The sequence below is a fragment of the Pistacia vera genome, unplaced genomic scaffold, assembly GCF_008641045.1.
Source record: "Pistacia vera cultivar Batoury unplaced genomic scaffold, PisVer_v2 Contig550, whole genome shotgun sequence".
NCBI classification, from domain to species: Eukaryota; Viridiplantae; Streptophyta; class Magnoliopsida; order Sapindales; family Anacardiaceae; genus Pistacia; species Pistacia vera.
The window spans coordinates 89671-161759 of NW_022196391.1; the positions used below are offsets into that span (position 1 = coordinate 89671).

General features: G+C 35.1%; 3 protein-coding genes and 1 non-coding gene across 4 annotated transcripts; 2 read left to right on the top strand and 2 right to left on the bottom strand.

Moving 5' to 3' along the window:
* Window positions 1-15888: 15888 nt before the first annotated feature.
* Window positions 15889-18356, top strand: LOC116107976 (ribosomal RNA-processing protein 17). The gene is made up of 4 exons (XM_031394263.1): window positions 15889-16072; window positions 16232-16337; window positions 17166-17289; window positions 17913-18356. The coding sequence occupies exons 1-4, from the start codon at window positions 15954-15956 to the stop codon at window positions 18164-18166; spliced, it is 603 nt and encodes a 200-aa protein (XP_031250123.1). The 5' UTR covers window positions 15889-15953; the 3' UTR covers window positions 18167-18356.
* Window positions 18357-19859: 1503 nt separating this feature from the next.
* Window positions 19860-26466, top strand: LOC116107955 (calmodulin-binding protein 60 D-like). The gene is made up of 8 exons (XM_031394237.1): window positions 19860-20305; window positions 21622-21697; window positions 22332-22390; window positions 23370-23863; window positions 23966-24126; window positions 24211-24414; window positions 24866-25100; window positions 25308-26466. Exons 1-8 carry the CDS (start codon window positions 20205-20207, stop codon window positions 25859-25861), a joined length of 1884 nt encoding a protein of 627 aa, XP_031250097.1. The 5' UTR covers window positions 19860-20204; the 3' UTR covers window positions 25862-26466.
* A 1153-nt stretch (window positions 26467-27619) lies between these two features.
* On the bottom strand, window positions 27620-36827 carry LOC116107995 (anaphase-promoting complex subunit 4-like). Its single transcript, XM_031394280.1, has 19 exons — window positions 36536-36827; window positions 36338-36449; window positions 36126-36217; window positions 35511-35594; window positions 35176-35412; window positions 34971-35051; window positions 34372-34523; window positions 33960-34120; window positions 33741-33841; window positions 33577-33651; window positions 32931-33110; window positions 31787-31869; window positions 31613-31711; window positions 30811-30915; window positions 30402-30540; window positions 29957-30175; window positions 29717-29869; window positions 28819-28900; window positions 27620-27855 (listed from the first exon to the last, which is right to left on the bottom strand). The coding sequence occupies exons 1-19, from the start codon at window positions 36602-36604 to the stop codon at window positions 27761-27763; spliced, it is 2319 nt and encodes a 772-aa protein (XP_031250140.1). The 5' UTR covers window positions 36605-36827; the 3' UTR covers window positions 27620-27760.
* A 17745-nt stretch (window positions 36828-54572) lies between these two features.
* On the bottom strand, window positions 54573-54679 carry LOC116108008. The gene has a single exon (XR_004124577.1). It is a non-coding gene; the product is annotated as a small nucleolar RNA R71 (small nucleolar RNA).
* Window positions 54680-72089: the final 17410 nt, after the last annotated feature.

Here is a 72089-nt window from a genome sequence, read left to right on the forward strand (position 1 = left end):
CTAATTACACATTAATATTTTTGTCCATTAATATTTTTGTTAGGGTAGACCAAAATCTAGAAATTGTATATATTAATATTTTTTTTTTTTAAATTTGAGGGTGGGCCATGGAGTAGCATCCGCCCTTGATTACAAGAGTTAATACTAATTATGTGCTCGTTGTAGTTGACTGTGTTGATTCTCGTTTGGCGTGGAAAAGGAGCTAATATATTCTCCTTAATCTTTTCACTTATACTCCACATGGAACAAGACTCCAATCCTAAGCCATATATGTGTAGTATTATGGTTCAATGCCTTTTAGGGTTTTTGTTGATGGCAAAATTGTTCCTACAATTGATGAAGTGGCAAGGAAAGCATTGGCAAGCGAACCCTAAATGGTTATAGAATGCCACATGTTGCTCGCCCATTGAACCACATGCTCGAAAAACCATAATACTATATAAAGTAAAAGGGTTTCATCTTCTCAGGTAAGTGCATTATTCACTATTATTGATTTTCTCCAAAACATAATTGGATATAAAAAAGAACCTTATCTCTTATTCATATTCTCCGTTAGTAAGTTTCAAGGCAAAGGTCTTGCCCTGGAACCTTTCAATCAGCTCATTAAGAACATACCTAACTTATCATTGTTGACTAGAGCATCGAAGAGCCCACACAACGAAGCCCCCTACCAGCCAAGCTTCTGATTATTCTTACGTTGTTTTACAGGTTTAGAAGTGGTGAGAAGTTGGTTAGAGTGAGAAGAAGAATAACTTAAAGCTTTACATTGACAGTTTCACTAGTTAGTCCTTAAACCCACTTTTGACTGTTAACAGGAGTTATTTTTTTATTTTTATTTTTGGTACAAAGGAAAGGAAAAAAAACAAACGACAAAACTGAACTAGGGCAAATAAATCCCTTACTATCTGACTCCAACACCTATGATAAACCTTGTGGTGGCTATCTCAAAATAAGAGTCTCCCTATTAGTCCTCGTGGCTCCATGTGCAAGCCAATCAACTGCATGGTTACTCTCTTTAAAAGCATGTTTCATCCTTATCGCCCATTCTTGCTCCGATACTGCATGGATTTTCACAACAAGCCTATAACATGAATGAGATGGGGAACAAACCTTCGTTATAAGATCGATTGCTATCTATGAGTTTGACTCCACTTCTATCTTTTGAAAACCAGCATCCCAAGTCAGTTATAAACCTGCTAAAATATATTCTATGTAGTTCAACTTCTAACACAGATCCTACACCTAGCCCTTTCATGAAACTTGTCACCCAAGATCTTGTACTATCATGACACAAGCCTCCACAACTTGTATACCCTTCCTCAGTTGGACCTGCTCCATCAACATTTAGCTTAACCTAATCTCTGCTCAGACATTGTCACCCTGTTTACACTTCCTCCTGTACACTCTGTTTCAGTCTAGATTTGGAGAGTAAAGATGTTGTTTAGAGAAATTCTAGTGTTTTAATCCTAACCATCATAGTAATGTCCCCCTTAAATGAATAATACTATACCAACAACTCTCTCTCACAATCTTGATGTGGTAGCTTGCAATTGGCCAGTTTACAATGGGTCCTATATGAGTCCTGCATGAGTCCTACTAATTAATTTCTCTTCACAACCATAATTGTTTCTAATTACTCTAACTCATAGTTTATCTAGCATTGAAATCAGACCAAAGCCCAATTTCATCATGCATGTGGAATTATTATTGCTAAGATTCCTTAACCTGAGACCATCATCATCTTTTGCCTTATAGACTGCTTACCTGCCAAGTAATGCGTACATCTTTTCAAATTTTCACTTTTCATTCAAGGCAGAAGATTCTTTTTAGCTAATATTGCCAAGCCTTTTTCACTCATATGGGCAAGTCTTTTATGCACAAGTCTACTGTAAAGTCATCCTCATTTGCATTTATAATGCCTTTAGAAAGTCTTGCTTGCAATATGTATAAAGTAGAAGGCTTCTTATCTCGAGCCATAACCATGACACCCCTAGTGAGCTTCCACTGACCATCACTAAAAGTATTGCAATAGCCTTCATCATCAAGTATGCCTGTAGAAATCAGATTCAAACGATGTCAGAAATATGCTTCACACCTCTAAGGAGGAGACTACTGCCATTATCCATTTCCAAACACACATCTCCAATACCAATGACCTTTGCTAAACTATCACTACCTATCTTAACTGTTCCAAAGTTGCCTATAGCATAAGAAGTAAAAAAATCTTTTCTAGATGTAGTGTGAATAGAAGTACCATTATCAATTACCCAACTGGTCTCGTGGCATGCAACATTTATTACATCATCATCATTCATCACAGAGAATAAATATATCTTCAGAAGTAATAGTAGCAACTTGATCATTATGCTTGCCATCATCATTTTTCTCCTGCTTACTATTTTCAGTTTTGTTCTAACCTTACCATTTATAGCAATATTTCTTGATATGCCCAGTTTTACCACAATAGTGACATTCAAGATTCTTGTATTTTGACCTTGATTTACTCCTACTTTTACCGCTACCATTTTGCCCTTGACCTTTACTCTTGTTTCTCCCACTGTTTTCAGTGACTAGAACCTCATAATGTGATGATGAAGAGCCTTGAGTTTTCCATTTGACCTATTCATTTAAAACACCACTCTTGACATATTTCATGGTCACAATACCATTAGGATTAGAATTTGTCAAAGATACACGAAAATTTTCCCAAGAGTTAGACAGAGTATCAAACAATCAAAGTCCCTGAATATCCTCATCAAATTTTACACTTATACCGGATAATTGACCAAAACAGCCTTGGAATTCATTTAAGTGATCCAAAATAGAACTCCTTTCCTTTTATCTCAAATTCATAGCTTGTTTAAGCATTAACAATTTATTATGTCTTGTTTTTTAAGCATACAAGGTCTCAAGTTTATTCCACAAAGTCCTAGCATAGGTGTCATTAGCAATATGATTCAAAACATTGTCTTCTACCCATTGCCTAATATAGCCACACACTTGTTCATGCTCAAACTCCTATTCTTTGTCACTTTTAGAATCAGGTTTTTCTGAAGCAAACACAAGCAAGTATAGCCTTTTCACAAATAGAAGATCTTTCATTTTCCCTCTCCATTTATAATAATGTGTTCCATTCAAACAAACCAATTTACTCAAATTTGCCTCAATCATTCAAACTATCTACAACCTGGCTTTGATACCACTTTGGAAGGAAATAATGCACTAACAAAATATTTCCTACTTGAATGAATCTGTGAAGAGCAAAACCTTGAGCAAATATGTCTGAAAACAACAATCAAATTCATAAGAAACACAAGCAATTTTACTTGAAAAAATCTCCTCAACGTGAAGAGATTAAAAAACCATGGCATCGAATGATCCACTTAAATCCATTATCATAAAAAGTGTTTACAACAGCCACAATCCACCAAAAATATTCCATAAGAATTTAGAGCTTTATCACAACGGTAACAAACTGAAATACACAAAAGAGTTACGAAAAAATGGAGTGAAATTACCAACAAAGCACCTAAAATGGAGGTTGTATAACTCTAAACTCAATCGTTAATATCGAAAACCAACCGTCCAAATTGAAGAGCCAAACATCCTCTTTGTATTGACCAAAAATCAAGTTGATCAGACTAGAGATGACCTTCCGATTATTCGATTATCAGGACTACAATTCTGCAACTCAAACTCTTTGATTTGGCTGTCTTTCTAGAGGCAAAACTCCATAAAAAATAATGGCTATCACGAAACTGACCGTTGGGTGTGAAGATCTTGCCGTAAAAAACAATACTCTGAAATTTGAACAAAAACAGAACAAGATTCATCGTTGGATCATTGCCAGAATAACTTGGTGCAGTTGCCTCTCTCTCACTTCTACAGATTTTTATTTTTGTGAACAATACCCTAATTTCTCACTATTCACCCACTCAAAAGTCAATGAACACAAGCTGTTTCTTTTTTTTTGTTTTTTTGGGCTTTAGGATTGTATGCCATCCTCCACATGACGGTAATGCTTTGTACACAACATTGCAAAGAGATATAGGTTGGAATTGTTTTATCTCTTTAGGATTATCTGTTTTTGGGATTAGGACTAGCACTATTTGATTTATCTCAGCTACTTTGCTTGATTGTTCAACAATCTTCTTTATCAATTGGCAAATGGTCTTATCCACTGTGTTCCACTGACTTTGAACAAAGATAACATATAAACCATCGAAGTTAGGTGCCTTCAGGGGGCCTATAGAGAAAACTGTCTGCTTGATCTCTTCATCAGTCAAAAGTTCTTAGATATCGTTGAGATTTTCAAGAGTTAAAGATAGAAGAACACTTTTCAGAGGGAAACCAAGGAACACACCGTTTTCTTCACTTACAACTTTTGGAAGTAGTTAAGGGCAAGACTCTTAAGTCTAACTGGGTTAGAAGTCCACACTTCAGCTTCATCTTTCAACAATTCCACATGGTTTTCTTTTCGTCAAGTTGCGATACAAGTGTGGAAGTATTTAATATTTTTATCCTCGTGCATTAACCACTTCCATCTTGCCTTTTGATACCATGTCACTTCTTCTTGGATAAGAACATTTTCATACTCATGCCAGATTTCATATTACAGCCTTTAAAGTCTTCTATTGGGACTCATACTTAGACTTCGATTAATGTCTTCTAGTCTAGCTTGTAGTCTTCTTTTTCGTTGAAAAATGTCACCCAACAGTGTTTTTATTTCACTATTTTGCTTTATTAATAAAGTTCTTGGAAGCTGAGAGTCAATCATTATCTTTCCAGCTATCCTTTACCAGATAAGCAAAAGAATCATGCATTAACCATGCTACCATAAAATGAAAAGGCCTATCTCTCGTATGCATAGAATTATTCTCATCAAATTTGATCAAAAGGGGATTATGATCAAATTCAAAATTTTGGGATGTGATGGACTGTGGCATCGTTAAAATTAGATCTTAATTTTATATTAGAAAGACAACTATTCAATCTCTCTCACACACCTTATTGCTTCCAAGTAAACTTCGATCTTTTGTATCCAAGGTCCATAAGCTGTAAGTTTTGAACAAAGTCAGAGAATAGTTGTATGCTTTGCCAATTATGTGAGCTACCTCATTATTTCTTATTTGGGGTGAGATAAAAGTTGAAATCCCTCATAATTAGCCAAGGTATGGATATGTTCTATCCCGACCTTGAGATGTCTTGCCAAATACTCTCTTTTTCAGCTAGTCTAGGACTTGCCTACATAGTACTTAGCATCCACTCCTGATTAGTGCTTATTGTCTTAACTCTAGAATGAAAGAAGTATTTGTTTTTTGTTAGGACATCAACCATAAAATCTTGCTCATTCAATAATAGCCAAATACCTCCAAACAAGTTAATGACATCTACATTGGTGGAGTTGGGAAGACCGATTTTGTCAATTGTCTTGTCTGTCTTGCGTCCCTTTATTCTTGTTTCAAACAAAGCAATCAAACCTATGTGATGAGTAATAATAATATCTCTCATTAAAGGGGAAAAGGCTTGCACTCCTGCCCTTCTACATTTTCATGCTTAACAATTCAAAAAAACACCAAAAAGAGGGGTTAAGGCATCAAACGCCTTGGTTATCCACTTCCATGTGGATTTCCTTCTCAACAGATGGCTCCACAGGCCTAGCAATCTTTGGGCTCATTGATCCATATTCCTCAGGTGGCTTGCTGGATCTAGGGTCTTCACTTCCACAGGTCTTATCATGCTAGACTCGTGAGATGGGCTTTAGGAGTTTAATAACTTCATTAATTGAAACAAGGTTCATTGCGCCTTGGGATGAGCTTAGAGTCATAGGTTCAAGTTTTTGTGGAATAGTTGTAGTAACTTTAGTGGGCTTAGGATTTCGAGCCCTATACTAGCTAGAAGTCCTATCAAGTGACTGGTTCGTGTGACGTTCTACAGCCACGTGCTGGTCTTTTAATGAGATGGGGTTGTTAGTTTCTTTTTTTGTTACCTTTGCTTCCAGAAACGACCCCACGTTTTGGCTTATCTACCTTAGCAAAAGTTCTAGGGAAACCGTCTTTTTGTTGTGGTGTAGCCTGCACATCAGTCGCCACCTCGAGATTGCGTCTTTCTTCCTTAACCAACCTTGCCAAAGCCAAAAAACTTGAGATGTTTGCAACACTAACTTTAATTTTTCTTACTTTTCCACCCATTTGTCTCTCACCCACTCTATCAATGTCATCCTTACCCTTGGAACCCGAAGAAAACTTACCTGGACTACCTCTTCTGCATAAGCTTTCATGAACAAGCATCCATGGACCAAATGTTTCTTCCCCAATATTAGGTTTTTGCGCTGCCATTAAACATGATTTTCCTTCAATGGAGATTCTTTAGCAGGTTGATGACTCCCACTAGACTGGGTTTTATCATTTTGAGCATTGCTTGGACAAAATTCCTTTCTATGCCCATATATCCCACAACTAAAGCAGACAAAGTGCAATCCCTCATATTCAATGGNCTTGTAGTCTTCTTTTTCGTTGAAAAATGTCACCCAACAGTGTTTTTATTTCACTATTTTGCTTTATTAATAAAGTTCTTGGAAGCTGAGAGTCAATCATTATCTTTCCAGCTATCCTTTACCAGATAAGCAAAAGAATCATGCATTAACCATGCTACCATAAAATGAAAAGGCCTATCTCTCGTATGCATAGAATTATTCTCATCAAATTTGATCAAAAGGGGATTATGATCAAATTCAAAATTTTGGGACGTGATGGACTGTGGCATCGTTAAAAATAGAACTTAATTCTATATTAGAAAGACAACTATTCAATCTCTCTCACACACCTTATTGCTCCCAAGTAAACTTCGATCTTTTGTATCCAAGGTCCATAAGCTGTAAGTTTTGAACAAAGTCAAAGAATAGTTGTATGCTTTGCCAATTATGCGAGCTACCTCAGTATTTCTTATTTGGGGTGAGATAAAAGTTGAAATCCCTCATAATTAGCCAAGGTATAGATATGTTCTATCCCGACCTTGAGATGTCTTGCCAAATACTCTCTTTCAGCTGGTCTAGGACTTGCCTACATAGTACTTAGCATCCACTCTTGATTAGTGCTTACTGTCTTAACTCTAGAATGAAAGAAGTAATTGTTTTTTATTAGGACATCAACCATAAAATCTTGCTCATTCAATAGTAGCCAAATACCTCCAAATAAGTTAATGACATCTACATTGGTGGAGTTGGAAAGACTGATTTTGTCAATTGTCTTGTCTGTCTTGCGTCCCTTTATTCTTGTTTTAAACAAAGCAATCAAACCTATGTGATGAGTAATAATAATATCTCTCATTAAAGGGGAAAAGGCTTGCACTCCTGCCTTTCTACATTTTCATGCTAAACAATTCAAAAACACACAAAAAAGAAGGGTTAAGGCATCAAATGCCTTGGTTATCCACTTCCATGTGGATTTCCTTCTCAACAGATGGCTCCACAGGCCTAGCAATCTCTAGGTTCATTGATCCATATTCCTCAGGTGGCTTGTTGGATCTAAGGTCTTCACTTCCACAAGTCTTATCATGTTAGGCTGTTAAGGTGGGCCTTAGGAGTTTAATAACTTCATTAATTGAAACAAGGTTCATTGGGCCTTGGGGTGAGCCTAGAGTCATAGGTTCAAGTTTTTGTAGAATAGTTGTAGTAACTTTAGTGGCCTTAGGATTTTGGGCCCTATACTAGCTAAAAATCCTATCGGATGATTGGTTCGTGTGACGTTCTACAACCACGTGCTGGTTTTTTAATGAGATGGGGTTGTTAGTTTCTTTTTTGCTTCTAGAAACAACCCCACGTTTTGGCTTATCCACCTTAGCAAAAGTTCTAAGGAAACCGTCTTTTTGTTATGGCATAGCCTACATATCAATCGCCACCTCGGGATTGTGTCTTTCTTCCTCAACCAACCCTGCCAAAGCCAAAAAACTTGAGATGTTTGCAACACTAACTTTAATTTTTCTTACTTTTCCACCCATTTGTCTCTCACCCACTCTATCAATGTCATCCTTACCCTTGAAACCCGAAGAAAACTTACCTGGACTACCTCTTCTGCATAAGCTTTCATGAACAAACATCCATGGACCCAATGTTTCTTCCCCAACATTAGGTTTTTGCGCTGCCATTAAACATGATTTTCCTTCAATGGAGATTCTTTAGCAGGTTGATGACTCCCACTAGACTGGGTTTTATCATTTTGAGCATTGCTTGGACAAAATTCCTTTCTATGCCTATATCTCCCACAACTAAAGTAAACAAAGTGCAATCCCTCATATTCAATGGACTTAGTTTTGCCCCCGAGTTTGAATTTTAAAAGGAGTTTCCTTTGCCAGTCTATTTCTACATTTCTAATAAACTTTGCATGCTTTACCAACAAACCACCTCTATCCTCTAATTCTCTTAGTGTATAAACATCCATTTTAAGCATTTTACTCAAACGATCTCCAACTTTCCAGAGAAATCTCTTGTTGTAATACTCAATGGGTAACCCAAGCACTCTCACTAAAACAACAATTTTCCTAAACTCTTCATCGAAAGGATCAAAATCCGAATGCCATCTTTGTACCACCAAATAATGGTTCGCTATCAACCATGAACCATCATGAAGAGCATGAGCATAATCAGATGAATCAAATAACTTGGCTATGAAGAAATCATTTTCTAAATCTATAAACTCAAAATGGCCCTACACACTCCTTAGTTTTTGGAGTCTTGAACGTAGGAAATTCATTCCTAGTCTTTTTCGCATAAGCTTAATAATCAAAGTTTTGTGCTATGGAGCGCACAATTCTACTCTATCCATCTTTGATACATGAATCGTAAGGTAATTCTCATCCTCCTCCAAGTCATCTTCTTCATCGTTGACCTCCTCATCTTATTGAAACAATTGTTCATCAAACAAGTCATTTAAATCATCAACATCCGATGGTGACAGTTGGTTAGTCGTCCCAATCAGAAGATCTTTAAACGAGATAGCAGTTCTACCATGTGCCATCGAAAGTTCTCCTAGCTCAACTGGTGATTCCAAACTCATATCCATATCTAAAGAAGAAAGCCTTCCATGTTCCACAAATTCTTCTAACGAGTCCAGATTGGTCCCTTTAGTACCTTCATGGGTCTCTGCGTTGCCTTTAGCTTTCTTATTGGACCATTCCCGCTGATCCTGATCTTCGTGAAAGTGTTCCACTTTTTCCCCCAAGGCGCTCTCCAGAGTGTTTTCCACCATCTTTCGTCCTTTAAGAGAGTAGTAGAGATAGGGGAAAGTGGAGAAATAAAAGAGTGAATAAATTTTAAAAAGAAAAAGAAAAACTTATTATGCGTGCATAAAAAAACAATGAATGATAAGATTGAAATTAATTGGGATATGATTATTTATCTAGAACCTTGTCAAATTTTTTAAAGGGCTTTCTAAAAATGGATCTTCATAGATATAATATCAATAGCATCACTATTCTAAGAATAGGATTATTACAATTACTTTCAAAACTTGAGTCACAAAATCACATTATAAAGTTGAATACAAAAGTCGGAGTAGTTGATTGAAGAGAGTGAATAAATAAAAAAAATATAGGAATGATAAAAGTATAGATCTGTATTTGTAAAGTAAAAGGTAATTGCAACAATGCATTGCTATTATAATTAAAAGTTTGGAATTAAATATTTCGAACTTCAATAAAGATCATGTTTTATTTTATGAATAAGATCTTATTAGTCATTAGAAAATATGTGGGTACCGTTAATACCGCTTTTATTTTAGCAAAGAGTAAAAGACTTTTTCCCACCCAAGGTTTGGATGATCTGCATGTTCCTACCCCTGGTTTCATTAATTGCAAATCTGAACCCTTAAATTAATAGCGTCACTAACTTTTGCCCTCTGACATAGGTACAGAAGGTCTCATTACCAAATTACCCTTGAACTTTTGACTTTTCATCATTTATATGAACATGTGAAAAACCAAGAATTCCCCCATAATTATTTTTATGTACCCATAATGACCTTGTATGAAAAATAATTGAATTAAGTAAAAATACCATAATGCTCCTATCTTTTTGAAAGTTTGTTTTTTAAATGAATGTGTAAGGGTACTGTATAATGGTAATTGTTCAAAAATTTCAACTTCTTCTCCATTACTTATTCTTCTCCATTACCTCCAAAAACACATCATGTGCACACCCAATACAACCTCCACAAACACACATCCTGTGCACACCAATACAGCCTCCACAAACACATCCTAGACGCACCCAACCTCTGTATACACATCAAACACACCTAAACACATATTGTCTAAATTTTGCAAAAATCATGAGGATAAAAAAATTGCAGTACCTGGAACTCATATGGTATAGTCAAGGTCAATAAACACATCACATTAAAAAATAATACTCCATAATTAAGTACTCCATACAAATATATTAAGCCATATACAAGCTAGTAATAATGCATATTACATTAAAAAAAAAAAACCCTCTACAACAGTGACAACCTTTACAAAAATAACCTAAAAAACCATTTCTATATGCCTGCACATAAAAAAACCTACACATTTCTATTTACTGTTGCACATTTCTACAAGTTGCTGCACCACATTCACCATAAAACCCTCCGCATTTCAAGTCCCATGTGAGTCAATTTTGTGGAGCAGCAGCTCCACTACCTATAACAATCATAAACCATGTATTAGAACCCTAAAATTGTAAAACAAACCATTTAACAAGAATTTGAAGCACAAATGTAATACTAACTTGCTGTCCTTGACTATTGCCAAACACTTGACTTGAACTTTCACCCGTTTGACTTGCTTGGGATGATGAAGCTTGTCCTCTTTAAAAAAGGCAAACACACACACATAATAGCATATGAGAGTCCAAATCAGAAAAGTTGAATGTAATAATCAGAATTAAAAAAAAAAAAAAAAAGCTTTAAATTACCTTTTGCTTCTTGCTATTGTGGGGATTTTGTTGGCAACTCTTTCTGTTATGTCTTAGAGTTTTACAAAACCCACACCTCAATGTTGCAGCTCTAGTCAGCCATGGTTCTTCATCAGCATCTTTCTTTCTAGCCTTTTTAGGTCTTCCAACCTTGCTATGCTTGATAGGTGGGTACAACTTGCGACTCTCAACGTCAGGCCAAGTAAGTGGGTCAGGTATGGGGTGACTGTGATCGACATAAGTCTTCAGGTAGGAGCTGATGATCAATGAAGAGTTTATTAACTTGTTCATATTTGTGACTTTTCTAAAAAGTAGACAGCTTACTCCATGCACACAAGGGACTCCAGAGAGCTACCACATTCCACAATCACAGGTTTAAGATTGTATATTTAATATGTGATGTCTGCTGGGAAGAATATTGTTATCCTTGACTTCAAACTCCTCACTTCCTAGCCAGATAACATCAACACTCCTAGTAGCCTCAAATAAACTATTGATTTTCCTACGTATCACAGGAGGTGCAACTGTGACCCAATCAGCCCCACATTTTGCCCTAACTTGCATCATTTTCATAACCCTCATCCTATACAGTTCTAACAAGCTTAATATGGGTAATTCTCTATTGTCTCCCAACCAGCTATTAAAAACTCCACACATATTATTTGTAACATGATCAAACTTAGATTCAAGGTCAAATGCATGCCTTGACTAGCTAGTGACCTCATTATCAATAATTCACCGATGAACATTCTCATATACAACTCTAACATCATTCATGGCCTGCTCAAAATTAATGGTATTGGCAGCCCTACTAACAGCCCAAAACAATTTTCTCAACTACAATCCAGGGAAAGTTTTCCTAAAGTTAGCATATACATGCCTAGCATAATGTCTAACCCTAACATTTGGCTAACAAGCTTATACAACATCCACTAAACCTTTCTGCCTATCACTCATGAAAGTGATAGGGTCAATGCCTTCTGAAAATTCATACAACAATCATAAAGTATCTCCATGAATCTTTGCTTTCTATCTCACAAATGCCTATTGCTAATGGGAAAATGCTACCGTTAGCATACATAGAAACCGCTGAAAGCAATACACTACCATAAGGGCCTTTAAGGTGACACCCAACCACACCTATGAAATGCCTACAACCTTCTATGAACCCTTTCTTTTGTGCTGCAAAGCCTAAGAAACACTTGTGAAACTTAGGAACTTCATAAATCCCCTCTAGACTAATTGTCTTGACACTATACATAGAACCTGGATTGGTATGCTTTATAATGTAATCATATTTCAACAGCCATGAGAATGACTCTGCATGGTCCTTGTCTAACCTCCCTTTTGCCCGCCTATTAGGCCTATAAAGTTTATGTTTAGACAAATCTAAATAGTGTTTCTTGCTCAGCTCCTCATACAAAGGCTTAATTGATGATCCTTTTTGTGATCTAATAAAGTCTCCCATTTTCTCAGCCACCCAAGCACTTATTGCACCAGGATTATTGTAAACCCTCAAACAAGTATGTGTTTTTGTATACTTCCTAATCTGATAAGATATTTTATCAACCATTAGAGTAGCGTATATATGAAAGGGACAACTAGGTTGCTTACATTTTGCCTTAAATCTTCTTTTCCCATTGTGTATCTTATCCACAACAAACCCCCTCTGAATTAGATAATCCTGAAAAACCTTCCTAAAATGATAAACTCCTTCAAACACTTGACCAACTTTGAATTAGATTTTCCCACCAGCCTCATATGCAAACTATTGACCCTTCATATTCTTGCTAAACCTGGAGACTGCATCATCATCCTTACTAGACCCTGAACTGACTACATCCTCACTGTCCTCTTGGTATCCCCTCACCCCCTCCCCCTCCCCCCACTTTCACGCCTCTAAACCTTACCACTTTGATTCTCCTCTACCCCACCACTTCCCTACCCATCTTAGGCACCATGTTCATTCATCTCCTTAGCACCAGTTCCCTACCCAACCTTATTATCTCTATCATCATCACTTACATCACTCATTTGCAACACCCCCTTCATCTAGATCATTAGCTTGCCTCACAGGAGATTCAGACCCACTATCATTCTCACACTAATTAAATGCTTCTAAGAAACCTATACCTTCAACACATTCTAATGGTTTGGCTTCTACATAAACCCTAATTGTTCTCATGCCTTTAATCTCATATTCCTGAAAAATGAAGTTCATATCATTATCTCCATTCAATAAGTATCTTTTCCTTGATAAGGATAACCCAACCTCAACCTTGAACTCTTCATCAAGGTACAATTGGATAACCTCATTCTCATCAGCCACACAATGCTTTATATCTTTAATAAAACACATATAACTATATTCATCTGGATCAACATTCAATATCTCGTATTCAGAACTAAACAATTGAATTTTAAGGTCAAACAACTTTGGTTTCAGCGTGAATAAATAAACACAAACAGCAAAAACATAAACCAAACATGTAGCAACAACATAACACAAACATGCCCAAAAAGATTTCTGGGTATACGACATTGTTACACCAGAGATCATCAAGATCTACTACGCAGTTTTTAAGACAATCACTGGTTTTCAGCCAAACTACCCTTAAAAACATAAAACATGCAGCGGCAAAAACATAACCCAAACAAGCCAAACAATCAAACATGCATCAACAACATAACACAAACATGCCCAAAAAGATTTAGGGGTATGCGACATTATTACGCCAGAGGTTGTCAAGATCTGTTAGGTAGTTTTTAAGACAGTCACTGGTTTCCAGCTAAACTACCCTTAAAAACATAAACATGTAACAAAAACTGAACCCAAACCACCAACCGTAACCCTAATCCACCAACAAAATCACCTAACATTACCACCACCGTACCATCATTTTGTCAGCCACCATCACCACCAACCACCGCCTTACCACTACCCTAACACCACCACCACCACCCTAACACCATGACATAACCACCATCACCACTATACCACCACCCTGCCACCATCATCACTATACTAAACACAGATTACCCGCATAATCACCTAATAACACCACAAACACCACAACAAAGCCCCCAACACATATATAGATGTAAAACTAAAAAAATACGATGCAATATACCCAGATGCAGACCACATCGCCATGGCTTGCTGGTTGAAGTAGGCGGTTGTCGTTTACGATTTTGGTTTAGGGTTATTTGTGTTGTCAACCTCTACGGTTGTCTACCGGTTGACGGAGGAGGTTTTTGGTCATTGTTTATGATTCTGGTTTAGGGCTTTCGTTGGGTTTTGCTCCACTCGTCGTTCACGGTTGAAAGAGGAGATTTAGGGATGTCGTCGGGCTTTTGTCGGGTTTTCTAGGTTAGGGTTGCTTAGTGTCGTTGGGTTTTGCTCCACTCGTCGTCCACGGTTGAAGGAGGAGGCTTAGGGCTATTGTCAGGTTTTCTGGGTTAGGGTTGTTTGGTGTTGTCGTTGAGTTTTTTGGGTTAGGATTATTTGGTTTCGTTAGGTTTTGCTCCACTCGTTGTCCATGGCTGAATGAGGAGTTTTTTAGATGTTGTCGGGTTTTCCAGGTTAGGGTTGTCTGGTGAAAGGGTTAAAGCTTTGAAGGAGAAGGTGAAAGGGTTGTCGTCATTTTTCTTTTCTCTTAGGAGCGCAAATGAGAAGAAAGAGAGAGTTGTTGGGTTAAATGAGAAGAGGCATAAACATTTAATTCAACCGCCAAATCCCACACGTTTTGCTATGTTTCCCAATGGCTGAATTGACATTTTAATTCAGATTAAAGTTAATTGACTAACCTACCTTTCCACCATTAACAGAAATGAGATTTTGTTTATTTAAGGGTTTAGATTTGCAATTAATGAAACCAGGGGTGGGAACATGCAGATCATCCAAACCTTGGGTAGGAAAAAGTCTTTTACTCTTTAGCAAAAGGTATGTAAAGAGTGATTGTAAAATTGCAATCCAAAAAATTAAAATATAGTTAAGTAATCTGTTGCTTGTGCTTAGATGAAAGAATGCTATGTGGAGCCCCAATATTAATTTTTAAACCCTACAACAATTGTTGCATAAGCAAAAATCATACATATATAAACAAAATAATTTAGTAAATTCAATAATTTGAAATACAAATGACTTAAAATATCATCTCTTCGAGTGATAAATTTTACAAAAATATATACAGTATTTAGTGTAAGAATAATAATAATATTTAATAAACTAAATATTATGTTGTTTTAATAATTGTAACCTTAATGAAAATTACTAGACATGGACATAATAATTTTTAAATATACGCATTCTCTATTTTATATTTTTGTTTAATTTTAACCTTTAATTCTTAATCATAGACCCTAACTCTAAATGTTTTAAATTATTGAAACATTTTTTTTTTAATTTCAATTATTTCTTTGTTTGATGAAAATATATTACTAAAGTTGTGGAGAAAGTAATTACATATTGGGATGAATCATAATCTGAAAAAGAAAAAGTAAGTTTCAAAATTGAAATTAGGGAAAAGGGGTATAGATGAAAAAAAAAAAAAATTAATTTAGAAATTTGGAAAAAAATTGTATAAACAAAAAAACCCTAATTTAGTTTGAAATTGGGAAAAAAAGGGGCTATAAACAAAAACTCTAATTAAATTTTAAATCGAGGAACTAAAACCCTAATTAAACCTAATTAAGCAGGGCTATTTTTGGTATTAAATGGGGTTTAAAGAATTTTTCTTTTTAAAATATAACAAATGTATTTAGCAATGGGGTATACTGGTCAATTTGATGGGAGCTGATTTCTTAAATTTTTATCTTTTTGCATATAGCCTCAAGTCCAGAACTTCAAAGCCCATCTAAAACCAACTCTGAACTGCAAACAATTAACCGGAGCCCAAAAAGAGACCCGTTTGATGACCCAACTAACTAAACTGAACCCTCTTTTGAAACATCAAGCTCTTGGGAGTTGGGACAGAGAAGCAGACTCTAGTGTGGAGCTGCAATGGAAGAAGAGATTGAACAGGAAGCACCAGAGGTCCCAAAAGTCCGAGGCCGACACATAAAGAAAAGGGCTCTCAAGAATAAAGCTCTCTCCGTTTCATTCGACGAGAAAGACCTCAAGTATTTGCCCAAAACCTTAAACCCTTATTCTTCTTTTTATAGTTTTAGTGAAAAATTGGTTTATTTATTTTTAGCTTTATTGGTGAACTGGGTAATGTGGGTTTTCTTTCTATGTGTAAGTTTTACAATTAGTTGTTTTTTATTTATACTTGGATTAAGGGACTACGTGACTGGGTTTCACAAGAGGAAGAAGAAGAGGAGAAAGGAAGCTGAAAAGAAGCAAGAGGAGGCTAAAAGGCTTAAGCGCCTTGAGGAACGCAAAAAGGTTTTTACTTTTTTTTAAAAAAAAAAAATTGCTGTTGGATTATAATATGTAGTTTTATGTGTTTTCTATGACATTTGTAATATGTGTTAATAGTGACAACAGCTTTGTAGCAAATAAATGGCTTCATTTACATGTAATTTGGTTTTTTAATTTGCTTATGGTAGAAGTTAAATTCAAGTTGTTATATTGAATGGTGCTGTAAAGTTTGATGGGTTGTTTTGGTTTCCATGGATGCTTAATGATCTACACATTTTGCTTTTGTTAGAGGTTGAACTTTTTATGGTTGTTCAAGATTGGATTTAGCTCGTATCAGATAAAAATATTGCTTAATGATCTCTGCAACATATATATACGAGACAACACAGCCTATATATGTTGTAGAAGAGCAATTATTTGTTTAGGCAACAGAGCCTATGCATGTTCTGTAACAGAGAAATTAAACTGTTGATGGCCTATGTTTATCATGATATGAGCTTCTCTTATGATTTAAGACTTCAATAGGCATTTAAGTACTCATAATCTTTTCTATTTTCCTTTTTTTGTATTTATGTATTCGTAGCATTAAACAATCATTGGCTGGGATTCATAAACCATGAGAGAATTAAAGTGTTGGTCTAGAAAGTCTATATCTTTTGGAAAAACCCAATGTAATTTTACAATTTTGACAATTGTTTTATTTAATTGTCTTATTAGTTTAGGAGTAAACTTCTGGTACAGATTGCACCTAATTATATGTTTGGGTTGGAGTTGGGAGTTATGTGTAATCCAAAACGCATTAGAAAGGTACCATGCTTAAGTGTTAACTTTGCCATTTTATTTATGTGGCAGAGAAGATTGGAAAAAGAGTTTGTTTTATATGGTGGAAATCCACCACCCACTGATTCTGTGCCTGATGAAAGTGAGGTATACCTTGAGGAGGATGAAGAAGGAGAGCCACTGGCACCAATTACAGGTAATTTTTGGAAACTGCAACCTTTTGGACTGAAATATATAAACGAGTTATTTCAATATATCAGTTTTCATTAAGTTGCTCTTATGGAGCTGCTGCTGGATGTGGTAGTTGTAGCCTGCTAGCCCCCATTTGCTCATTGCTGGGAATTCTAACTTTGCAAATTGTGGTTGTCTGGTTTTCGAGACGATTGTTTCTCAAGTTGCTGAACATTACTGGTCTGGTGGATTAAATAATTCAATTATATATGCTGTTTCTAAAGTTGCTAAACTTCACTGATCCAGTGGATTGAAATAATAGCATCATATATTCTTGTCATGATGTTATAACATCTCAGAGACATTGGAATGAAGCTGGTATTTGGATTGCTGTTGATAGTGGCAATCTTATATCTTTCCTTTTTGGAGAAAGCAATATTTCTATTATTAATTTACTGATTCACATGTTTTTCTATCACCTGCATATTTCAGCGTGTTAATAATTAACGTGTGTTGTTTCTTGGTACATGCATGCAATGAACCAGCACTTATTCATGGTGAAATGTAGTATGTTCTTGTATGAGCTTAGCTTTATACTTAGTTAACGTTTGGTTTTTGGATTTATTTTTTATTTTTTATTGTTCAAAGGAACAACACTTTATGACAATGGCGAAATGAAAGTCACTGTGACAACTAGTGATATCACTGGTGATGAAGAGAACTTCCATGGTGGAAATACACCAGCTACTGTGCCCAGCTTTATTGGGATCAATAAAAAGCACAATATACCTGTGAGTAAAAGTAAACCATTCAAGAAAGTTGCAAGACGCAAATCGCGGTCAAAGCCACAAAGTAAAAGAGACAAAAAGAAAGGGAAGAAAAAGAACCAGAAAAGGCGGTAGTTGTTTTCCCTTCAATTTATTGGGTTGAAGTTTTCTGCTGTTAAGATGAATATCGAGTTTATCAAGTGCAGCTGCTGAGATTCCTGATTAGCTGTTGGTTGCTGATTTTTGTTGTATTATAGCATTGCTGGTTGCTAAGTGTCACTTTTTAATCCTTGCTTATAAGAAAATTTCTATATTTTTTGGCCAAGAATTGTTTTTCCTTTCTCTTTTCAATCTTTTCCATTTTACCATGCAAAGAGATTACAATGGTTGGAGAATTTGAGTTGCACCATTGTTGTTTCTCTAATGGTTCGGTTATTATTGTGGTGCACAGCCCTTTGGATGACATTATACTCTGAAATTTTATAAAGTCACGACTCCTTGGGCATTTGCAGGATATTGGAGAAATCCAAATTCTCTAATTGTTAAACGTATATTTCCCATGCATTCCATTATTGATTTGATGATTTTAATCACTAGTAATCAGCTTTCATTTGGGTTAATTTGGTCCGCGCTTGAGAGATTGTCAAGCCTCAAAACACTTGCCATGTATGTTTGTAAACTATGCAAAACTCTTCTATAGAGGGGTTTTTAATAAACTATGCGAGACTTGTATTTGAAAAGGAGTTTATGATACTTTCAGGCGGTTTATACGGTTTCAAAAAGACTTTATAGTAATGTCTTAGGGTACTTGGGAAATTATTAATTATTATCGAAAATCGCTCTCTTTTTTTTTTGAATAACAAAAATGTATTTTTCTCAAAAAAAACGGTTTCTCTTTGTAAGCCTCATTCAACAATATACCGGCCAATATACCGGCGATATATATGGATAATAATTGATGGATGACTAAAATTTCTTATCTAAGATTTAAGATGTCAATCAATTCAGTAATTTTTTTTTTTTGGAAACCGGTATCTGAGCAAGTATGTACATCATAATTAATCTTCAGGGTTTATTAAATACTCTAAGGTCTATTGAACATTTTATAAATATAATATTTTAGATAATTCACAGATATAATAGGTGCGCATTTAAAGTAATCATCGAAATCTATTAAACTTTCCACATGTCCAATGTTTCATGTAAGCTATAAATGTAATACGTGACCTAAGTTGGTTTGAACAAAAAAAATCATGAAAGATAAGTTGAGTGCATTCAATTAATCTTCAAGATTATTGAATATCCAAGGGCCTATTAAACATTCTATAGATCTAATGTTTTAGATAAGTCACAAAGGTGATGGGTGCGTATCTCAACATCCTTGAGACCTATTGAATATTTTACAAACCTAATGTTTTATGTAAGCTTAAATGTGATACGTGGTTTAAGGTAGTCTACAAAAAAAAAAAAAAATTAATAAAAAGAATAAACTTTATTGACTACTACACACATACTTAGCCGTTGAATTTAATACCTTCATCCCTCGTAAATCCTAAAATTTTAATACTGCAATAAACCATAATATCAAGTCATCAACATAAGTGCGTGTATAATAAATAAAATAATTTGATATCACCAAATTCCAAATACCGCACAGCCACTCTCACTGTTCATCCGCAATCACTCAGTGTAAAACCTTAAAAAAATAAAAAGATTCCTAATCATGACCAAACATCCAACGGCCGATATCAACTGATCACTGATCCCAATCACCAACGGATTCGCTAGAATTCAAAGCCAAAGACGTCAGTGTAACACAAGTGGACAAAAGTTAAAGGAAAAGGTCTAGTGAAGCGAAAATTCGTAGTCATTTCCACGAAACTTCATACATACTCTAAAATTGAAATTCCTCACCTTCAGGTTTTACTTTCCCGCTCGCTTTTGGCCTTTTTCTTTTCTCTTTAATCCAATTTTTATTCTCTTCTTTTTTAGGTCAAATTACTGTTACTCTATCCAAATCTTGAAATTTTATGGTATTTTAATTCGACTTGAGTTTGTTATCTTGTAGTTTATCAGAGTCCAAGTGAGTAACGGTACGGTAGTTGAGTTTGATTTTCTTAGTTTGTTTCCGTGAAGTTTCTGTGGAGTCTACGTCACGGCGGCGTTTCGGAAGATGCAAACGAGGTACATGGAGAGATCCAATAGTAAGAGAGGGTTGGATGCGAGTTCAGCTGAAGAAGGTCAGCCTGATAGGAAACGACCTGCTTTGGCCAGGTGATTATTTTTATTATTATATTCCAGTTTAAAATGAAGCGTTGAATTTTTTATTTATTTTTAATTCTTTTCTATAATTTCACTGTTTAATTTGGTTAGTTGTTAGTTACATAATTAGTTAGAATTTTGTTAGTTTAATCTTGAGTTAGTCGTTAAATAATATTAAATTTAGGTAAAGAGAAGTAGGTGCGAGGAGTTATGACTCAAAAAGTTGATGAACTAAGCTATTGACAGATCATGGCGCGGACTTGACTAAACGTAGGAGCTTTTAGTTTTTGATGTTCGTACACATGTGAAATATAAATAAATCTGAAGAACTAATCACAGATACTGGCTTACAGTTTACATCAATCTTGTGAAAACAGGGAGTAGAAAGCACTAAGTTGTAATACTTTTGCTTGATATTTGGTGTAACTTGTTTCATTCTGTGGTGAGATGAACAATGAATACGAGTTTACTAGGCCTAGCTATGTAGGAAAGTGAGGCGTTGTTAAGACTGGTTTTCTTGCTGTTTATGCTGTTTCTGGTTTTGTTCTGGTGGTGTGGTGGTGGTAGTCATTTGTTTGTTGTACGGACTGTGAAAGGGTTAACAATGTATTGAACATGATTTGTCCATTTAATATTTTTTTAGGATATATAACTTATTATTTTTAGAGATATAGACATGTAGTGTTTGATATTGCAGCTCTCCGTGAATCCAGAGTATAGAGGAAACAGTTATGTATGCATATATTTGTGTATTTATAATAATAAACACTTGTACTTGATTAAGATCACGTGTTTTTGGATAAAGTTGGATTCTTCCACAACTAGCCATATGTGTATTGGACATGGATGGACACAATTGTTGGTACACATCAAATTTTCCCAGTAGAAGAGTCACAAATCATGCTATGAATTTCATTTTGATGTTATGGCTAAACTCATTAACTTACTTTGGTTAATTAGCCACTAAAATCCTTTTCTTGCTGTCCTTTTTTCTTTTTTTAAATCTTGTGGTGCTTTCAAATTTTGCAAAAAGTACTTAATTAAGTTGCTTATTCTTATCTATTTTCTTTTGGAATTTCTGTTGATGTTGTCATGATATTGCTCTGACTTAAAAGGTGGGGTCTATCTCAGATTTGAATGAATGCCTTATTCTTCTTGTGTCTTATTTTTGCTGTAACTAGTTCTTTCATATCTTGAATGTAAATCATGAATACTTATTTTAGCAGAGGTTAGTTTTTCATTTACTAAAGTTTAATGGAAATTTGTAAGCATTTTTGGTGCCTAAGTGAGATATTGCGTAATTGAAAAAATTTCAACTTCTGATGCAGTGTCATTGTTGAAGCTCTCAAGGTGGATAGTTTACAGAAACTTTGCTCATCATTAGAGCCTATTCTTCGGAGAGTTGTAAGATTAATAAGTCCCCTTTGAATTTTGTTTTTCTTTATCAGTTAGAGTAGCTTTCTTTTGACTTATCATTTGTTTAATATCATTATCTATAGAGTTTAATTATATCTGTCTGGTGTCTACCTGTGTAACAGTTAAGAAACAGTATGTGAATCTTTCTATCTATCTGGGTATGATAAGTTGCAATAATAGTATGTGAATCTTTCTATCTATCTGGGTATGATAAGTTGCAATAATGCCTGTAATGTTGTATGAATACATGGATCAATACATAACTAGAGACTGCAAATCTTTATTTGTGTAGACAGCTATGTTACATAGGTAATGAACAACCAGCAGACATTTCAAAGCAAAAATTATATGTCATTTTTAGTATGAAACAGTGTATATGATTACCTATTACGTCTTCAATAATTGTTGTCTGAGTTTCTTTTTTCAAAATAATTACCAAGCCTAGACTTGGCATATGGTGAGTGATGTTAAACAAGGTACTTTAAGCATCAGTGCAACTCTTTCTAAAGAAGATTTTTTGTTACTATTAGATGCATGATATATGAAATACTTATTTTCTGGTTGTACATTTCATATGGGGTGCTTTCTTGTTTCTTAACTTTCTGTTTTGTGTTCCGGACAGGTTAGTGAAGAGGTGGAAAGGGCTTTGGCAAAACTGGGCCCTGCCAAACTGACCGGAAGGTATGGAATTTAAAGCTTAGCTTATAAACCTAATAGTCAGAGCAGGATATTTTGTCTTACCTGTCTCTGGAAAAGTTTTTTTCATTAATCATATGAACTAACATTTGGGTTGGAAACCCATCTTCCATTTAATATCCTCTTTTCCCAGTGTCAGTGGGAATGGGATTTGATCCCAGGTTAAATGTGCAATGACAACTGACTTTACCATACTACCTAGCAGGCAACCACATCACATTATCATCTTGTCTTATGAAGATGCCAGCACTCTTTTATCTAATTTGATCTGAGTTCTTGGTGTAACTATCTATTTTACATTGCCACCATGCATTCATCGTTTTAAATTGTGTCAGAGATGTTTAGCAATGAAGAAAAAGAATTTGTTAGATGTAAACAAAATTTGCCTCTTATTTGTCTAGTTAAGGAAAAGATTATCTGCTGAACTCTCTTATCTTGTGCAAAGATCACTTCATTTTAATCGTTGGCTTAATGACGGAAATGGATGTAGTTTTGTTATTATTATTATTATTATTATTATTATTATTTTGTAAGAAACGATTAACTATATATTAAAGAAGAGATTGAGATGGATGTAATTTCTTGCATCAAGCAACTTCTTTACTGTTTTGGACCAAGTAATATAATGGACTCCTCACCTGCCTCAACCATTCTCACAAGAATTTGTCTATAGTTCTTAGAAGGTTTATGTCAAGCTGAGATATGGGCATCTGGCTATAATTTTATTTCAAAGCTTGATAGATTATATCCTAACCCATATCATAATTGGATTGGATTTGTTTTAGTTTATTGTAAGTTAGCTGTTTCAAATTTCAGCTTACATCCCATTTCATTGTTAAATTTAGCTTCTGTCTATATTTTATTTGATTATTGTGCTTGCTGTTGTTGCCGTTAAAGTGATTGTTTGGTGCATTGTGATGCATCTTTATTGGAGGTGTGTTTTTACAACAGTTGAGAAATGCAGGTCTTCTCCTAAACGTATAGAAGGACCTGATGGAAGAAACTTGCAGCTGCACTTCAAGTCCAGGTTGTCGCTTCCTCTTTTTACCGGAGGGAAAGTAGAAGGAGAACAGGGTGCTGCCATCCACATTGTCTTGATTGATGCAAACACAGGTCATGTTGTCACTTCGGGTCCAGAGTCCGTAGTGAAATTGGATGTTGTGGTGCTTGAGGGTGATTTCAACAATGAAAATAATGATACTTGGACCCAAGAAGAATTTGAGAGTCATGTGGTTAAAGAGCGTGAAGGAAAGAGACCACTTTTAACTGGGGATCTGCAAGTGACACTGAAGGAAGGAGTAGGGACTTTAGGGGAGCTTACTTTTACTGATAATTCAAGCTGGATAAGGAGCAGGAAGTTCAGGCTTGGGCTGAAGGTTGCCTCAGGTTATTGTGAAAGCATTCGCATTCGTGAAGCAAAAACAGATGCCTTCACTGTTAAGGATCATCGGGGAGAATGTGAGTTCTTAATTACAGCCAAAACTTTTATTAAGATTTAATGTATTTTAAGTATTTGCTTGTTTTTCATTGATGGGTCTGACAATTCTGTTTGCTTTGAAGTGTATAAGAAACACTATCCACCTACCCTGAATGATGAGGTCTGGAGATTGGAGAAGATTGGAAAAGATGGGTCATTCCATAAGAGGCTGAATAAAGCTGGAATTTTCACAGTTGAAGACTTCCTACGACTTGTAGTTAGAGACTCACAGAGGTTGCGAAACGTAAGTATGTAGATTTGGTTGTCAAATCAGGGATCTTATCTGTATATTGCTGTTTGTAATCATTTTAATAATTCATTGTTGTAGATTCTTGGAAGTGGCATGTCAAATAAAATGTGGGACGTCCTTGTGGAGCATGCGAAGACTTGTGTTCTAAGTGGGACAGTTTATGTGTATTATCCTGATGATGCAAGGAATGTTGGTGTTGTCTTTAACAATATTTATGAGTTCTGTGGCCTTATTGCTAATGGACAATATCACTCAAGTGATTCTCTTTCTGACAGTCAGAAGGTACATATTATTAAGGTTTCATTTTCTGAAGGTCTTCCATCCAATATGCTTTTGGAATTTAATCTTGGTTTTCATTCCTTATACCAAGTTTATTGTGGACCACTGATATTCCTTTTCAGGCACTTTAAAGCCTTCAAAACTTAAAATAAAGATTATCTACTTTTTCCATAGTCTTGTCATCTGGGAAACTCTCCTACATTGAAGGAATTTATCCTAGACAGAGGTAGGCGTAAGTCCACAAGCAGTTGCCATAAATAGAAATATAATCAAGCACAGGAAACTTTGTTTGTTGCCCAGCACAAATTTACAATTAGTAATGTGTTTAAAAATTTTGAAACGATATGTCCTCTTATTCTAGAAATTTAAACTTAGTTTAATATTTATAAAGAAGTTTTTGTTTTATATTAGGAGGATGAAGCTTGAGAAATTTGGGAATGGTTTGTCATTGCAGGTCCATGTTGACTCTTTAGTCAAGAAGGCATATGACAATTGGATGCATGTAATAGAGTATGATGGCAAATCTCTTTTAGGGTTTACACAGAGTAAGAGCGGAGGTGCCCCTGAAACTGATGTTCCAACTGCTCCTCAACATTATATAAATTCATTTGATCAGCTCACTCTACCAACTCTGTCAGTTCCAGCTCCTCCAGAGCAGCCTTCTATGAATTCAGGCTTAACAGCTGGAGGTATAGTTTTGATAGTAAGAACATTAGGAACAAATATAGTTACCACATTGTGGAAATGGATTGATTGGTAAAAGACAAATATTGCAGTCTTGTTATACTTCAATCCCACCCAAAATTTTATTTGATAGTTCTTTCATTCGTATTTGCATTTTGTATTGCTGATTATTGATGTTTTTTTTTTTTTTTTTTTTTTCTGTTTGTGTCCAGGTTATAATGATACTACTCCTTCCAGATTCCCAATACAGCAACAAAATGTTAATCTCAGTGCTCCAATGCAGTTTGAAGGCACTTCATTTCCACTTCAGAATCCAATGATGGCTGCTTCACAGCAAGCCCATCTTCCATGTGACAATGTCTTGGCCCTTGGTCGACCACAGACATCCTCATTGGGTTTCCAGGATGTTGGCACATCAAATCCTACTAGTTATAGGGGAGTTGAGGACTTCCTCACAGAGGAGGACATTCGTATGAGAAGTCATGAGATGCTTGAAAATGAGGACATGCAGCATCTACTTCGTATATTCAACATGGGAGGCCAGGGCCATTCTCCCTTTAATGTAACAGACGATGGATACCCTTACTCATCTGCATTCATGGGTAACCCATCTGCCAATTACAGCTATGAGGATGATCGTTCTCGTTCATCAGGCAAAGCTGTTGTTGGTTGGCTGAAGCTTAAGGCAGCCCTTCGGTGGGGTATCTTTATCAGGAAGAAGGCCGCTGAGAAGCGTGCACAACTTGTTGAGTTGGATGATTCATAGATATGACCTGTAAAGCAAAGTTGATCTGGTTTTGGTATTAATAGGCTAGCTCCTCCCACCATGCTCGATTATATTCTAATGCGAGTTACGACAATGAATGGACTTCGAATTCTTGGTTAGCATCTTGCTCCTCAAGCTCCTGTCTTTCCTTGGATTATAATCCCGACATCTGAGAATCTCCCTGCTTGTACAGTTCTTGCCTGTATAGTAAGCTTGCATCTTCTGTATTAACAGCTGTCAGTCTTTTTCCACCCATGAGCATCGTCTATGGAAATCCCAATGACAAATACAGTTGAGCTGTTTCAACTGAAGATGATTGCGGATGGGTGCTTTTCAGGGAGAGCCTTTCCAAAAGCAGGAAAACTTAGCATAGGTCTCTCGCTTTAATTTACATTTGGAGACAAATTCGATAGAAGTGGACATCTAACTTTATCACTTCTAGAATTTGTTAATATATTGTATCCTATCTTGCAATTCATTTCATTATGTTAGTTGCCATCGGACAGAATATATGTTGATGTTTTTGCTCTCTAATTATGGTAGTCTTGATCAAACGCTATTGATGCATTATAAAATCGTGTTTTGTTAGGTCTTTTTTTTTAACAGTGAAGTCAACTTATGGTAGTGATATATGTCAATTTTTATTCTTTCATTTGATTGCATGTTTTTTTATTTCTGTTACGTTTTATCAAGTTCTTGAAACTGAAACAGAGAACCTCATGTTTATGGGATTTTTGTAGATTGATGAAACTGGAAGTTTCGTTGAGGTTCTCATGGTAAGGTTTGACTTGGTTGAAAGGTTTGATTTTGAAAAGAGAATATGGTGGTGATGAAAATAAGGTTCGTTTAGGTATCCGTGGCAGAGTTTCGCTTAGTTGAAGGTTTGATTTCGTGAGAGAAAAGTTGTGGAGGTGATAACTATGGATACGATACTTTGATTTCATGAGATTTTGTTGAAGAAAAACCTATAGTTGGAATAATTAATACGAAGAGACAATAGAACCAGAACTGGCGAGTGCATAACCCTGGTTTTGGAAAATTGGAACCGAGAATTCTTGAGTCCAGTTTCAGTTCTTGCAGTGCTGGAACTGGGAACCTGAAACCAGAACCGAGGTTTGGATACTCGATAGGAATTGGGATTGAATTGTAATTCTTGTAAACTGTTAGGGCTGTATGGTTATTTTTTGGGGGTGTATTTGTCATTTTTTTGAAAATAGGGGTATCAATAATGTGGATACCCATATCCGAAAATTATTATGTTTAAGTTCTGGTTTCAGGTTTCTAGGAACCAGAACCAGTTGGTACTGATTTTGATTCCATATCTTAGGAACTAACCAATTCCGATTCCTTCAAAAACTACAAGGTACTCGGAATCAATCACCCTTAAATAAAGTGTCTAACTTGAGGTAATGACAAATGGGCGGTATGTTATTACTTTATAATTAGGAAAAGTATTATCATTTCATATACATATTAAGAATCAAGCTAAAACGAATTATTAAATAAATTAATGTACAAACTAATAACAAAAAAGTCTATGGCATGATACCACTAATTAACACATGAAACGATGAATATCCTATTGTTATTATTTAATAACTATCAATTATATTTAATTTAAAAATAAGTGAAAAAATTGCGAAATGACATAAATTCGTAGGTTGATAATATTGGATGATCTTCTAGATTTTTCTTGTGATATATATGAATACATATTTATATAAATTTTAAATCAGATTAGTTTTAAACAATCTCCTTTTCAATATTCTAACAAAATAAATTATATAAACAAACAGCCCTTAGGCTAGAATGTTGGTTAATTTTGATTTGAATAGTCTATTAAACAACAAACATGACATGGGTAATAAAAACTCAAAAGAAAAAGAACATAGGATTGAGTCATTCTGTATCTGAAACTTTATCTTCATCTTCCTCTAGAATGTAGACCAAGGCTCGCTTCCTTGCAGCAAACACGCAAGCCACCCCTCTAGATGCTGTTACAGTAAATTTCCATAAAAGCGTGTCAAAATATTTGAACTTCAACTTACATCTCAAAACTTCTACTATTAACTACAACAAACCTTACAACATGTTATACTATAACCTATGTTATTGTTTTCCCTATAGTTTTTTTATGTGACAAGATGGCAAAAATGGTAAGAGGATGAAGATGATGGTAGTGAATACTGCAATGGTTGTGAAGCTAAAGAATGAGAACAATGTCGGTAAGCGTTACATGATGAATTCATGAGAATCAGCATTAGATGAAGAAAGATTAAGAAGTTTGGAAGAGACTGAGAGGCACATGCACATATCATTGAAATATAATTATGCCTCTTTTGTCTTAAGCATTGGGGACACAAACACATTCTTTGTAGGGAAATGTTACGGAACAAGACAGGAATCATTGTACAAATGTAACAAATGGTAGTCAATTTTGACATATATGATGACCTCTTAATAATTGACCCAAGTAGTAGTGATGCAGTTCGTGTTTGAACTGTTGCTTAAGATGAATTCCATGCTTATGTGCACAATAACCTTCCAATGTATTAATACACTGATGAGCACCTTCCATGTCAAATACGATAAGGTCTAAGAAATTTAGTTTATCAGCATAGAAATATCACAAGAGCTAATGCGAATCCAGTTCAGAAGATACAGCTATGATAATATATACCAGAAATTTATCAGTTTTTTGAGTTATATTTATTGTGCAAGGTGAGATTTTTTTCTTTTTTTGTTTGAGTAAAACCTCGACAATGCAAGGGAATTTATTGTGCAAGGTATGCCAAAACATAAGATGCAAATACATAAACTGTTAGATACAACTCGGCAGAATCCAGATTATTAGTCAACATTGGGATTTTAAGTGCAACATATAGGAACCAGATTAGACTCATTGTTCTTCCAAAAAGACTATTAAAGATTAACAAAAATTTCAGATACACACTTACCGCTAACTGCCAAGGGAGCAACTACTGAATGAGGAATACTGCGAACCTTTTCATTTTCCATTTGCAGGTACACAATAGAGTCCTAATCAAACAAATTTCTGAGAAGTAAGATTTTGACAAAACAAAATTTGATAATGTAGAGCAACAAGTAAATCAACTTTGGGGTTCATCCTTTCAGAAGTAGATACAAGTTAAATGAGGATGCACAAAAGAGCAAGGAAAGGGCATGAAGATATATGAAACGCTGATTATGTACTTAATGCAGCAAAAACAATGCCAAAAAGGACAGTTTCAACTTGAAAGAACCCCGTGAAGAGAAAGGGCTCCGGGATAAAAAAACTGTAAGGATTCTGATAGGTCCACCTGCAATCTAACTCAACACACAGCCAAACCACATCAATAACAATGCATGGACAAGCAATCTGGATAAACTCCAATATGTATATTAATCAGATATTAGCAATATGATAATCAGATGACAATGGAACAAAGAGAACTGTAACCAGTAAATCCTAGCATTTCGAGGAGCCAGGAGCCTCCATTGTTCAGCCTCTAAAATTATATTCAAACCTACTACTAAGACTCATAATATTTATATACTAAACCTTTCCGTAATTGCCCTTACTCACACAATTCTTACTCTCACAGACTCACACCCACATTACACCTGTGATTACACCTGTGACTTGTGGACCCTATACCGTAACAAACCTCCTCACTGTCTATTACGCCCTTTAAGGGTGTACACCTTATGCACAGCAGGTCCATCAGATTCAAACAGATGGCAATTACAGGATTTGCACGGCTATTGAAATATAAACAAAATTCAGGTGCCAAAACATAAAAAACTATTGGAGCCAACAACATTTTGTTCAATTCAAGTAGACACAATATTTACCTTTAGGTGATGTAACTCCCAATGGTTTTGACAAGTTGATCTTGAAATAGATACAAATGGAAGGTCACTAGCTTGCACAATTATCATACAACCTTCTCCAGAGTTTTCAGAAGAGGTACTTGTTTCATTTAATAACAAAACAAGTTGACTTTCCTGTATCAAACATAACCGGTAGTGTCAGATTCCATCAAATTAAAACTTAAAGACTGAACACTGCCACGTGATATAGCTAGGTCCTACCTTATATAATGACAGGTCCACACAGTTATAACCTGCAGGAACAGATAACAACACAACTTCCAATGAAGTGCAACCCCTTTCTACATTGCTTACATCATGCATAAATCCCCTTGCTATGCCAATACAATTTGCAATATCTGAGAAAGGTTCATCGGGCACTCGGAAAGATATGTAATCAATAAAATCATGATAAGAAGTCTGGTCAGATTGGGAGACATCCTACATCCAAAGAAAATCATTAGTATGAAAGGGATATTTAGTAAGAAAATGAAAAACAGGTTGCAATCGTTATCATCGATGATGAGATTAAGCATGTAAAGCATAAAACTTCCAATCAATCATACTTGGCAACAAAACGTACAAATCATCTGGTGACCATGAAAGATAGGACTTAACACTATAGTTAGGAAAAAGATAACAGAACTTCCTAATCATTTAGAAGTACCTCGTAGTATGATATTGACATAGGCACTGCTATAGACATAGGTGTTGGAGAAGATGGAAGAGGAAATAGTGGCAGCAAATCCTCACAAAGAATCTTCTTTGAAATCGTCGTAAAGGGCATCAGGAAAGCTTCCTTGAAACTGAAATTGTAGGCATTAATTAGAAATGTATAATAAGAACTAATGTATGCTAAACAAATTCAGTTGTAGGCATTAATTAGAAATGTATAATAAGAACTAATGTATGCTAAACAAATTCAGTTGCACATTAAAACGTTAAAAATGACTCCATTACATATACGAATTCATCATGTTTGTAAGCTCAAATAAACCATTACGTGTTCACCATGATATCTCTATTGGAATAATACCACTCTAAAATAGATGAGAACAAAAGAGAGAAAGTTATGCCTGGACTCCATCTGTTGAAACTCTTTGAGCAATGTTCTTTGCAGATAGTTGCAATCTGAAAATCCTCCAAACTGAACTAACTCTCTAACTCTTTGCATTGTTTCCCTACGGATTTTGAAACACTAGATTATTCAAAGAATAAACAGATATTTGAAAAACACTAAGATCTGCATATACATATGTGTGTGTGTGTGTGTGTGTGTCAATAGAACTTAATATTTGCATTCATATGCACATTGTCTAAAACGTGCATAAAAACACCAATACACACATAAAATGAAATAAACGGGATTTTTTCAATTGTAAATGTGTACTATTTTCAGCCCAAAAATAAAACAGCCAATTTTTTACCTTGTTATGTATCCATTAGACATGTCAAAGAAAATTTGTTTGCCTGACACCAAGCGTCAATAAGAACAACAGCAAATTTTCTCTAAAAATTAAGTCCTTGATGAAAAAGCTATTCTTTTATAACCTGATTAGGAAGGGCTAGTTTAAAATCTAGATATGATTTCTATACAATAACAAGTCCCAATGGAAAATTAGAAGCAGCTGCATGATAGTTTGCACAGCAAACTGATTTTAGGCTACAGTAACAAAGTACTGGAGACATTGAAAACCAATAAGGATGCGAGGTTCTAGCCAAGTTTTATTTCAGCTTATAGATTGCCTCTACATTAAACAAAGGACTAATCCACGAGACCCTATACATGGTCATCTAATACATTGGGACAGACAGGACCACCAGGGACAAAATGTTGAATGGCAAAGTAGGATGCCAATAACAAATGAAAATACTCACAGATCAACTTCTACATCATGATCAACTTCAGAGGGCTCCAGCAACTGCCTAACAGGATCCTGATCATATAAAAACTTCAAGAATACAACAACGAGCTCGCTGCCAAAAGAAAGAGTAAACATAGAATAAATGCCAACTACCAGTTGGAAAATAAAGAACATCTGAAAGACAAACCTATTGTATCTTGGAAGTTGATCGCTTGGTTCTTGCATAAATAGCTTTATGCATTTTAAAAGCCAGTTGAAGAAATTCGAAAACTGAAAGAAAAAACAAATTTTAGAATTTCAACACAAATAATACAAATACAATGGGTAGATCCACTATTTCAAAACAATCTGTTGTTTTCAATTATCCATCCATCAAATGCATCTCAGTGACTAGGATTAAAATCAATATTGAGTTGTCATCTATCCCAAAAGTTTAAACTAATAGGAAAATTCCCAACAATACAAGTTAAATTCTAATAAAACCATTACATGCATGACCAAATTAGTGACAATGGAAAAGTCATGTAATATCCAAACAAGCCCAACCTGCTATATCTTATACTTCTGTTTTTTGACACGAAGCTTTTTATTATAAGTAAATTAATTGAATTACAACATGCAAAAAAAGGGGCTTGAATACCATCTTTAGTAGAAAGTAATCTCCCAAATTCAAACTGAAAATAAAAAATAAAAATTAACAATGGTATTTAAACTTCAAAAATTACATTATTTATTTGAGAAGAAGTTGACCATGGATTTTTTTTCATAAAACTAATAAACCTTGTACTGAATTAGTCCAATATAAGGAGATACACCCCTGAACCAGGTGTCCACATATCAAAAAACCAAGAGAGAGGAAACAAATTTGCAGTGAGTAATCATCCTCCCCTGCACTAAGTATACCCTAAACTATACAAGATTAACCCAAAACTCCTTCCCAATTAAGATGAATAAAGAAACAAGTATAATCTTGCACTCTATAGCAACTGAAGCCTAAAGTAAAGAAAGAATTTTTAAGTTTTACAAGATTTTGGAAAGAATGACCACATGAACATCTCTAAACTTACATTTATGAGCCACAAGACATAATGTATATGCGTTATACATCATCATCAATGTACTAATTAAAAAATGTCTAAACTGACAAATTAGGCATATAGGATGGCAACACTTGATATGGTAGACCTTTAAAAGAAGAATGATGAATGCTAAAAATTGTTCATTCACTAGTTTAGTCAAAATTCTGTCACATAGAAACATGACATGTGCAAATGCAAGCATACATACAAAAAGCTAATACAAATAAGAATTCAATCCTCAATTCAGAATACCTGCTGCACCACAGATGAAAGCACCCTCATAAACCGCTCAACTTGTACTAGAAACATACCAGACTTCTCAGATGCATGGTTAATTAGCGTCTCATCCAACCCAATACCCTGATACCGTACACGCCATCTTGAAAGGCCTCTTAGTTCTCCCATCCTGAATCCAATAATTTCTGCAGCAGGCTGGGAAATGGACATTTATCTTTTAGTTTCCACTCAAGCCCTTGATATAAGGAACACAAAACAAACTACATCAGGCACACAGAAACTGCAACAGCTTGCAACGAAAATGCAATAAAAAAGACCAATTTTGATTAAAAATAATGAGTATAACTCCAACATATTCCTTGCATGACCATGTGTGTGTGTGTGTGTGTGTGTGTGTGTGTTTAGATGATTGTGTGTATGGGTCTATATAATTAAACATGTTTACTGGCAACCCCAGTCATAGAAGACTGAGATACAGTCACCCTCAGCTCTCAGTTACAAACACAAATTGAAAATCCATTACAATCTACTCCTTGAAATAAGATGTTTTGCACATATTTTACAATCCACTCAATTAAATAAGATGATTCGCACTTAGTACTAAGTTTATTAATGGTTCCCAAATGGGAATCACATTAGCAGAAGACAGAAAATAGTGCACCTGAAGATGATCAAGGACAATAAGCTGAAGTTCTTTCCCAGCACCACAAACAGCCTTTGACACACGCTTGACAGCCTGTTAGCCAATAAATTCAATAATGTATAATCACAATAGGCTTTCATTGGAAGAAAAAAAAAAAAAAATCCTCAAGATTCCAAGCATACCGCTTCACCAAGAGAGTTAACTAGAAACTGGTGAATTGCTGGACTAGTACGAGCACCACCTAAAAGGCTTAAAAACTCCTCCTGGGGAGAAGAGTCCAGACCTATATGTAAAAGGTAGAATTGAATGAAAGGAAAGACCCAAACTTAAAATCAAATATTTAAAAAGAAAAAGAACGAGGGAAATATCATAACTATAATGTGTTTGCAATCAGAAGTTACCATTGTCAACAATCAAAGTAGGGAGAGAATCAAACTTCTCGTGAAAATTGTGCATGGCATCTGACCACTGCTTACACATAATTGTTAGTGAAGCCCTGATAACCTCCATTAAATCCTCAATGTTAGAAGCTTGCTGGGCCATCTGATGGAGCTCATTTTTCCTTCAAATACGAGAAAAATGCATTAGTTAACATGTCTATATCAAGTTAAAGTAATTTTAAAACACCATAAAGTCTTTCAGTCTAGTCTTTCATCTAAAGCAGCAATTTCTAAGTGAGAAAGAAGATGCAGCAGAGAACTTTAATGAGGAGAAACTCAAAACAAATATAATTTTAACACTACAATTTAATACTTAGAAGTAGTCAAACAACATAATTCATAGATATAATCCTAGTTTCTCCAGCAAAGTTACCTCTTTGAGAATATGGAAGAATTCAGAACTAAGCTATGTAAGCCATGCATATCATGTCCACCTATTTGTTTCTCACCCAATTTATCCTCATCTTGATTAAGTTGTCCTGAGCACATGACTATCAAGCGACAAAGGTCTTTTGACAAAGCAACCTAATGACAGCAATAATTAAACAACATCAGCTAGCACCATTACAGTCTGCTATTGACCTGTGGCAACTGAAATATGTAAAATGGTGTTTTTCTTGGAATAAACACAAAAACAGAAAAATAATTCTCTCAATATAAACTTTTCATTAGTCCACAGCTGAACCTTTGAAACAAGAAGACCATGGCAAACTCTTGGACCAAAGTACTCTTGTTACAGATTCTAGTACTGTGGTGTTAGTTAGTACCAGCTTTTCTTCTCATCGCCAAACCTGACCAAAGTCATTTATAAGAAATGCCTTAAATTATCTAAAAACAATTTGCTTTAGTATTAAATGAATTTACTCAAATTATGCAATATAGATAACTAAAGATTCCAATTTTCAGCAACACCAACCTATAACATACATTCTATACTTCCTCAAAGGCTATCCACATCAGTGATAAGCATACCTTGAAAATGGAAGCATTCATAAGTTGGTATGTAGCTTGTTTATCCACAAGGGGAGTAGGAACATAAAACTCATGTATATTCTGGCACATCGTAAAACAGAAAACAAGAGAAGAAGAAAAAAAACTTGGTTAAAAGGAAAACAAAAAAAAGGGATCTAATAATATCAGCATGTATAGATCACATTTTCATTGGGATATAACTTACTATTTTCCCTATTGGAAATATCCCGAAGATATTAAAGCATATGCTTCCATCTTTGTCTCCACTACATAGAATATTAAAACGTTGATGTGAAGAATTTGATAGCTCAAAAAATGAATCTTCATTATCATCCATGAAGCCAGTTCCAGACACCAGTCCAGGCATTCGAGGAATTCTTGGAGCAGGAGGGAAGAAACGAGAAGTACGGTCATCATATGTTGAGATGTCAGCAGAATTATTCTGAGAACCCAATTCAAGAAGGAAAAGGAAACAAGAATAAGCATACAACTCTTAAGGGGACATACTGGCTAAAATAAAAAGATAAGATTAACTAAAACCTTAGTGAGTTGTCCATCCTCCTCCCAGTTAAGACATACAACAGCAACGGTATGGGATTTTAAGCTTCTCAGCAATTTTCCATTCTGCTTAACATAACATACACGAGATTTAAGAAGTAGAAAGAATGTAAAATGATAAATCAACTATTGCATAAGAAATCAGAATGAAATAATAAGACACAGCAAGATAATGATTACATAATATATGAAAAATAATACTCCCCTAGTTGAGAGCTAACTTTAATGCAGAAGACCAAAGCATCATAGCATAAAATGGCAAACTCCCAATTCTTCTATTAGATTTTAACAATAAAACAAGATGAATCATGTCCATTGTAAAGCATCTGGTTGCGGGGAAGTAAGTACGTATAATGCCATCTTAGTAAGTCAAGAAACAATGAATGGCTAACAAGAAATGTCTTAATTTTTATTTTTTATTTTTTCATTTCAAGCAAAAGAATCAAGAGATTGTTACCTATTCAAGATATGAAAACCTTAATAAAGTAGGAGCATCACGTGTCAATCAATGCCTTAACCAAACATACATTATTTGAGTCAAGTGAATCGGTTTACTTAGTCATATAATCATATTTAGCTAGAGAATATGGTACTCACTTCAACATCATGCAAGGAAACGGTTCCGTCTTCTAGCCCAACGGCTATTGCTTTGCCATCAGGACGCCAACACAGGGACGTAATGGACTTTCCTAAAATAAAAATGACAGATGTTAACTTTTGAAAATTCAGATAATTGCGCTTAATAAACACAAAAATAAAATAAGCTATACGGACGAGAAAAAATAGTAACAATAATACTAATAATTCACCTGGCGAAATGGTCCACAACCTTTGCCAATTGAATCGGTGCAGCAAAATCTTCGATTCTTCCGTAACCATGGCTAATAAATCCTTCTCCGGATTCCATTCCGCCATTTTGATCTATCAATTGAGAAAACTAAATAAATAAGAAAACGCATAAAGAAGTTAATTGAAAATGTATACAAATAAAAATAAAAAATAAAAACCTGAGAGGCGACTGGTTTGTCGAATTGTAGCTGAAACGGCAGCACACGCTGGGCCTCATCGGTTTCCATTACCGAAATTCAACAAATAAACACAAAAATCTTTGGGAACGCAGTAAAAACCCTAGAAACTGGAACGGCGGTGCAATGCCGAGCAAGAGGACCACAATGAAAACATCTAATATGAAGGTTACCAGTAGTGATTGGCGATTGAAAATGAGGGCAAATGGCGGGCTTTTTGAGGGTTTAATAGCGGAGTTTATAGTTTTACACCACGGTTTAAAAAAGGAGTTGAGACTAACCGTGCCGTTTCAAGGGTTCGAACCCGTGGCTAAGACTGGGCTTACAAAATACGGGCGAATAACATTTTTACCCTTTTCTATGCTTTTGTTTTCCCCTCAATTTTAGAAATTGATGAAGTTACCCTCGTGTTTAGAGCTGGGCAAGGCCCAGTCCCAGTCGGGACTGGGCCCAATGGGACTGGTCCCTATTTAGTTGGGACCAGTACTAGGCCCATGAGAAATATCAGGGCCTAGACTCGTCTTAAGCCCATAGGATCGATCCCGGTCTTATAGGCCCAGAAACTTATGTTGACCCCTTATTTTTTTATATATTTAGGGGCCAAATCAAATATTATATAGGCGGTGATTTGTGAATTTTTTAATTAATTAGTAAATAAATAAAATGAATAGTTAATTGGTTATAAATTTATGGTGTTTTTAATTAAACATTAAAGAGATAATTTAATTTTAACATAAATATAATATTCAAACAATCACACTTCACAAATAATCAATTAAATAAATTTGTTTTTACTAAATTAATTTACATAGTCAATATTTACATCGTCCAAATATGTGTTTCTGAAGAGGTTGAGTAGTTCAGGATCTTTAGAGTGCTGTTGTAATCTTATGTCTGCATGAGTCTAATCCCGTAAATATGTTATGACTTCAACTATCTCATTGGTTAAAGAGCATTTTTTGTTTTAAAAAGTGCAGCCACTAATTGAGAATGTTGACTCAAATGCAATTGTCGAAACTGCCACAGATAAAATATCATGTGCCATTTGTGCTACAATGAGGAATCGACTTTTATTTTGGTTTCGCCATTGAAGCAGATATATCTCACGTTTCTCCTTCTTGGTCATGTAGGACATGTCCATTTGTAGGTACCGATGCAGCTCATTTGGTCCATGTCTGTACGAGCTGGAGCTACTACTTCCACCACCATCACTACTGAGTTCCATATATGTCCACATGCTTGATTCTTGTTGATAAATGTCTTCATCAGGGTCATGTTGGTTGTCTTTGCTGGGCGTTCACATTGTACCTAGTCTGATATAATAATAAAAAAAAAACTTTCCAATTTTCTGTTAAAATCTATCAAATAAGAACTATAGTCATGTTCTAAATGATGGCTTATCTCAATAACCATACATTTAAATACGTTTAATTTAAACCTAGGATCTATAATAAGACCTAATCTATGTAAGAATGAAATATCTAACCAATATTTCTGGTATTTTGTTTCCATTTGTGAAACAAGGTCGCTTAAATCTTCATTATATCTATGTTTAACAAAAGTTTTAGAAATTTGAAGTAAAATATCTGACGTGACATTAGTAGTAGGATAACAAATACCACTTAATGTATTAGTGGAATTGGAAAAAAACTTTAAGAAATGAATGAAAAACATTGCAAACCGTCCAATCATCATTGTTGACAACTTCATCCAGATAATTCTTCCGATTGACGAACTTTGTAATTTGTGTTGCGTTGACATAGCTCTTTGCAACATCAACTACGTGGAGCTCCAACGGACATGCATGTCCGTACATAACTTCTTTGGTCGAACTGGCGGCTCCTCTTGGTGACAATATTTTATGTACTCATTCCATCTTGTATTGCTACCGGCGATGAATCTGATAGCTGCGCGCACCCTTTCAATCCTCGAATGTATAGCTTCTAAATCTGCTTTAACAATCAAATTGATAATGTGGCAAGCACATTTCTGGTGAAAAAATTTGCCATCACCATGCGGATCCAATCTCTTTTCAAATAAAGAAATTGTCGTAGTGTTATTACCTGCATTATCAGGTATTAGCGCCACAACTCTCTCAGTTAATAAATAACCTTACAAAACTTCAATAATTGTTAAATAAATAGTCTCAGCACTATGTTTAATATATAATGGTTTAAAACCTATCAATTTTTGTTGTAAACGCCAACTATGATCTAGGTAATGTATCGTGACACTAAAAAAATCTATTTTTGATCTAGTAGTCCATATGTCTAAAGTAAGTGCAATAGATATATTCCTAAAATTTTCAAATTCTATTTTAAGTTGATCTTTTTTTTTTTTATTATAAAGTTTTTGTATGTCCCTTCTACTTGTACCTCTACTAACAGGGTTATATGCTGGACAAAAAACATCTTTAATCATTTCAACAAAATAAAGATTTTCAGATAAAGAAATAGGAGAGTCCGTAGCAACTATGTATCTTGCTATTGCCTCTCGTACTTTGAGTGCATTGTATTGCCAAGTTGAGAGAGCTGATGATTGTGGATTAAAATAAAGTTGAGTTTGAATTTGTTTATCGGGTCCGATTGAAGTTGAACCAGATGGTCCGGACTACATATATTGGGGTTGCTTCTTCCCCAAGTGTCGCTGCATCGTCGAAGTCCTGTGCTCAGCACCGATAATGGTTGGACAAAAATTACATACCCCGCATGTTTCTTCCCCCTCCCCATTTAGCTTTGCCCGTTTTGATTTGGTGAAGTATTGTCATACCCGGACATGACCCTCTTTGACGGTCTTGTCGTGGTGTCGCAGCTCGCTTGTGTTTGGCTAGACGAAGTTGCGGATGTCTCTAGTTGTCGAATTGTTGTCTGTGGTTGTGGAATTGATGTCTCTGGAAAGGGTTAAAATGGATCGAACCCTTCCATTTCTTCGATGGATGGAACATAATACTCATTTGGGGATGATCCTCCGAATGCATAATTTCGGGAATCCATTATGAATTTATGATAAAATAATAAATAACAAAAATTGGAGAAATTGAAGAAATTGAATAAAATAAATAATAATATGAATAATAGATGAATAAATATAAACATAAATTGAAGAGAGTTTGAGAATTGGAGTAGAGAGAATGAGATATTGAGAGTTATGAGCTATGAGGAAAATGGGTGGATAGAGGGGTTATTTATATATAGGTTTGGGGGAAAGTGAAAGAAAAAAAATTCAATTCTTATATAATTTTGTTTTGGTAAAATTTTCGTTTAGCTCTTATATTTATTGTCAATTATTAAAATAGGGGGTTATTGATATTTGCTAGGGGTGTATAGGAAATTAAGGGTGGGGATTTAGGCCTAAGCCTAGGATTGATTCCATGCTCGAGCCTTGGAGGAGAGACCAGCCTAAGCACTGATCCCTACTCCTTGGGCCTAGTCCGGGTTTGAGCTTAGGCCCTATAGGACTAGTCCTCCTAAGGATCGTCCTAGGTCCGATTTTTTGGGCAGTCCCATTGGGCCCAGGCCCAAATTCCCACCTCTGCTTGTTTTCTTCTTCAAATTCCAACTTTAAAATTAAGGGAATAACGAACCCTGAAGTTTAATAAAATAACAAAGTTCCCTTAAAGTTTTTGAAATAACAAAAAAGTACCCTATCGTTTGTAACAATTGACATAAACCTAGGTTGCATTTAGTTAGGGCCCTTGAAAGATTACTCCGATAATCTATATTTTAATCCAATCATTACCTTATTTGGTCCAGCAGGTAATAAAAGATTCTAGTAATCTTTTATTAATAGGAGATGTGATATAGGGTGCGTTTGGATTGGGGGCATATAAGATAACAAGGGTAATCTTTGTTTATTTTACAAGATTCCGGTGTTTGGTTTACAAGTAATAAAATATTACAGGAATCTTTTATTGCAAAATTGGGGGGGGGGGGGGGGGGGGGGAAGGAATCTGATACCCTCCCCCACCCGTAGGATTAAAACATTACCAAGTAATCTTGATTTTTATACCTATTTTGCCCTTAATTAAATACCATTTCAGACACAATTGCCCTCAAATGTCTACCAAATAACCATTAACCCAACCCCCCTACATTTGAGAAATTAGCTAAAACATTGTAAAACCCCTCCCTAGCCGGGTATTTCCTAAGTATCCCTTGGCCATTGAGAACCTAGAAAACGCACGCCTAGGAAAGAAGTTTATTTTAAAATCCTATTTAAAGAATAAACTTGTAGTTTAAAACATATATATAGATATATGTGTTTAATTAATTTTTTTAATTTATTTATTTACATTTTAATAAGTTCATTGTATAATCAAAAAATATAATTTCCTTTTTGTTTTTTTCTTCTTTTCTTTTTGAGTAAATTATCAAATCCATAGTAATACTTACTAGAACATACACACTTTATAAAATTTACTAGCAATTTGATTCCTTATTAATATAACATATTTACTCCAATATAGAACATGGACATAATTACTACATTATAAGATATGAACATAATACTACAGTAAATATTAGCAAAACCATTCAATAGACATCATTAAAGCATCCCCTCATGCTCATAGCGTCCCTTGGAATCCTCTCCAGCTTCATGGCTTAATCCGTACCTGCAAAACATTTAAAACATTTCGTGGGGTGAGCGCTAATCGCTCAGTAAGGAATATGGCCATTTATAAATATTAAGGTTCATTATACAAGTAAATTACTTAGGACTTTACTACCTACAAAACATGACCTTCATTCTTTGACATAACAAGTTCATAAAAACTATCATACATTTTGGACTTTCTCATGAACATAAGTCATAACATAACATACATAATATAACATAGAACATATATGACTTATGAAATATTCATGTACACGGCATGCTTATTTCTTTTGTCTTTATACTTGATGGTTTCATAGTCTTGTTATCCGATCGGATTCATTTAAACCATTACCTTGTTCTTGGTCGTCACCTCAAAGGACTCATGGTTTCCATAAGAATTCCATTCCTCTGATCTGGTTTATACCTCAAGAGACTCATGGAATTCATTCTTTAACATTTCATAAATTTTCATAAGACAACTAAATAAGCTATATGCATTACCATTATGAAGTAAACATATGGACTAACTATTCCATGCTCAATATACTATATTCTCCTACTAAACTTCTTAACTTAATTCATTCAATTTCTCATACAATACAAAAATTTCAGTAGTAAGATTATTCAGGGGTTTTTTAGAATTAGAAACAAATGGGAATTTCCATTAAGAAGGTGGATGCCATACAGTTCGTTACTTTCAAGCAATTTTCCATTATCTTCTAATTCGAATTTTTGGCTAAAACATAAAAGTTTTGGTCTGTTTCTCAACTTTTAACACTTCAAGAATCAACTCAATCGGACTTCTATAACTTCAGTTATGACTGATTCAGTGAAGCATGTACAGTATAAGTCTCAAAAAGCCAAATCCGAATTATTCTTTTAACCATGTCACCTCATTTGCACATTCATATCATTTGCCATATCATTCTTAGTATAAAGGCCATAAAAACCTCCCTTTTTACAGAACCAAAAAGTGCCAAAACATCGTCCAACTACAAATCTCTTAATTGGCATAATCATCCTCCACATGCACACATACACAATCAACACACCCATTTAAACAACCATAACCAAAACATAGCATCACACTCATATTAACATAAATAAATGTAAGTTTCATAAACCCTAGGTGTTATCAACTATAGTCAGGGAGATTTTTCCTTACCTTAGTATTCAAAGCACAAAGGTACTCCTCCTTTGCTCCAAAGTTTCACCTTTACTAACCACAAACCACTTATGAATTTCTTTTAACCAAAAATTCAGAAAAACTAGGGTTTTGAAATCACCTTTAACCCTGAAATTGAAGTTCTTTAAGGGTGGATGGTGATCTCCTTTGAAAATCAACTTGAAATCCTAAGAAAATTTGAGAATAAAAGCTTGGATTAGTGGCTTTATGGTGGATTTGAGAGATGAAGAAGAAGATGATATTTGGGGTCTCCAAGGCCGACTATCTCTTTTTAAACCTTGTAAATATTCATTCCATTGAACTCTAATGTGATTGGTCAATAAAAGTTAGATATAAAGGTCATTTGGCATAAATTTTTCATATAAGGGCGTTTTGGTCATTTCCACCACAACATAAAGATAAGTACTCATTTAATGCCATTTGACTTCTTGAAACACTTATCCATTAAGCAATCCCATTAGGTGAATGACTAATTTACCCTTGGTGCACTTTTATGGACACTTAATCATATGGTTTGTATGAAAAGACCATTATACCCTTGGTTAACGTTTATGCCATTTAACCTTATCAATCAACTTATAACCATTCTACCCTCATTTCTTTCAATGACATCATCCTTTACATTATAACGGCCACATCTCGAAATACATGTAAATTGACCATTTTACCCTTCCATTCAAAAAAAGAAAATTACTTGAAAAGGTAAATTTCATACCTAGGGCATCGGAATAATAACGTGGGGTTTACAACATCTTACACAAAAAGTTTTTAAAGTTAACAAAATATACCCAGCCACCAAGACACCACCGGCGTTGACATCAATCGCCGTAATAGTGCACGATCGACGGGATCTGGCCGATCGTACACCGGTGAGACATTTTTTAATTGGCTGTCAAACGGCCATGGATCTGGAAATGGCTTTGCTAGCACACAGTCGGTCATATACGTCCAGTCATGCGCCATTTCGTGGACTGTTGGCTACGGTCGGTGGTGGTGGCTAGCAACCAGCAGTGGCTTGCGGGGGGTGGGAGTGATTTTGTTACAAATTAAAGTTTTATATGGCTGGTGTGTTTTACCAAAATTTCAAATGTAAGTGGTTAAAAGAAATTATTCAAAAAAAAAAAAAAATTTATATTAATATTTAAAAAGGAGGGCAATTTAGTAATCTATATACATATCCACCATTTATCCTTCCAACCAAACATATTATTCACTAATTATTCGAACCAACCAAACACATTTTCTAAATATTCCAATAATCTTCAAAGTGATCTATCTTTCCGTTAATATAACATCTCCTATAATAAAACATTTATAATCTAAACACCCGATAGGGGGTATGTGATTACTAACAGAGGGTGATATTTAAGATGACCGTTACTATTGTTTTAAATTTTTCCTTACTTAATAAAATTTCCGAACACAAATGTCCTCCAATCGATGTCAAATTACCAAATGAATATCATTCAATAGTTTTGTTATTTTCTTACAAAATTTCATTTTACTTGTACTTAAAATTTAAGGGAAAGAAATAGGATATATCAATTAGGGATGACAACATGTCTATAGATTTGGTAACATTTTGTGGAATTTTTTAGTTATGTTTTGATATCTATTAGTAGCACTTTGATCCCTGAGATTTGCTAATGGCAAGACTTAAACATTACAAATCAAAACATGATTAAAAAATTTTTGTCAAAAGACTCAAAACTAAATACTTAAAAACTAAATCTCATGGATAAAATTGTTATTTTTTCAAAAAAAGAAAAAAAAATGATATAAATTAGTGCTTGCCCATGTCATGCTGAATAGGCTAAATTAAAGAGTTGGCACAAAGTTAGTTGACCATCATGTTTGACAAATTATAAAACTGTTTTGTTCACATCATGTTAAGAAATGTAAAATGTTAATTTGAATTGTGTTTAGTTAGTTTTAAGGCAATAAACTTTGTCAAAATTGATGTGATATGAACAACTCAGTTTGTAAACTTCATTAAACTGGATCAAGAGGGATTAGGCAAGGAGATCCTATTTCGCCTTACCTTTTTGTCATTGCTATGGAAGTCCTTTCCAGGCTCTTGAATAGGGTCTCCACATCCTAAACTTTCAAGCACCATTGGTGTTGTAAGTCTTAAATCAAATGCATCTATGTTTTGTAGATGATCTATGTTTTTTTTGCCATTCAGATAAAGTGTCCTTGAGTTGTTGAAATAGCATTGGATAAGTTCAAATTATGGTTCGGTCTCAAAGCCAATCCTAGCAAGAGCAATGTTTTCTTTTTTGGGGTTGAAGATGAAGAAAACACGTATTGTTATCTATCTTTGGGTTTGAGGAATAGTCCTTTCCGATGAAGTATTTGGGACTGCCTTTTATTGCAAAGAAAATTAGCCATGTTGATTGCAAGCCATTGATGGATAAGATTTTGGCCCGAATTAAATCTTGGAAAAGCAAGTTCCTTTCCTATACTAGTAAGGTCACTCATATCAAATCCATCATGTTAAGTATCCAAGTTTATTGGTCCTCTTTTTTCTCCTTCCTTCCAAGGTCCATGATGATATTGATGGTAAGCTTAGAGTCTTTTTTTGGTTGGGGTCTGATTTGAAAACAACTAAGGCCAAGGTTGCTTGGGAGGAGGTTTGTTTACCAAAGGATGAAGGTGGTCTTGGTATTTCAAGCTCTAAGGAATGGAATAAGGCAGCTATGCTAAGACATATTTGGAACATCTCTCTTCCCCATAATAACTCTTGTTAGGTGGATTGGGTTAAAGAATGTCTTATTGGCTGTAAAAACTTTTGGGACATGCAACCCCTAAAGGGTGCCTCTTGGATTTGGGGGAGTTTACTCAAGTTGAGAAGAGAAGCTAGGGATTGGGTTTTTCATGTTTCGGTAATGGATAGCACACCTCCCTTTTGCATGATGATTGGCACCCTATCGGCCCTTTTAAGAGTATATTTGACTCCCACATCATATACGACTCTGGTACTCACTACAATGCAAAAGTGAGTGAAATTTGTGATGAAAAGAACTAGAATTGGCCCTCAAAAAACACTTATGATCTTATTGATGTCAAAATCCATGTGAGGTTCCTCCCATTGGGCAATGAAGACAAAGTCATATGGAAACCATGTTCCTCAGGATGCTTCTCCATCAAATCGGCTTGAAGTGTTGTTCGAACCCATGATCACCGAGTGACTTGGGATCATTTAGTATGGTTACCCAAAGCTATCCCAAGGCATCCCCTTATTGCTTGGATGGCTTGCAAGAACAGCCTCACTACCAAAGACAAACTCATTAGGTATGGCTCTATCTCTAATGGTTTTTGTTGTTTTTGCAATGGGCTTATGGAAACCATAGACCATCTTTTCTTTGGTTGTGTGTTCTCTAGAAACATTTGGGGCCACCTTCTTAACTTGTGTTCGCTTGGTTATTGTTTGAGACCATGGGAGGGCTACATTACACACCTTTTATCCAAATGGAGGCCTAACAATTAAAATATACGTTGGGGAAACTTATGTTAGTGTATGCCCTAGGAACCAATCGTGTTGTCAGTTTCAAGACATTATATCTTGTAAAGACTCTTTTCAGAAAGGAAGAAAGAGTTATGATTTCACATGTTGTTTACTACTTCATTTATACTATTTATAATGCATGTGAAATGTCCGGATGATATGGATCGTTAGAAGATCAAATCATCAAAGCATTACCTACGTAAGTAATGCTAATTAGGCAATAACATTGCATAGTAGGCATGCTGAATGCCTTCATTGAATATCATGTGATGGTATTAGTGTGGGTAATTATAAGAGTTATGTCACTAGGGCATTAGCATGGACAAACAGTTAGAGGACTGTTTATCAAATATGACCGATTACGATAAATCACATGGACATTTAGAATGTGGTTAATGATACATCGTAAGGTCGTACTAGTGTACCATTAACCCTTTGACCTAAGACATCGTGGTTGGATTCGACATGGGATGCATATGGTTCATATAGTGTATAAACACGAGACTAGTCATGTTTTGTGTAAGAAGTCAGTTTGGTAATATGTTATTCATGTGCGAGGACCAATGATGGTCAAGATGGGATCTGTTGACTCGAAATGGTTTTGTCCCGAGTTCCTAGACGAATGTCAATAAACATTGGAAAAAGGAAATCTCTGGCTAGAGTACAAAACAGTCGTATGAAAAGGAGTTTCATGATGACACGTTCCATTGTATTGATTGACAATTTGGATAAAGATTAAGTTAAGGGTTTTGACATACCATGAACCTATACTTAATCGAGATTAGATGACGGAGAGATTTTACTACATAAAATGTACGATTGGGAAAAAAAAGGTTCATTGGAGTTTAACTTCATTGTGACTTAGGGGTTATGGAGCATTGCTAGATGCCTACCATGATTGGTGGGAGTTTTGATCATAAAGAGTTATGATGAAACATATCAGATTGCGATATTGGGCCCACGGCTAGGTTACCGTGAACCTAAGTGGTCACACCTAAAAACCAAGTATGAGAAGAGAGAGTAATACATATCGTTAAAGGTTAATGATATTCAGATGTAAACATGTGTATCCAAATTTATGTATTGGTGCGAAATGATTACTCATTGGAAGTTAGCACTTACCAAGGGTAATAAGGTAATTTGGTCATTATTAGATTAGATTCAATTATGGACTAAAATATATTATTGAATTGGATTCAATAACGGGTCAAATATTAAATGGGATTATTTTATATGCCTTGATTATAAATTTGTTTAAATCAAGGATTTAATAGTAAGGAGTTAATATTAAATTGAAATTGTTTCAAAGACATAGGATCAATAACGATTTAATATTAAGAGTTAATATTAAATTGAAATTAGTTCAAAGACTTGAAAACAATATTGAATTTGTATTAAGTGTTAAAATAGGATTCATATTAATTCAAAGACTTGAGAATAATTTCAAATTTATTGCAAAATGGTCCTTGTATATAAATAAGTGATATTCCCAAATTTAATCTAATTTTCATTTTGATTAAAAATCTCTATCTTGAGCTCTCATGGCCGACTCTCTTTTTTTCATCTTGGCATGGACTTTACTTTGAGGATTTTCATCAAATTTGTTGAAGATCTTGAACTCCTTTTCAAGTTACAAAAGTTGTAAAGCATAAAAGGTAACAATTTCACCCTTTTAGTTTCAATAACATGTCATATAACCTTATACCATGTTTTAAACCAATTTTACCCTAATTCTTACAACTTAGTCTTGGGGCCTCCATTTATTGGATTTGGGGAGAATTAAAGGAATAGTTGAGTTTTTGGAGGTGTTTGTAAGGATGCCATGGCTATTACAAACTTAATAAAAAATGTTTTTAGGGAGAGAGCTATGAACTTGTGGAAATTGAAGACTTCAATGGCTAATAGGAGACTTGCCTCTTTGTGGGGACTACCTAATGTCATCTTTATTGATGGGAGTTGATGTCCTCTTTTTGCTTCTTAGGAGTTTGAGTGTGATGGGTTACCCGTGGTGTAAGGTGACCTCCTCTTTTGACATCTTGGAGATTAGTGGTGGTACAGCTCTTGGAACCTTTTGGATAATGTTTTAATTCTTTGCTTTTGTGTTATTTTTGGACTTAGTCTTGTAAATGCCCATGTTTATGGACTTATTTTTGCAAATGCTTATGCATATGGTTGGCACTTTTGGATTCTTTTGAACTTAACTCAGGGCATGTCCCATGGTAGGGCGCTTTCTTTGTAGTTCATCTCCGCTTGGTTCCATTTCTTTCAAAAAGGAATGGAAAAAGAGAAGACTATGGGTAGTCTTAGATAGAATCATTATTTTGATTCTAACCCAAGGCCTGTCCTAAGGTAGGATGATCTTTTTGTAGAGTTGTAATCGAGCCGAGTCGAGTTGAGTATCTAGCTACTCAAAGCTCGGCTTGGCAGCTACAGTACCAAGCTCGAGCCCGGTCAAGCCTAGTGAAGAGGAATCGAACTCGAATTCGACATACTGTTAGGGGTTCGAACTCAAGCTCAAGCTTGTGTAATCGAGCTTGAGCCAACTCGAATTCGATATAGGCTTGATTTCTCTTGAATTGTTATAATGGAAAATTTTGTACACGTCACAATTGGATGATCTCATTAGTTTTTGACTTGGAAAGGTTAACAAATTTTCTTTCATAACAAGTTCAGAACTTGAAAAATGGTTCTGATAAAACTCAAGAAAAAGAGAATCACATATGTGACAAGAATTAAAGAAAGCTGCAACCGAGCTCATTTGACAAGTCGAGAAACTGTTTCAATGCTTGGATGATGCAACAAAATGCCTAGCCACAAGGTATTAAAATCTCAAGAGTAAACCTAGTTTATAAATATGGGTATAGCAAAAAAAGGGTACATGAATTTTACGGGTATGATACAACAAATGGTGAAAAATATGTTTGTAAAAATTCGGCCATAAAATTCGGATACCGACAAAATACAGTACGAGTATATAAAGGTTTAATATTGCACATTATCAATAATACATTTTGAAAAATATGGCAATATCAATCTTGGTTTTAGCACTTTTCATGGACCACCTGATTAAAATCAATATAGCATTTCAAATATAAAGTATTCAATTAACCAATAACCATTAGACCTAATAATATAATATATAACTGAGATTCAAATTATAGTCTCTAGACTTAAACACAATATATAACCAAGATTCAATTATTGTCTCAAATCAAACACATAACAAAACCAAAATTCAAAGTCGAACTAGCGCTCCAAACAAATAAAATAAATAAATAATACAACCAAGATTCAAATTATAGTATATAACAAAAACTCACCCTAGTTAGTAAATACGGGTACGGCAACAAAAGGATATGGGAATTTTATGGTTATGATACAACAAATGGTGAAAAATATGTTTGTAAAAATTCTGGAATAATTTGGATACAGGAAAAGGATGGGAATAATTCGCAATTAAAATGTCTGAGGCATATAGTTCATGAATAATACGGATGTGCTGATAACATACGGAAATTCGTGAATGATATGCGAATTTACTAACTAGGAGAGTAAATAACAATTAAAGGAAAGTCAATCTAGTTGTATGCTAACATGCCTTCTCATGAATGGGATTTTTGATTTCTTGTACAACTTCAAAAATTACCAACAGTCAACGCCAAATCCCTCAATCCATACTTTCATCACTAAAGTTTTTTATATATAAAGTATAAACACTTTGTTTTTCAGCCTACCTGAGAAGGTGAGAGTGAGACGAGAGAAGCAGAATGGCGATCGAGAAGGTGAGGGAAAACGACGACGGAGAGACGATGAATGGCAAACGAGGAAGAAGAAAAGACGATCGAAAGAGAGAAACAGGGTTTTAGAGTTTGGGTTTATTCTAATTTAATTGCCAAATCGATTTTTACTCTTTTGAATACGGGTGGATTTGCAATTTTAAAAACTAATAACTTATTATAATATGTGGCCCCTATTACTTTGAAAGTTGGCAAATTAACCCTCAAACTTGATAAAGCTCACGAGCTTCATGAGTCGAGCAATTCATGTTTGAACTCGGCTCCGCTTGTTAGTTGAGCCGAGCCAGCTTGAGCTCGATTCATGTAGTGACTAGCTGAATTCTAGTTTTAAGTGAGTTGAGCTCGAGCCGCTCACGAGTAGCTCGGCTTGACTTTCCCCTACTACCATGACAACCATATGCAAATTATGCATGTTTTATTTTCATGACAAACGATCATGTATTATTTTTACGTTTCTTTGTGAATAAAGTCTATATACTATTTTCATTCATCTTTAGTCTTTACCCTACTTTTGTTTGATTTTAGTTCAAATTTAGAGATTTTACTTACACCATGAGAACATTTATTCTCCAGATTTACTTTTATTTGATTTTAGTTCCAATTTAGAGATTTTACTTACACCATGAGAACATTTATTCTCCAAATTAGCTTGGACTCAGGCAAGTTGTTTATACTTACCATCTCTAAGCTGAAGGCTTCTTATGCAATCTTCCTCTTGCAAGAGATGTCAACTGAATGTTTTATCATTTATTTTAAGATCATTAGACGTATTAAGTTATGTAATGCACATGTTATATAATAGTTGGTAAATTAATATGGATATCTGGGCAATACTAGGCCTGCAAACAAATCGAACACGAACGAACACTTTCGTTCGAAACTCGTTCGATAAGCACCAAGGGGCGTTCGAACTTGAATGAACACAAAATGGCTGTTTGAGTTCATTCGATTAGCAAAACAAAATGTTCATGATCGTTCAATTAACTCGTAAACATCTGTTCGAATAACTCGTTCGAATACCTGTTCGAATAAAAAATATACACCAACTTTCCAATTCATGCTCTAAAAAACAAATATACACCCATTTAATTCAGCATTTGAAGAAAATGTTGCTCGAGCTGAAGATAACTAAAACTGAATTTTTCTGTATTTAATGAATAAATGTACAAAAACAGAACAATCTGTTCTTTTATAGGCAAATACAAAACTCACCGTTTAGTCACTACTTTTAGACTTTACAAAATTATAGGTTATATATATATATGTAGAGAGAGAGAGAGAGAGAGAGAGAGAGAGTTATATATATCTAAGGAAATATATAACTCTATTATTATCTAAGGAAATGGTTAAAAAATACAAAAAGAGTTATAACTATCTTCATGTAGGACTTGTCCAAGTAGGAATCAAACCTCTAAGCATTGAAGGCTTGGACACTGCCATCTTTGCCTGTTTAAGAGATTGTAGATGGCTAAGATTAGAGATTCTCTATTAGGAACAATAGAATCCAGCCTATCCAATGGACCAATTTATTTCAATTGTTATCTTGATTTCACAGTCTGCTTAGATGACCAAAATATACTAGACGTTTTAACTTTAAATATTAAAACGTTTAATTATGACTTAAAACCGGGAACCATCCCTATAGCAGCCATTTATAGGATCCAATATAAAGTAATGCAATCAGCTTTTGAAACTAGAGCCATTAATCATGACAAAAAAGGCCACACAATGTTATTTCAAACTGATTTAACAAGATCAAACATAACAGTTCCTAAAACAATCAATTGGGACCAAATAACTTTACCAAAGGATTGGGGATTAGCTAACGTAGTCATTCCTTTAGAAATGAGAATTCCTAAACCTTTAACCCAACCAATCAAAATACAGAAATTGAAAACATAACTGAAAATTCTGATGTAAGTGTTCAGATTAGGTTTAGTAGGCCTCCAATAATAAGTTTTGATGACTCACACTTATCCTCATCCAGATTAAATCCCAAAGAACCTCTTGAACAAAGAAGATTTTCTTGTTCAGTAAGATACCCCCCTAGACCTAGCCAGGTTAAAACAAATATTCAAGGAATTGATAATTCCTCAACAATACCACAACGTTATTATTTAGTTCAAACACCCTCCCAACAAGATGGGGAAGAGACATCACAAAGAATGTCTCCAACCTATTCCCAAATGACATATTTGCCAGAATTAAACATTATTGAAAAAATTGATATTGATAAAACCTTCTTAAGAAATGATTTTTATTCAAAAGATAATCAAGAATTAAGAGAAACATTCTTCAAAAATTTAATAAAAAAGAAAGGGATCTAATTCAACAAAATTATTACAACTTTATGAAAACACACCAAATTCTTATACATTTCTTCCAATGGTTTGATAGTGAAAAAATAATCAATGTCCAAACAAAAACAAAATAGTGGAAAATCGCAAGAGGAAAAGATAATGAAGAGATAGAGTCAATTCATCCACCTTTAACAGAACTAACGATTCCCTATAAAGGAGTAGAAATTAAGGCTTCACCTTTTAAAGTCGAAGAAAATTTAAGTGAAATATCGGGAAATGATATAAAAAATATTTATCAAAAACATAATTATGCAAACCAATGTTTGAATACTATTAGCGAACAACTGAATAGAATTGAAGACATTGTAGCAAAACCCATCCTAAAACCTATTGACGAAAGGTCAAAACCACTAAAAATTGTTGATAACAAACCTTTATTCATTCCACATGAAATCCCTCCAAAACACACTAAAACTTTGACCAACAAAGAAGAATTTATGCAAGAAATAAATAGAAAACTCAACCAGATAAAAGAAGAATTCTCAAGTGTTATCGCACCAGACACTGATAATCCGTGGATTATGCTGTTTTTATTAGTCTTTTTAGTTGGATTTCAGATACTTCTTAGTTCATTTTGACTTGAATTGTTACTTAATTCTTTACATTTTGTGTTTCAGGCAAAAATGGACATTTTGAGCAAATAATGAGTGATTTGGAGTTTCTGGACTCATAAGTAAGCGGATCTCAGATTTTGGAAGAGTTCTGAAGAAGAATGGAGCACTAGGAGGCTTGTTTCCATAGGAGAGCATCGAAGATCAAAGATTCAAGCAAAAAGGCAAGCAGAGGGCAATTATGGAATTTTAGAATTCCACATGGAGCTTCGCCGTTCTTCGCCGCAACGAAGAAAGTTACGCATGAAGTATGCATTTACTTTGTCTCCGCGGCGAGAATTCTTCTTCGCCGCGGCGACGTCTGCGAATTTCAAAACGCATAGTTTTACTTTTCAACGTTTCTGAGGATTTTGGGTGAGGTATAAAAGAAAAAGTTAGTCTTTTTGTTAGGGGAGTTCGTTTTTGAGAGAGAGCAGCTGTTTACATTTTCTGAGATTCATTTTTTGAGCATATTGAAATTGAAAAAGGGTGAAGATTTGAGATTAAACCAGTGGATTTGTCATTTGGGGAGATTTCTTTTCTTTTCTCTTGTTTACATTATGTTGAACTTTGGTATTCTCATTTCTTTTGTTTGTATTGTTGATTTAGCCATGAACTAACCTATTTTGGGTTAGGGTTTTGATTGTAATTTGGAATTTCATGGGTTAAGTAATAGATTGTTTTTCTTTTCATATGATTTTGCTTTGATTGTGTGATTACTCTGAATTTACTGTTTTTATGTGATGAATATGATGAGATTGAGAAATGAATCATGTTAGGTTTCTTGGGTAATCACCATTGTAGTATTGGATGCTAGAGATAGATTCAAGAACCAATGAAATCAATCTAGGATTCTTGTGCTTAATGAGCTTAGATTTATTAACCTTCAATTTGTTGGGTGCGGAAGGTTAATAGGGAAGAGTAGGAAAACATAGCCTGAGAAGGTATGTTTGACACTTTAGAGAGTTCGATTTACAATCAATGCATGTGAATATGAATTTAGCTTAATTCTTTAGAAAGAACCCATAGAGTCCGAATGAAGTCAAAACCCTACCCGTTTGTTTGAATTGATTTTATCCGCGTTTTACATCTTGCGTTCATAGTTAAATTTTAGTTTAGTGATTATTGTTTTAGTCTTAGTTTAAATTGCTCCCATTAATCCAAAGAATTCGATTGCTCCAACTTGAGAATAGTAGGAAACTTAGTGCTTAGCGAACAATCCTCGTGGGAACGATACTCACTCATCACTCTATTACTTGAGCGACTAGTATACTTGCTATTTATGCATGTTGTAATAATCACGCATCAAGTTTTTGGCGCCATTGCCGGGGATTGAGTTTTAAGTTAACATTGAGTTTTTTTTATAGTTAGCTAGATTGGAGTTTTAATTTTTGTTTTCATCATTTTCTGTTTAACTTTTGCTTTTATTTTCAGTTGGTTTGAGATCTCATTTCCCTTTGCTCTTTTTGTGTAGTTTGTGCGAAGAGCGAGACATCAGCCAGTGGTTCCTATTGATCTTGAGATTGAGAGAACCACCAGACGACTTAACAGAGAGAGAAGAGAAAGAGAGGATATAGTGGTTGAATCGGAAGAAATAGCTGTTGAAATGGCAGAACCAGAAAACAGAACACTAAGGGAATTCTCAGTTCCCACGGTTAATGGCAGTGGTTCGAGCATTACGAGACCAAGCCAACACATTTGAAATAAAGTCGGCAATCATCCAGATGATCTAATAGTTGGTAAGGTTTAATGGTGATTTGAAGGAAGATCCGAATCAGCATATTGCAAACTTCTTGGAAATTTGTGACACCTTCAAGTCGAACGGAGTGTCATATGACGCCATTAGGTTGAGGTTATTCCCATTCTTATTGGGGGATAAAGCAAATGGGTGGTTAATGGCACTACCATCAGGAACTATCACAACATGGAATGATCTAGCACAGAAGTTCCTGACCAAGTTCTTCCCTCCAGCAAAATCAGCAAAACTGAGAAATGATATCACATCATTTCTACAAGATGAATCCGAGTCATTGTATGAGGCTTAGGAGAGGTACAAGGAATTGATGAGGAAATGTCCACACCATGGGTTGCCAGTTTGGCTTCAAGTCCAAACATTCTACAATGGACTGATGGGTAACATGAAAACCATGGTGGATGCAGCATTAGGAGGAGCTTACAGAATAAGACACCAGAGGAGGCTTATGAGTTGCTTGAGGTTTTGGCAAGCAACAACTATCAAAGACCAAATGAGAGAGCAATATCAAGAAAATCTACGGGTCTTCATGAAGTTGATGCCTTCACAGCCATCTCAGCCCAACTCACGGCACTTCAGAAATAGTTGGGAAGTATGCAGGTAAATTCTACTCAAGCACCTTAACTAACTTATGATTTTTGTGCAGGTAACCATGTGAGCAGCGAGTGTCAAGTGGGGAACACATTTGCTTTGTCATCTTCATCATCGGAACAAGTGAACTACTTGGCAGGGAACCAGAGGCAACCAAACAATCCATACTCCAACACATACAATCCGGGTTAGAGGAATCATCCAAATCTGGCTTGGGGCAGTCAGAACCAGCAAAATAATCAATGGAACCAAAGAGCATTGCCAAACAACCAACCAAGGGTGAATAATCAATCGGAGATCCAAGAGTGACAAAATTGAAAGACATGTTTGGGAAGTTCATGCAAGAGACCACAAGTTTTATGAATGAGACGAGGACGAATTTCAGAAATCAAGGGGCATCCATTCGGAATCTTGAGGTACAAATGGGGCAATTGGCCGAGAAATTAAATGAGAGACCGCAAGGATCTCTACCAAGCAACACGGTGACTAACCCACGTGAGCAAGTAAATGCAATTTCGTTGAGAAGTGGGACAGTTTTAGAAGAGGTGGAAAAATCAAGGAAAGAGGAAAATCCATCAAAGAAAAATGAAGAATCTGATGAGGAAGTTGATGAAGAAATCATTGCTGAAGAGAAACCACCCAGCCCAAGGAAAGATGAACAGAAGCAGGAAGAGGGGAAAAAGGAAAGGAAAGAGAAATTGCCATTCCCCGAGATACCACCAGAGTTGGCGCATCACACACCACCTGTGCCTTTTCCTCAAAGACTCAGAAAAGAAAATCAGGATAAGCAGTTTATTAAATTTCTTGATGTTTTTAAGAAACTACATATTAACATTCCTTTTGCAGATGCATTGCAACAGATGCCGAGCTACGCGAAATTTCTTAAGGAAATCTTATCAAACAAGAGGAAGTTAAAAGAGGAGGAAACGGTGATGCTCACGGAGGAATGCAGTGCCATCTTATAAAAGAAGCTACCCCCGAAACTCAAAGATCCAGGGAGTTTTACAATTCCTTGCACTATATGAGATATCACCTGTGATTGAGTTTTATGTGACCTAGGTGCTAGCATTAACCTTATACCTTTTTCTGTTTTCAGGAAATTAGGAATTGGTGAAGTGAAGCCGACAACCATATGCTTGCAACTTGCAGATCGATTAATAAAGCATCCAAGGGGCATTGTAGAGGATGTGTTGATTAAAGTGGACAAGTTTATTTTTCCTACGGATTTCTTTGTGTTGGATATGGAAGAAGACAAAGAGATTCCTCTTATCCTGGGACAACCATTTCTAGCTATCGGAAGAGCTTTAATCGACGTTCAAGAAGGGAAGTTGATCATGAGGATGCAAGATGAAGAAATAACATTTAAATTCCTTGAATCAATGAGAGCTCCACGTAAACAAGAGTCATGTTTAAAAATCGATGTGGTGGACCAGGCAAAAATTGAAACCTTCCAACTGAAGAATCCTAAGGTGGAAATTAAGAGCTGCATTGTCAAACCGAATCAGTTCGAGAGTGAGGACCATAACGGAAAGGGTTGCACAAAATTCTGAGATAAGCCACAGTCGAGATTGTGTTTTCACAAGGAACGGATCTCTCAGCTCAAAAAGGGTGAGGGAAAGTCAAGAAAACGGAAAGTAGTCGGTGAGAAGAGTCGAACCACCAAAGTAATGACCAAGGGATGGAAATGGGTGGTGAAACTCTCAACAAGGACCCTGTGTGAAAAAGATCATCAGCAAAAGAAGCTCCAGCACAAGGGAAAATTCCGGGATGTGATATACTTGGATAATTCGGACTGACGTGAAAAACCGAGAGAGTCGAGCTAACCGACTATAAACAAGCGCTTCTTGGGAGGCAACCCAAGAGTTCTCAATTGTTTTCCATTTTATTGTGTTTGAATTTGTTTGAATTTCTTATGAGTTTGAATGATTTTTAATTTGTGTGTTTTTGGGTGTTTCAGGTGAAGTTTTCAGCTAAGGCAAGGAAAGGAAATGCTCCAGACTTCGCCGGGGCGAAGAAGTATTCTTCGCCTCAGCGAAGCACATCGTATGAAAACAAAATTTAAAAGTCCCAGACTTCGCCGCGGCAAAGATTTTTCTTCGCTGGGGCGAAGCACCCTGAAAATTGTTGCGGCTTCTATAAGTTTTCGCTCCAGCGAAGAATTTGTCTTCTCCGCGGAGAAGATTTTTCCTCGCTGGGGCGAGTAGCCACGGTAAGTTTTCACTGTAGCGAAGTATTTTTCTTCGCCGCGGCAAGATCTGGGTTTTGAAATTAGGGTTTTTGAACAAGAACTTTGCCACGGCAACGACGGTTTTATATAAATACCCACTTCCGTTTTTCACTTTTCACGCAGCTTTTCAAATCCAATTCAGAGAAAAATTTTCCAACCTTCATTCTAGAGCTATTTAAGTGATTTCCAAACAAAATTTCTCACTCCTTAATCTTCCTAGACACCAAACCAATGCATTTCAACACCAATTTTTGCGAAAAGTTCACGAAATTTTTGAGTTCAACGAAATTGGGGGTTTTGCATTGCACACTGATTTTGGCTCAATTGGTGAGAAATACTCCTTAGTTTGGGTAAGATTTCACATTCTCTTAGATTGTTTCTCAAAAATTTCGAGTTTTAATTTGTGGATCTGAAATTTGTGGATTGTTGGTGGATTTGCGAATTTTTGGTGATTATGCCTTTGATTTTGTTTGAGGAAGGATTATTTGTGTGTTGTGTAATATTAAGGAGTGTGGGCTTTCAATTTTGAAGTGTTTGGGTGATTGTGGAAAAATTGTAGTTTGGGGGTTGAAATGAAACTTTTTGGAAGTGTTGTCAATTTTTTTTTTCAGGTTTGAATTGGTTGTTGTACGGAACCTAGGTTTGAATTTTTGGGGTACATTGTGAGTTGAATTGGAGAGTTGGAGAAAATGGCACCCAAAGTTAAGCTACCAACCAAGGGCAAAGGGAAAGGAAAGAAAGTAGACGATCGATTTGTAAATGACAAAGCTCGAAAAAACTATGAGGCAGTAGCAAAAAGGAAAGACAAGGGCTTTATCCCTGAGTGTGGACTGACTGCAACCGAAGCTGATGAGTGGAGTCAAGGGAGAAAGTGGGAGGATTTTATGGATGAACCCGAACATGCGGCTGTGGAACCACTGATTGCCCAAGATGACTATAAGGAGTTTAAGAGGACACAGAAAAATGATGAGGTGATTCTTAGGACCATAGCGAAACCAGATGCCTCTTAGGATATTTCAAAGAAGGGCAAGAAAACCATTAAGGGTACTAGTTTAACACCAGTGGCTCGGTTGTGGCAATATTTTGTTTCAGCTAGGATGATGTTGGAGATGCACTACAATACAGTGACGTATGAGAAGGCACTTTTATTGTATTCTATTGCCACAGGAAAGAGAATGGACGTGGGGAACATCATCCTGACGAGTATCCAACTTGTAGCCAAACCAGGGCGAGGTAGTTTTCCGTTCCCACAACTCATTACAGAGTTGTGCACTAAAGCAAAAGTCAAGGTACAGGCTAATGAGCCACTGATCCATGCTGCCCCAGTCCTCGACACAGCCTACTTCCGCAAACATCTTGCATATCAACCAGAAGCAGGGCCCAGATCAGGCACCAAGAGAGAGAGAACCACAGAAGCGGCCACTGCATCCGGTTCAACAGTTCCAATGAGAGAAATGATGCAGAAAATGATGGATCTGATGAAAAGAATGGATCGACGTCAGGATTGGCTGGCAGAGCAGGCCAAAAGACACATGATCTGCAAATGAGCTGCTGCAACAAGTTCGGGATTGATACTTCAGGAAACCAGTGGGAAGACTAGGATTCAGATGAATGGTTAGGCTCCGATTCAGAAGAGGATGACGCCGAGGAAGAGAAGGAAGCTGAAGATTGAGCACCTGAACACTTGTTCTGTTTTTGTTTTTATTTTTCGTTGTGTTTGGTTGTTTTTGTATTTCATTTCGAACTTTGAACTAATTTGCTGCTTTTTGGTTTTGGTTTGTTTAGTTTTTGTTTTAATTTCTAGTTGATGTAAAGACGAGATTAGGGTTGTAATATTTTCATATTAATCCGTGAATTTTTCTAACACAGTGGACACCACAGTTTCAATTGTTTTTATAGATGTTTCGATAGAGGAAAAAGTCAAGGAACGGGGGTGCACACTATTGAACGGAACTTTAACTACACGGATTGTGTATACTGTGACATTGGGGACAATGTCATCTTTAGTTTGGGGGTAGGAAAAATTTGAACAATTTTTTGATTTTGTTTAAGCTATGTATTTTTTTTTTTTTTTTTTTTTTTTTTGTGTTGCTAATGATGAATTGCATAATTCCATGATGAGACTAGGATTGTTGGATTTTTATTGTTGAAAAATGTTCAACATTGCTTCAAGTTTTTGTTGATTGACTGAATTTTGATTGAGGTTTGTTGAGTGGTTCAACCACCATTTTCACTTTTTCGGCATGCTTAGATTCATTTTATGCTAGGTAAAGTCTTGATAATGTTGGTGGACTCTAGAACCTAGTTAAGAAATGCTTGAGGCGAAATTCTAGGATTAGACATGGTTGAGGAAATGATTTAGGCATTTTTTTTGGAACGTTTGAGCCTTTTCAGCCAACCCATGAATGAAATTGTCCCTAGTCACCCATTTGAGCCTTATGAATTATCATTGCTGTATTTTTTCTTTGCAAAACCAAAAATTGTCCGATCCTTATGCCTTAAACCCTTTATCATACCCTTAGGAGAATTTTGGGCCTAATACAAACACAGAGAATTCTTCTTCGCCGCGGCGACGTCTGCGAATTTCAAAAAGCATAGTTTTACTTTTCAGCGTTTTCTGAGGATTTTGGGTGAAGTATAATAGAAAAAATTAGTCTTTTTGTTAGAGGAGTTCGTTTTTGAGAGAGAGCAGCTGTTTACATTTTCTGAGATTCATTTTTTGAGCGAACTAAGATTGAAAAAGGGTGAAGATTCGAGATTAAACTAGTGGATTCGTCATTTGGGGAGATTTCTTTTCTTTTCTCTTGTTTACATTATGTTGAACTTTGGTATTTTCGTTTCTTTTGTTTGTATTGTTGATTTAGCCATGAACTAACCTATTTTGGGTTAGGGTTTTGATTGTAATTCAGAATTTCATGGGTTAAGTAATAGATTGTTTTTCTTTTCATATGATTTTTCTTTGATTGTGTGATTACTCTGAATTTACTGTTTTTATGTGATGAATATGATGAGATTGAGAAATGAATCATGTTAGGCTTCTTGGGTAATCACCATTGTAATATTGGATGCTAGAGATAGATTCAAGAACCAATGAAATCAATCTAGGATTCTTGTGCTTAATGAGCTTAGATTTATTAACCTTCAATTTGTTGGGTGCGGCAGGTTAATAGGGAAGAGTAGGAAAACATAGCCTGAGAAGGTATGTTTGACACTTTAGAGAGTTCGATTTACAATCAATGCATGTGAATATGAATTTAGTTTAATTCTACCCATAGAGTTCGAATGAAGTCAAAACCCTACCCGTTTATTTGAATTGATTTTATCCGTGTTTTACATCCTGCGTTCATAGTTAAATTTTAGTTTAGTGATTATTGTTTTAGTCTTAGTTTAAATTGCTCCCATTAATCCAAAGGATTCGATTGCTCCAACTTGAGAACAGTAGGTAACTTAGTGCTTAGCGAGCAATCCTCGTGGGAACGATACTCACTCATCACTCTATTACTTGAGCGACTAGTATACTTGCTATTTATGCATGTTGTAATAATCACGCATCAGACACCCCACAAACTTCTAGACATATAAATTTTATTGGCAAAATAGATTCATCAGAAACTGATGATCAAAATACTTCCTCAAGTGATAATTCTATTCAAATCAACAACATGAATTGGAAAAAACCCCCGAAAATGTATAATCCAAGAGCTTCAGCGCCAGATTTAGTTTTGGAAGAATCCTCTCAAATACAGCAAAGAGAATACAATGCCAATTCTATCTATGAATGGAACATAGATGGCATGTCTGATTATAATATTATTATGGTCTTACAACAAATGACTATGGTCAGTAATGCCTATAGGACTAAATATAGTTCAACAGACCAAGCCATAGCCCACTTGTTGGTAGCTGGCTTCACTGGCTCCCTCAAACCCCGGTGCGATAGCCACCTACAAGAACAAAACCAAAGTGAAATTCTTAACGCAATCAAAATTGATGACAATGGAATACCAATTTTGGATGAAGATGGTAAAGAAATTCAGGATGCTGTCAATATCTTAATTTTTGAGATAACTCTCCACTTTGTAGGGGACCCTGCAAACGTAAAAGACAAAAGTCAAGCTGCACTAATGAAATTAAAATGCAAAACCCTTCATGATTATAGATGGTATAAAGAAACATTTTTTGTTAGGGTTATGCAAATGCTTGATAGTAACAAAGCCTATTGGAAGGTCAAATTTTTGGCAGGATTACCCAACATCTTAGCTGAAAAGGTTAGAGAAAGAATTAGGAAACAATATGATGGTATTATACCATATGACAATTTAACTTATGGACAATTACATAGTTTTGTCCAGAAAGTCAGAATGAAAATTTGCAAAGATGAAAAACTCACCTACCAAAGGCAAAAAGAGAGAAAACAATTAGGAAATTTTTTATAACAATTTGACAATCATCACAGAAATTCTTTTAAAGGAAAGAAAACCAAGAAAACAATAACCTGCAAAGGTCAATGTGATAAAACCATGAATAATCATAATAAAACCATGAATAATCGTAAGAACATTTTCAACAGAGCAAATTTTCTAAAACAGACAAACCCACAAAACAATTCACGTGCTTTAGATGCAGTAAATAGGGTCATGTCGCTAGACATTGTAAAATTAGTAAAGGAATTATAGAATTAAGCCTTGAACATAAAATTGAAATGATAATGATACAGTCCTCTGATTCTGATTCAAGTGAAAAAGAAATGTCTGACGACAACCAAATTGATGAAATCGAAACCTCCAGTGAAAATGAAATAAATGTCATAACCAAAGACCAAGAATTCCTCCTCGAAGCCGTTAATAAAATTGATGATCCTCTTTTGAGAAAAAAGTATCTCCAGAGACTAAAAAATACCTTCGAAAAAGCTGATAGGAAAATAGAAACCCATCAGGCTTATAGTTTTCAAAATATTATTGACAAATTCGAAAAACAAGAAAAAAAGAAATTAACACTTGAAGATTTAACAAAAGAAATCCAACAACTAAAAATTGAAGTTAAAGATTTAAAAGAACAACAAAAACAACATTCGAAATTACTTGTTGCCAAAGAAAAATATAAATCTAAAGATGATGAAGATCATAATGAAGATTTCATAAATATGCTAACCTAAATAACCTATCAAAAATGACATATTAAGATAAAACTCTTAATCAATGATGAATTTATCCTAGAAACAATTGCTCTATTTGATACTGGAGCAGACTTCAATTGTATCCAAGAAGGATTAGTTCCTACAAAATACTATGAAAAAACACTAGAATCTGCTAAATCAACCAATGGCTCAACACTTTTTATCAATTATAAATTATCAGATGTTAAAGTTTGTAATCAAAATATTTGCTTAAACACCTCTTTTTTATTAGTAAAAAGTTTGAGAAGAAGTATAATACTAGGAACACCCTTCATTAATTTAATACAACCATTTAGTGTTGATGATTCGGGGATATCCACAAAAATAATAGGTGAAGTTCTTATCTTCAAATTTATACACAAACCCATCCAAAAAAACCTTAATATCCTCCAAGAATACTCAACGTCAAAGAAAGAAATTAATCACCTTATCCTACATAAACAAAAACATATATATTTCCTTCAAGAAGAAGTTAAAACTAAAAGAATCGAATCCCAACTTCAACAGAATGATATCTGCACAAAAATAAAACAAATACAAAAAACTATTGAAACTCAAATTTGCTCCGACCTACCTAATGCTTTTTGGGATAGAAAAAAACATATGCTCAATCTGCCTTATGAAAAAGATTTTGATGAAAAAGAAATACCTACAAAAGCCAGACCAATACAAATGCATAAAGAATTAGAAGAACATTGTAAAAAGGAAATCAATGATCTTCTACAGAAAAAATTAATTAGGAAAAGCAAGTCTTCTTGGAGTTGCTCAGCCTTCTATGTTTTGAACTTGAAAGGGGAGTTCCAAGACTTGTCATAAATTATAAACCTCTTAATACAACCTTAAGATGGATAAAATACTCAATCCAAAACAAAAAAGATTTATTACAAAAACTATCCAATTCAAGAATCTTTTCCAAATTCAACATGAAATCTGGATTTTGGCAAATCCAAATTAAACCAGAAGATAGGTATAAAACTGCATTTACTGTGCCATTTGGTCAATATGAATGGAATGTAATGCCCTTTGGGTTAAAAAATGCCCTATCAGAATTCCAAAGTATAATGACGATATATTCAATCCATACTCTCAATTCCTTATTGTCTATATCGATGACGTTCTTATATTTTCATCTAGTATAGATCAACACTTTAAACATTTAAAAAAAAAATTATTCATATTGTCAAAACAAATGGTTTAGTTGTTTCAAAAACAAAAATAAACCTTTTCCAGACAAGGATCCGATTTTTAGGACAAATAATCTACAATGGTACAATTTTACCTATTCAAAGATCCATTGAATTTGGTAAAAAATTCCCTGATGTCATCATTGATAAAACCCAGTTACAAAGATTCTTAGGAAGTCTTAATTATGTAATGGATTTTTATCCTAAACTTAGTCAAATTTGCAAACCTTTATATGAAAGGTTGAAGAAGAATCCAACACCGTGGACAAACCAACACACTAATACAATCCTACAGATTAAAGCCCAAATCACCCATTTACCATGTTTGCATTTAGCAGACCCATTAGCCTTCAAAATAGTTAAAACAGATGCCTCAGATTTAGGATATGGAGGTATTCTCAAACAAGTACAAGAAAACAAAGAACAAGTTATCCAATTTACTTCCAAACTTTGGAATGAAACTCAACAAAAATACTCCACTATCAAAAAAGAGATTTTATCCATTATCCTATGCATTTCCAAATTTCAAAGTGATTTACTCAATCAAAAATTTTTACTTCGTATTGATTGTCAAACTGCTAAACATGTTTTACAAAAAGATGTTTAAAATATTGCTTCAAAACAAATTTTTGCAAGATGGCAAGCAATTTTATGTGTGTTTGATTTTGACATTGAATACATCAAAGGAGAAGCTAATTCCCTGCCTGACTTCCTCACCAACGAATTCCTTCAGGGGAGATAACCATCATGCCTCCCAAAAAGACCAACCCTCCAATCACTCAAAAACAATCAAAGGCTTCTTATGCCCAAAAGCCCACAAGCACCAAATCATGGTATGAACTCGTATGTGAAGAAGAAGCCCAAGAAAAGGCCCAACAATCAAAAAGGAAAAGGCATAGCCTCAACAAGATCTTCTCAGAGCCCAACAAATACAGAGCAAATCCAAAATTGGATCAGCTCTTTTCAGCAAAGTCCAAAAGCAGTGTGAGGACCCGGATTCGGCTCATGAGCTATCCCAATCTTGGGCTCTTTCCCTCATGGGCTTTCCTAATCTTGCCCCGGCGGCCCCACTCACTAGGACTATCACCCCCCTTTAAGGGATTTCTTTCACCTCCCCCACCACTCGAACCCAAGACCAAGGGGCTATAGTCAATTGGGAATCATGGTGAGTACCATCAGGCTAGCTAATTGTAATATCCCACTTGAGGTATGTACTTAAGATTTACTGTATTAGTTAAAAGTTTACTGTTTCAGTTTCAATTGAGTTTGTATGTTAAGTTGGTTGAATGGTTGCCTTGAAATTGGTTGAATTTTGGTGAAGTTTGGAAATCCAATCTTCGCGGGGCGAAGAAGAAGCTTCACCGCGGCGAGGAGGAGCTGCACCCATAGGTAGGTTCTGCCCTGTTTCGCCTGGGCGACGGAAAGTTCTTCGCCGCGGCGACGAGCCTAATAAAAAGTTTCTTGAGTTTTCTAGAGAATTCTTCTTTTGGGGCACAATGACCATTCTACCCCTAATTAGTAGGAAACGTGGGGAGTAAAATGAAAGGAAATTTAGTAGAGATGGTGTTTGGATGGGGGTGTATTTGTAAAGAATCAAAGGATATAGATAGAATTTCCAAGGAAGGACAAGGGCAAAATGGGAAATGATGCTTATAATATGAACTAAAAAGGGTTAAGTGTAGAGAAACCCTTTAGTCCATCCATTCCACTGCCTCTTCCATTTGCCTACTTTCTCTCAATTTCTGCATCCAATCTTCCAAGATTTCTAAGGGAATTAAGAGGGGTTTTGAGTAGAGATTTCATATAAAGCATCCTAAGGTAAGGATTCATGCTTTAGATGTGAGTTTTCTTATAGTTATAGTGAAGTCTTATTTGGTTGTTATTGTTCTTGTTGTGGTTTTGAGTTGTAGAGAGGAGACAAGACAACAAAGGAAAGGAAAAGTGCTAAAGAAGTCACCTTTTCACAAGGTAAGTAAATCCAACCAAGTTGAGTTTTGAATAAGCTTTGAGTAGAGATTTATTTTCACTATGTATGTATATGTTATACCTACTGAAAATTGAAATGAGATGTGTGCTTAGTCCTAGTTGTTGGGTATGATTAAATTATGAGAAGAGTTTTTAATATGTGATGAGAGAGTGAAATTGAGTTGAAGTTGGAGGAGTTGTGTATGAATATTTTTGGGAGTGTTTTCTTTGGCAGGAACTATGACTGTATGAGGGANATTATATATATATATATATATATATATATGGTTCAAGCCGGTAAAGATGATGAGGCGACTATTAGGCATTTCCAGCTTTATGCATGTAGTTGATCCAGTTACCTCGGGCAGGTAACCTAGGGAGTTAGTTTTAGGCTCTCCTGAGAGAGGGTTAGCATTAGAGGTGTTCGGTTTCGGGTACCCTGCATTTTTTGAAGGAACCGAAACCGACGGTTCCTTGAAATTTGGAACCGTCAGTTCCGGTTCCTAGGTACCCAAAGCTGGAACCTGTAACAATGGTTCCGGTTCTGGGTACCCTGTAAAATTCGTGACCCCCCAAAAGTTTTTAAAATGGCAAGAAAACCCTTAAAAACTTACAAATATCCCTCACCTAACACTTGTTAACAAAAATAAAATCACAAATTATAAATTCAAAATTACAAACTCCATTATTTTGTAAAGATAGATTCTCAAAAGTCAAACCAACTTATTTTAAATGTTATGAAATATAAATATAAATGTATTTACATTATTTTTTCTACAAAAGTTTTTATTAACCCCCCTACTCTTTAATTTTATTTTATATAGTCTTGGTTCCCTGTTCCGGTTCCTAACTATAGGAACCGGAACCGCAGAGTAACGGTTCCAAAAATTTGGAACCGAAACCTACCCGTTGACGGCCGGTTCCAGGTAGGAACCGGAACCAGAACCAAACCTTGGGTACTCGCTGATTCCGGTTCCAGTTCCAATCGGTTTTTTTGAACACCCCTAGTTAGCACATACCATAGTGCACCAGGTCCCCAGGTACGGGGAGACAGCAAAATTGGGAGTTGTCTTTTATATTATATATATATATATATATGTATTGTGTAATTATGTATATACAAAATTATTATCATACATATATTAATCATAGATTAAATATGTTTAATATGTTATTAAATTATCAAAATTATAGGTTATCATCATATATATCTTATTATTACTGTCTACATATATATTTTGTATTAACACCCATAAATTCATAGTGGTATGAGGGTCTATTGTAATATATGATCAATACAAATGTGTGATTAATGTAGGTTTAATTAAGCTATTATATTATTAAATTTGTCATGCTATATATCACTTGATTATACAATATGTTATATCCATAAATTTGCCATATTATATTTAATTAAGCTATTATATTATTAAAATTGTCGTGCTATATATCACTTGATTATACAATATGTTATATTCATCAATTTACCATACTATATTTAATTAAGCTATTATGTTATTAAATTTGTCATGCTATACATCATTTGATTATACAATATGCATGTTCATCAATTTACCATACTATATTTATTATTTATTAATTGAAATGCTATCTCATAATATTTAATTATTGATTACATTAGAAAAAATATGAAGCTATTATGTTATTAGATTTACTATGTTATATATCACTTGATTATACAATCTATTATGTTATTAAATTTTTCATGCTATGTATCATAATAATTTATTATTTTTTAATTAAAATGCTATATAGTTATATATTTAATTATTGATGACATTTGAAAGAAAAAAAATCCAAACATATTATATATATAAGAAAAACAAAAGCATCATAATATTTTATTATTGATTACCATTAAAAAAAATTCATCCAAACAAAACCAAGCATAATATAAGAAAAAATATAAATATATATAATAATATATACCATGTTTTTCTAACATAAACGAACGAATAATCGAACAGATTGTTCGCGAACGAATGGATCAGTCAGTCGAACGTATTATGTTTGCGAACATAATCGAATGAACATCCTATGTTCGAACTCCAATCGAACATATTATCGAATGAACATCAAACTGTTCACAAACAGTTTCTTATCGAGTCGAGTCGAGCAGTTATCGAACGAACATTGAGTTGTTCGCGAACAGCACGGTTCGTTTGCAGCCCTAGGCAATACTTTAAATATAATTAAATTTTATATTACAATTAAATATTAGATATCTTTTCCAAGTCTACACACAACACATCCAACATTGAAGGCTACAAAAGAACAAAAATAGATAAATTTAGACACACAAAAAAATAACAAATTAAAAAAAAAAAAATATCCATTCACATACCAATTATCGCACCCACGTGGAGGAGGTGGTGTTGGTGGTCCTACTAAAAGAGTTGTAACCAATGATTAGGAACTTGACCCGCCTATTAACTTGGCCAGGGAGCTGGGTCGCTGATCGAACTCGTCCGATCTAGTTACGTCATCATGATAAAAAAAATTAATTTTTTTCAAAATTCAAGAAAAAAACTTCCATTACAATCTATAACCAAAGTTTACTACTGACTACATCAAATACATAAACAATAAGCAAAATATGAATATCAAATACATCAAAAAGACTTCCATTACAATCAACAAAATATGAATATTGTTAAACCCTAAATATGGCTAATATTCCGAGCGAGAGAGAGAGAGAGAGAGAGAGAGAGAGAGAGAGAGAAGAGAGAGAGAGAAGAGGGGGGGGGGGAGTACAGGAATCAATAAAAATATTTGCAGAATAAAACTTATCAATGAAAGTTAAAGCAAACGATTAGTTTATCAAAACAATGTTCAATGACTAAACCCAACAACCCGAGTGTGAGAGAGTTAATGATAATGCAAGTAAGCAATAAATGAACTCAAAGAAGAGCAATAAATGTAATCAACTTGTAGGCAATAAATATGTACAATAAATGCATGAACTGTTAAAGTAGATACCCTAGAGTCAATCAATTATTGTAGAATTGACTCTTTGTAATAATGTTCATTGATCAATAAAATGCATTGTATTCTATATCGCGTAAATCATCATTGTATGTATTGATATATGTCCTTAGAATGGTAGAACCGTGATGAGGGTATCAAGTGTTTCAAATCTTGATAGTGAGAACCCTATGAGCATATATGGTGGCCATTCTAGAAATGTCTGTAGCCGCAGTATTATTTTGAAGTAAGGGCACATATAATACGGTAAGGCTATCATAGTGTTAAATAACCCTATCAAAAAACAGTGACTGATCTCACTTGTCGAGGTTGTCTGGTGACAACCTCGTGCAACACATGGGTGCTTGCTGTAGGCAAGTTCACTAGACTGAGCCACCAGAGGATTTCATATGGATGGTAACCCCAGTGTCTATGGAACAAATTCTCTAACAAATGGTGGTGCATGTGATCCTTAGACTTGAGATCACCGGAGCGCCTTATGCACCAATTGGTATAGTTTGATACTAGCCTAACGCAGTTCTATTCAGAGCTGTCAATACTATAGTGATTGGCTACATTAAGGAGTGTATCAAGACTATGGTGGATAGACAGAGGATTCATCACTCTCGGGTACGGGAGAAGTTATCTCACAGCGCAATTCAGTAAATGGCAATGACACTAAAACTATGGCCACAGTGGGATTGAGTTATTGCTCTATCCAGATTATTATTCAGGTCATTGGTCCAGTAACTGAATACATACATATCGAGAGTAACCGAGGTTGACACTATTTCTATGTCTCGGTCTCATCGAAATAACGGATGATGAAAGGATCAGATTGCACGATAACCATATTGTTGACAGGTAGCTGCTTTGCTGAATTCGAATCTATGAGGTGGCCATGATGCCTTGCTAGGGGCCAATCTTGGTCTGTATGTAATGAGATGATTAATTGGTGTTAATCGCGATACTACACACTGTCGGTATGATAAGGAGCCTACGGGTCACATACATAGAAGATCATTTAAGAACCAGTTTATAAGAAGGGTGTTTTTGTCTTTTTAGACAAAAGGGTATTTTGGTAATCTCACAGTGTATTAAATTTGCTAAGGTCGTAGCCTTTATTTAATTTGATATTAAAATTATCTAAGTGAGATTATGTTTAAATATGTGTTCGCATATATTTAAATAAATTATTATTATTGTTAAATGTTAATATATTATATATATATTAATTGAATTTAATTGAGATAATGATAATTAAAATTAAAATATCTAAATGGGCTGTTTGGATACAAGGGGTGTTTGGGTTGGAGCCTAAGGCTATTCCATAATGGAATAGGGCAAAGTGTGCACTATATAAGTGCAACACTTTGTGAATTAATTTAATTCTTTTCATTCAATCATTTTAGACTAAAAGCTCCAGCCCCTTCTTCTCTCTCACGCCAGTTTGCATTTTTGCTTGAAATCAAAGTTTGCTTGATTTCTTCTTAGTTCTTAAAGGCTAAAGAGGATCTAGCAAATCCCTCTTTAGTTCCTTGGGGTTATCTTCGTGTGGACTATATTGGTTCAATCCTACTCTTGGGTCGGTAGCGAAATACGTTCAAAGACAAGTTGGAGGAGCCTCCAAACGTGCGTATGATTTCTTAAACTCTAAACTGAAAATCTACAGATTCTAATATTATGTATAAACAGTAAATTTGTGCCCTGATCTTGGTTCTAAGGAACGATCTATGATGTAAATAATTTTTGTTTTCCGCTGCCATGTATGATCGTTTCCTAACATGAACAAGTGAGATGAATGATGTTCAACAAACGACTATGCAATGAATGGTAAGAGTTGAAAGAGTGAGAAATGCTCAGGGATTTATAGTGGTTCAGGGTTATATCCACAAGCATCCTACATCACTTCTTCAAGACAACCTACTTGAAGTTCCACTAGAATCGGGTTGTGCCACTACAATAGTTTTCACAAGGATTTTTGCTTCACACATTTAGATTTATAGGATTGCACCTAGTTTTACAGGATTTCACCACTAAGGAATGAATCAAAGTGTTTGTGAATGATTTGCCTCTTCAACTTAGGCTTATACACACAATAAGAACAAGTGATCTCTCAAAGGTTTACAAAATGAGTACAAGTGAGAGTATTTGATTTGGATCTTGAGCTCTAGGGACTATATGAGAATGTATTTTGATTTAGTATGACTCTTCTTTCTCTTTTTCCCTAAAAACGTCGAGCTTTTTTAACCCTAAAAAGTTTAGCCGTTGAAGCATTTAATGTAGTTTTGATATGGTCTGCAGAACCCAGAGGAACAGTCATTCCATAATCACAAACGGTTGTCCTGACACAATGATCATTTTCTCAATTCTAGGTTAACTGGAACGATCATTCCACCACGCCGTATGATCGTGCAAGCACACTGCAGGGTCATTCCCCCACACGGAACGATCACATTCAAATGCTCTTCCAAATCTTCTTAAATTTTCAGAGGAGTGAACAACCTCTTGGAACGATGTCATGCAAAACTTCTTTAGATACAAACAGTCATTCCACTATAAGGAACGGTCGCTCCAACTTTAGAACTTTAAGTTTTGACTTTGACCTTTGAAATGAAGTCAGAAGTTAAGAGCATGAAAGGGATCTAATTTGAAATGTCTTGACTTTTGAACTTGAGTGTATGGTCATGCAGGATGGTCGTGCTCGAGCTGTCTAGTCGTGTGAGTGCCACTCAACTTGGCAGAGAGACTAACAAACAAGAGGAACAATGTCATGCAACATTGCACGACAACTTCTCTTATGACACGATCGTGTCTTGCTTATGCATGGTCGTACCTAAGTAGAAATTTGCTCATGCATGACCATACCACTTGATAAAATTGTTTTGGTTTGTTTATGACTTATGTCATACCTTAGCATGTTATGGTTAGTGTTCAACCAATTTTTTGGATAGTTTTGGCACATCAAAACACATGAGAGGTCAACAAATATGATCTATATCAAATACCTAAACAAATAGATATTCAATTCCATCCTTTATTAATTTTTCTCCGCACCAACATCATCATCATCATCATCACCATCTACGAAAATTTTAGCAACAAATGAAGGTCATAAGTTAAAAGTTAAAACTTCTAATTTTAAATTAATTTAATTTAAAATAACTACCTTGTGAAGCATCTACTAAGTTTGAATCATATTCATAATGATCACCAACACCGACAGGAATAGATCCTTCTCCACAAAGTGTTTGTTCCAATTCTTCATAATTAAGATCACCATCCTCCTCTTCATTGTCAACTATCCAACATTCAGTTTTATCTATACTTGCATAATAAATAGTGTAAGCATTTTGTTTTGTCAACTTATTCATTCGGATTAGTGCACAATCTATTTAGGTTCAGTTTAAAGGTGATCACAACAGAATCGCAGTGATCACAACAAGTCTGGTAGATTTTATTTTAATATTCATGCATATCGTACTTGCCTTAATTAAATGTGATTATATTTCTAGTTGTGGAAAATTTTATGTGGACATTATATATTATGTGAGCTGGAAAAGATTTTCTTCCATTAAGATCTCAAGAATCCTTTTCCTAAAAGAATATTATGATTTC

Excerpts from the sequence above, each read along its gene's own strand:
- LOC116107976 (XM_031394263.1), top strand. The coding sequence starts at position 15,954 with ATGGAAGAAGAGATTGAACAGGAAGCACCAGAGGTCCCAAAAGTCCGA. Across the intron at positions 16,073-16,231 it reads TTCGACGAGAAAGACCTCAA|GGACTACGTGACTGGGTTTC; the intron begins GTATTTGCCCAA and ends ACTTGGATTAAG. Across the intron at positions 17,290-17,912 it reads GCCACTGGCACCAATTACAG|GAACAACACTTTATGACAAT; the intron begins GTAATTTTTGGA and ends TATTGTTCAAAG.
- LOC116107955 (XM_031394237.1), top strand. The coding sequence starts at position 20,205 with ATGCAAACGAGGTACATGGAGAGATCCAATAGTAAGAGAGGGTTGGAT. Across the intron at positions 24,127-24,210 it reads ACTCACAGAGGTTGCGAAAC|ATTCTTGGAAGTGGCATGTC; the intron begins GTAAGTATGTAG and ends TCATTGTTGTAG. Across the intron at positions 24,415-24,865 it reads CTCTTTCTGACAGTCAGAAG|GTCCATGTTGACTCTTTAGT; the intron begins GTACATATTATT and ends TTGTCATTGCAG.
- LOC116107995 (XM_031394280.1), bottom strand. The coding sequence starts at position 36,604 with ATGGAAACCGATGAGGCCCAGCGTGTGCTGCCGTTTCAGCTACAATTC. Across the intron at positions 35,052-35,175 it reads TATTTCCAATAGGGAAAATA|AATATACATGAGTTTTATGT; the intron begins GTAAGTTATATC and ends ACGATGTGCCAG. Across the intron at positions 33,111-33,576 it reads TTGTCCTTGATCATCTTCAG|CCTGCTGCAGAAATTATTGG; the intron begins GTGCACTATTTT and ends TCCATTTCCCAG.